Source organism: Triticum aestivum, chromosome 2D, assembly GCF_018294505.1.
Source record: "Triticum aestivum cultivar Chinese Spring chromosome 2D, IWGSC CS RefSeq v2.1, whole genome shotgun sequence".
Classification (NCBI taxonomy): Eukaryota; Viridiplantae; Streptophyta; class Magnoliopsida; order Poales; family Poaceae; genus Triticum; species Triticum aestivum.
This window is the reverse complement of record NC_057799.1, coordinates 378,545,076-378,617,164: the sequence shown is the minus strand read 5'-3', so window position 1 is coordinate 378,617,164 and position 72,089 is coordinate 378,545,076. Positions and strand designations below refer to the sequence as shown.

Genomic DNA, 72,089 nt, shown 5'->3' with positions numbered 1-72,089 from the left:
GACATGACCGAGACGCCTCTCCGGACAATAACCAACAGCGGGATCTGGATACCCATGTTGGCTCCCACATGTTCCACGATGGTCTCATCGGATGAGCCACGGTGTCGAGGATTCAATCAATCCCGTATGCAATTCCCTTTGTCAATCGGTATGTTACTTGCCCGAGATTCGATCGTCGGTATCCCAATACCTTGTTCAATCTCGTTACCGGCAAGTCTCTTTACTCGTACCGCAATGCATGATCCCGTGACTAACGCCTTAGTCACATTGAGCTCATTATGATGATGCATTACCGAGTGGGCCCAGAGATACCTCTCCGTCACACGGAGTGACAAATCCCAGTCTCGATCCGTGCCAACCCAACAGACACTTTCGGAGATACCCGTAGTGCACCTTTATAGTCACCCAGTTACGTTGTGACGTTTGGCACACCCAAAGCACTCCTACGGTATCCGGGAGTTGCACGATCTCATGGTCTAAGGAAAAGATACTTGACATTGGAAAAGCTCTAGCAAACGAAACTACACGATCTTTTATGCTATGCTTAGGATTGGGTCTTGTCCATCACATCATTCTCCTAATGATGTGATCCCGTCATCAATGACATCCAATGTCCATAGTCAGGAAACCATGACTATCTGTTGATAACGAGCTAGTCAACTAGAGGCTTACTAGGGACACGTTGTAGTCTATGTATTCACACATGTATTACGATTTCCGGACAATACAATTATAGCATGAACAATAGACAATTATCATGAACAAAGAAATATAATAATAACCATTTATTATTGCCTCTAGGGCATATTTCCAACAGTCTCCCACTTGCACTAGAGTCAATAATCTAGTTACATTGTGATGAATCGAACACCCATTGCGTCCTGGTGTTGATCATGTTTTGCTCTAGGGAGAGGTTTAGTCAACGGATCTGCTACATTCAGGTCCGTATGTACTTTACAAATATCTATGTCTCCATTTTGAACACTTTCACGAATGGAGTTGAAGCGACGCTTGATATGCCTGGTCTTCCTGTGAAACCTGGGCTCCTTCGCAAGGGCAATAGCTCCAGTGTTGTCACAGAAGAGAGTCATCGGGCCCGACGCATTGGGAATCACCCCTAGGTCGGTAATGAACTCCTTCATCCAGACTGCTTCCTGTGCTGCCTCCGAGGCTGCCATGTACTCCGCTTCACATGTAGATCCCGCCACGACGCTTTGCTTGCAACTGCACCAGCTTACTGCTCCTCCATTCAAAATATACACGTATCCGGTCTGTGACTTCGAGTCATCCAGATCTGTGTCGAAGCTAGCGTCGACGTAACCCTTTACGACGAGCTCTTCGTCACCTCCATAAACGAGAAACATATCCTTAGTCCTCTTCAGGTACTTCAGGATATTCTTGACCGCTGTCCAGTGTTCCATGCCGGGATTACTTTGGTACCTTCCTACCAAACTTACGGCAAGGTTTACATCAGGTCTGGTACACAGCATGGCATACATAATAGACCCTATGGCCGAGGCATAGGGGATGACACTCATCTTTTCTCTATCTTCTGCCGTGGTCGGGCATTGAGCCGTGCTCAATTGCACACCTTGCAATACAGGCAAGAACCCCTTCTTGGACTGATCCATATTGAACTTCTTCAATATCTTGTCAAGGTATGTACTCTGTGAAAGACCAATGAGGCGTCTCGATCTATCTCTATAGATCTTGATGCCTAATATATAAGCAGCTTCTCCAAGGTCCTTCATTGAAAAACACTTATTCAAATAGGCCTTTATACTTTCCAAGAATTCTATATCATTTCCCATCAATAGTATGTCATCCACATATAATATGAGAAATGCTACAGAGCTCCCACTCACTTTCTTGTAAACACAGGCTTCTCCATAAGTCTGTGTAAACCCAAACGCTTTGATCATCTCATCAAAGCGAATGTTCCAACTCCGAGATGCTTGCACCAGCCCATAGATTGAGCGCTGGAGCTTGCATACTTTGTTAGCATTCTTAGGATCGACAAAACCTTCCGGCTGCATCATATACAACTCTTCCTTAAGGAAGCCGTTAAGGAATGCCGTTTTGACGTCCATCTGCCATATCTCATAATCATAGTATGCGGCAATTGCTAACATGATTCGGACGGACTTCAGCTTCGCTACGGGTGAGAAAGTCTCATCGTAGTCAACCCCTTGAACTTGTCGATAACCCTTAGCGACAAGTCGAGCTTTGTAGATGGTCACATTACCATCCGCGTCTGTCTTCTTCTTAAAGATCCATTTGTTTTCTATGGCTCGCCGATCATCGGGCAAGTCAGTCAAAGTCCATACTTCGTTTTCATACATGGATCCTATCTCGGATTTCATGGCTTCTAGCCATTTGTCGGAATCCGGGCCCGCCATCGCTTCTTCATAGTTCGAAGGTTCACCGTTGTCTAACAACATGATTTCCAGGACAGGGTTGCCGTACCACTCTGGTGCGGAACGTGTCCTTGTGGACCTACGAAGTTCAGTAACTTGATCCGAAGCTTCATGATCATCATCATTAACTTCCTCCCCAGTCGGTGTAGGCACCACAGGAACATTTTCCCGCGCTGCGCTACTTTCCGGTTCGGAAGGGGTGACTATCACCTCATCAAGTTCCACTTTCCTCCCACTCAATTCTTTCGAGAGAAACTCCTTCTCCAGAAAGGACCCGTTCTTGGCAACGAAGATCTTGCCTTCGGATCTGAGGTAGAAGGTATACCCAATAGTTTCCTTAGGGTATCCTATGAAGACGCATTTTCTCCGACTTGGGTTCGAGCTTTTCAGGTTGAAGTTTCTTGACATAAGCATCGCATCCCCAAACTTTTAGAAACGACAGCTTAGGTTTCTTCCCAAACCATAATTCATACGGTGTCGTCTCAACGGATTTCGACGGAGCCCTATTTAAAGTGAATGCGGCAGTCTCTAAAGCATAGCCCCAAAATGAGAGCGGTAAATCGGTAAGAGACATCATAGATCGCACCATATCCAATAGAGTGCGATTACGACGTTCGGACACACCATTTCTCTGAGGTGTTCCAGGCGGCGTGAGTTGTGAAACTATTCCACATTTCCTTAAGTGTGCACCAAACTCGTGACTTAAATATTCTCCACCACGATCTGATCGTAAGAATTTTATTCTCCTGTCACGTTGATTCTCAACCTCACTCTGAAATTCCTTGAACTTTTCAAAGGTTTCAGACTTGTGTTTCATTAGGTAGACATACCCATATCTACTTAAGTCATCAGTGAGAGTGAGAACATAACGATATCCTCCGCGAGCCTCAACACTCATTGGACCGCACACATCGGTATGTATGATTTCCAATAAGTTGGTTGCTCGCTCCATTGTTCCGGAGAACGGAGTCTTGGTCATCTTACCCATGAGGCATGGTTCGCACGTGTCAAATGATTCGTAATCAAGAGACTCCAAAAGTCCATCTGTATGGAGCTTCTTCATGCGCTTGACACCAATGTGACCAAGGCGGCAGTGCCACAAGTATGTGGGACTATCGTTATCAACTTTACATCTTTTGGTATTCACACTATGAACATGTGTAACATCACGTTCGAGATTCATCAAAAATAAACCATTGACCAGCGGGGCATGACCATAAAACATATCTCTCAAATAAATAGAACAACCATTATTCTCGGATTTAAATGAGTAGCCATCTCGAATTAAACGAGATCCAGATACAATGTTCATGCTCAAAGCTGGTACTAAATAACAATTATTGAGGTTTAAAACTAATCCCGTGGGTAGATGCAGAGGTAGCGTGCCGACGGCGATCACATCGACCTTGGAACCATTCCCGACGCGCATCGTCACCTCGTCCTTTGCCAGTCTCCGTCTATTCCGTAGTTCCTGTTTTGAGTTACAAATATGAGCAACCGCACCGGTATCAAATACCCAGGAGCTACTACGAGTACTGGTAAGGTACACATCAATTACATGTATATCACATATACCTTTGGTGTTGCCGGCCTTCTTCTTGTCCGCTAAGTATTTGGGGCAGTTCCGCTTCCAGTGACCACTTCCCTTGCAATAAAAGCACTCAGTCTCGGGCTTGGGTCCATTCTTTGACTTCTTCCCAGTAACTGGTTTACCGGGCGCGGCAACTCCCTTGCCGTCCTTCTTGAAGTTCTTCTTACCCTTGCCCTTCTTGAACTTAGTGGTTTTATTCACCATCAACACTTGATGTTCTTTTCTGATTTCCACCTCCGCTGATTTCAGCATCGAATATACCTCAGGAATGGTCTTTTCCATCCCCTGCATATTGAAGTTCATCACAAAGCTCTTGTAGCTTGGTGGAAGCGACTGGAGGATTCTGTCAATGACCGCGTCATCCGGGAGATTAACTCCCAGCTGAGTCAAGCGGTTGTGCAACCCAGACATTCTGAGTATGTGCTCACTTACAGAACTATTTTCCTCCATTTTACAGCTGAAGAACTTGTCGGAGACATCATATGTCTCGACCCGGGCATGAGCTTGGAAAACCAATTTCAGCTCCTCGAACATCTCATATGCTCCATGTTTCTCAAAACGCTTTTGGAGACCCGGTTCTAAGCTGTAAAGCATGCCGCACTGAACGAGGGAGTAATCATCAGCACGCTGCTGCCAAGCGTTCATAACGTCTTGGTTTTCTGGGATTGGTGCTTCACCTAGCGGTGCTTCTAAGACATAATCTTTCTTGGCTACTATGAGGATGATCCTCAGGTTCCGGACCCAGTCCGTATAGTTGCTGCCATCATCTTTCAGCTTGGTTTTCTCTAGGAACGCGTTGAAATTGAGGACAACGTTGGCCATTTGATCTACAAGACATAGTGTAAAGATTTTAGACTAAGTTCATGATAATTAAGTTCATCTAATCAAATTATTTAATGAACTCCCACTCAGATAGACATCCCTCTAGTCATCTAAGTGAAACATGATCCGAGTTTAACTAGGCCGTGTCCGATCATCACGTGAGACGGACTAGTCAAGATCGGTGAACATCTCCATGTTGATCGTATCTTCTATACGACTCATGCTCGACCTTTCGGTCCTCCGTGTTCCGAGGCCATGTCTGTACATGCTAGGCTCGTCAAGTCAACCTAAGTGTATTGCGTGTGTTCCGAGGCCATGTCTGTACATGCTAGGCTCGTCAACACCCGTTGTATTCGAACGTTAGAATCTATCACACCCGATCATCACGTGGTGCTTCGAAACAACGAACCTTCGCAACGGTGCACAGTTAGGGGGAACACTTTTCTTGAAATTATCATAAGGGATCATCTTACTTACTACCGTCGTTCTAAGCAAATAAGATGCAAAAACATGATAAACATCACATGCAATCAAATAGTGACATGATATGGCCAATATCATTATGCTCCTTTGATCTCCATCTTCGGGGCACCATGATCATCTTCGTCACCGGCATGACACCATGATCTCCATCATCATGATCTCCATCATTGTGTCTTCATGAAGTCGTCACGCCAACGATTACTTCTACTTCTATGGCTAACGCGTTTAGCAACAAAGTAAAGTAAATTACATGGCGTTATTCAATGACACGCAGGTCATGCAAAATAATAAAGACAACTCCTATGGCTCCTGCCGGTTGTCATACTCATCGACATGCAAGTCGTGATTCCTATTACAAGAATATGATCAATCTCATACATCACATATATCATTCATCACATCTTCTGGCCATATCACATCACATAGCACTTGCTGCAAAAACAAGTTAGACGTCCTCTAATTGTTGTTGCAAGTTTTTACGTGGTTTGTAGGTTTCTAGCAAGAACGTTTCTTACCTACGTATGACCACAACGTGATTTGCCAATTTCTATTTACCCTTCATAAGGACCCTTTTCATCGAATCCGTTCCGACTAAAGTAGGAGAGACAGACACCCGCTAGCCACCTTATGCAACTAGTGCATGTCAGTCGGTGGAACCTGTCTCACGTAAGCGTACGTGTAAGGTCGGTCCGGGCCGCTTCATCCTACAATGCCGCCGAAACAAGAAACGACTAGTAGCGGCAAGAAGAATTGGCAAACTCAACGCCCACAACTGCTTTGTGTTCTACTCGTGCATAGTAACTACGCATAGGCCTGGCTCATGATGCCACTGTTGGGAATCGTAGCATAATTTAAAATTTTCCTACGCTCACCAAGATGCATCTATGGAGTATACTAGCAACGAGGGGAAAGGAGTGCATCTACATACCCTTGTAGATCGCGAGCGGAAGCATTCCAATGAACGTGGATGACGGAGTCGTACTCGCCGTGATCCAAATCACCGATGACCGAGTGCCGAACGGACGGCACCTCCGCGTTCAACACACGTACGGTGCAGCGACGTCTCCTCCTTCTTGATCCAGCAAGGGGGAAGGAGAGGTTGATGGAGATCCAGCAGCACGACGGCGTGGTGGTGGATGCAGCGGGATGTCGGCAGGGCTTCGCCGAGCTTATACGAGAGAGAGAGGTGTTGCAGGGGAGGAGGGAGGCGCCCAAGGCTGTGTTATTGCTGCCCTCCCTCCCCTCCCTTTATATAGGCCCCCTTGGGAGGGGGGCGCCGGCCAAACCCATCTAGGGTGGGGGGCGGCGGCCAAGGGGGGTGCCTTGCCCCCCAAGGCAAGTGGGAAGCCCCCCACCCTAGGGTTCCCAACCCTAGGCGCATGGGGGGAGGCCCATGGGGGGCGCCCAGCCCACTAGGGGCTGGTTCCCTTCCCACTTCAGCCCACGGGGCCCTCCGGGATAGGTGGCCCCACCCGGTGGACCCCCGGGACCCTTCCGGTGGTCCCGGTACAATACCGGTAACCCCCGAAACTTTCCCGGTGGCCGAAACTTGACTTCCTATATATAATTCTTCACCTCCGGACCATTCCGGAACCTCTCGTGACGTCCGAGATCTCATCCGGGACTCCGAACAACTTTCGGGTTTCCGCATACACATATCTCTACAACCCTAGCGTCACCGAACCTTAAGTGTGTAGACCCTACGGGTTCGGGAGACATGCAGACATGACCGAGACGCCTCTCCGGTCAATAACCAACAGCGGGATCTGGATACCCATGTTGGCTCCCACATGTTCCACGATGATCTCATCGGATGAACCACGGTGTCGAGGATTCAATCAATCCCGTATGCAATTCCCTTTGTCAATCGGTATGTTACTTGCCCGAGATTCGATCGTCGGTATCCCAATACCTTGTTCAATCTCGTTACCGGCAAGTCTCTTTACTCGTACCGCAATGCATGATCCCGTGACTAACGCCTTAGTCACATTGAGCTCATTATGATGATGCATTACCGAGTGGGCCCAGAGATACCTCTCCGTCACACGGAGTGACAAATCCCAGTCTCGATCCGTGCCAACCCAACAGACACTTTCGGAGATACCCGTAGTGCACCTTTATAGTCACCCAGTTACGTTGTGACGTTTGGCACACCCAAAGCACTCCTACGGTATCCGGGAGTTGCACGATCTCATGGTCTAAGGAAAAGATACTTGACATTGGAAAAGCTCTAGCAAACGAAACTACACGATCTTTTATGCTATGCTTAGGATTGGGTCTTGTCCATCACATCATTCTCCTAATGATGTGATCCCGTTATCAATGACATCCAATGTCCATAGTCAGGAAACCATGACTATCTGTTGATCAACGAGCTAGTTAACTAGAGGCTTACTAGGGACACGTTGTAGTCTATGTGTTCACACATGTATTACGATTTCCGGACAATACAATTATAGCATGAACAATAGACAATTATCATGAACAAAGAAATATAATAATAACCATTTATTATTGCCTCTAGGGCATATTTCCAACACTTTTTGCCTGACAACAAGAGAGGTTAATTTCACTTAGGAGGGGATTATTATTTTTGCTCTGGGATGACATGCATGGTACAATTTGAGCACACACACATGCATGTGTACGCATGAATCCCTCCCATCGAGTCGAAGTGGCTAGTACAACGACACATCATGAACCGATCTCGCTCTGTGTGGGGAGCTAGTGTATGATTTTTTACACACGCGCCACATCAATGTTGTGTATTCAAACATGCATGCACACACTCGATACATATGCATGTAGTGGTTGCCTTCGAATGGTACACTCCCTCGCGTGGTTATCGGCGACAAGCCTATATATTCGTGTGCCAGCGTGGACATCCATGATTACCTTGACCAACAACAAGATAGGTTACCATGGCGGATTCTTCATTTGGTTCGTGTTATCGTAGTATAGGTCATGGTGAGATTCAGACCTAATTAAGTTTGAGCGCATATACTATGCATGCATGCATGAATCCCCGTCATTGGCTTGAGGTGTGGTGTAACATACATATGCATCGTCAACCTAACCCTCAGTCGGTGTGGGGATTTCTAGTTCGAAATCATGGTGCCACATCAAAGTTGTTCCATTGTAACTCAAAAACACACCTCTCCATACATATGTTTGGGACACACGCATGCAGTGGTTGTCTTCGGGGACTAGCTACTTGCGTGATTATTGGCGAGCTAGCCCATCTCCGGGGTCGCATGGACGGCCATCACTTTGACCAACAACAAGAGAGAGGTTGTCCGACCAAGGTGGATTATGCTTGGTCCGTTTTACGATCCATCTTGGTGAGATATATGCCTCTCTGGCCCGCCGACTGAAAGTGTGTGTGTGGGGGGTGCTACTTCGCACTTTGCTAGGTGAACCTCAGTTGGGGGGCATGCACCATAGCTTAGGATTCCCTTCGTGGTGACACAAGGGGGGTGGGGGCCTGCTAGCTACTTCGCACTTTGCTAGGTGAACCTCGGTTGGGGGGAGGGGCATGCATTCATAGCTTAGGATTCCCTTCGTGCCGACACGAGTGAGGGGTGGCTGCTAGCTACTTCGCACTTTGCTAGGGAGAACCTCGGTTGGGGGGAGGGCATGCATTCATAGCTTAGGATTCCCTTCGTGCCGAAACGAGGGAGGGGGGCTGCTAGCTACTTCGCACTTTGCTAGGTGAACCTCGGTTGTGGGGAGGCATGCATTCATAGCTTAGGATTCCCTTCGTGCCGACATGAGGGAGGGGGCTGCTAGCTACTTCGCACTTTGCTAGGTGAACCTCGGTTGGGGGTACATGCATTCATAGCTTAGGATTCCCTTCGTGCCGACACGAGGGAGGGGGGCTGCTAGCTAATTTGCACTTTGCTAGGGTGAACCTCGGTTGGGGGGCATGCATTCATAGCTTAGGATTCCCTTTGTGCCGACACGAGGGAGGGGGGCTGCTAGCTACTTCGCACTTTGCTAGGGTGAACCTCGGTTTGGGGGGCATGCATTCATAGCTTAGGATTCCCTTCATGCCGACACGAGGGAGGGGGGTGCTAGCTACTTCACACTTTCCTAGGTGAATGAACCTCGATTGGGGGGCATGCACTCATAGCTTAGGATTCCCTTCGTGCCGACACGAGGGAGGTGGGGGCTGCTAGCAACTTCGCACTTTGCTAGGTGAACCTTGGTTGGGGGGAGGGGGCATGCATTCATAGCTTAGGATTCCCTTCGTGCCGACACGAGGGGGGTGGGGGCAAGCAATACCGTGCGCTTTGCAAGAGAGGTGCCACATCGAAGTTGCATTTGGTATTTGAAAATCAAACCACCCTTTTGATACATAAATTTGGTCCACATGCAAGTGTGTTCGTGTTCTGACCCTCTCCCGCATCATTTTTTGCCAAATTTATGAACATTAGACAAGTCGGATGACGCAACATTCACGATTCACTCAAACTAACCATGTGCCACGCCGGTGCACCTGTCACGCACACATCCACACAGTACATTGGGCTCCATGAGGCTCCCCATCTCAAAAAAATATCTGCCCGCCTCGAGGGTTTTTCTGTTTCATAACACACGGTTGTTATCTCCGGACCGTGTGCGATGTTTCTTGTTCCCAATCCCGCCTGCATCCCTAGAAAATATCTACCCGCCTCGAGGGTTTTCTGTTTCATAACACACGGCTGTTATCTCCGGACCGTGTGCGATGTTTCTTGTTCCAAATCCCGCCTGCATCCCTAGAAAATATCTGCCCACCTCGAGGGTTTTTCTGTTTCATAACACACGGTTGTTATCTCCGGACCGTGTGCGGCACTATCATCAAAATTTTCAATAGCCCGGCATTTCACTCCCGCGTTTGACTCCCGCGTAGTAAAATTTTCAGTACCCCCGTCATTTCCTCAAACACCCGGTGCCCCCCTCCACACACACACACACACACCAAAACCTCCTCGGGCATGCGCGTGCACACACACACACACCCTCCCTCGCACGAAACCCTAGCAAGGTCCCCGCCGCCGCCGCCGCAAGGCCTCCATTGTCAACATCTGCTGGTTTGCCTATGCAGCTTACCCACCGATCTCCATACCCAGGCCGCCCTGAGTTTCTTAGATGATGCCTACCAAATGCCCCCTGTCCCACAGATCCCCATCCCCATCCCCCACTCTAGAGCGTCGCAGCCTAAGCCCGGCTACGCTTCCCGTGGAGCTCGAGGAGCGACTGGCCCAAAAGAGGTGTATAGCAGTCTCTTCGCCCGACGTCGCCGAGGAAGCTGATGACCATTACTGGCGACAGGCACTCAAGCAGCAGGCTAGAATATGCGGGCATGTCTTAGCCGCCGGCTACAACATCGAGGTCATCGATAGCGATGGCCTGAGGCGGGCTATGTCACAGGTTAAGTGGCCCACCTCCAACCCCTCGGGTTCAACCGCCGTCGATCTCATCCATGGCCCCGCCGCTGATCTCCTCTGGCTCGCTATCAACAATTTGCCATTCTACATCGCCATCAAGCCCCTTTTGTCATTTCTGAAGGACACGTTCTGCGGCGCTGGCTTGGGATCCACAGCTTCCAATTCAGACCTCATCGACGGCGACCACGAGGAGGGCACCCTCTCCGGTTCTTCCAAGGGGAAAGAGCCCATCTGCTCTTCCAAGGGGAAAGCGCTCGTCTGCGACATCAGGGAGGGCACCCTACAGCCGTGCTCTTCCAAGGGGAAGGGGCCCATCTGCAACAACATGGAGCACATCCAGGGTCCGTGCTCTTCCCACGGGAACGAGCCCATCTGTGACAAGTGAGGAAACCCATGATTTGTTTTGCCGTGCCTCTTCACAGGGGAAAACCCATGATTTGTTTTGTCGAGTCCCTTTTGTAGTGTAGTGAGAATATGTCCAGTTTTAATTGCTATATATGGTTGTTTGCAGTATGCCTTGTTTATTTCAGTTGTTCACAATGTGATGCTTTATATGTGCAATTATTTACTGTGCAGTACATTTCATCAATCCAGTTTTAAACATACCAATAGGATTGCATATATTTGCTTGCTGTTAAGCCTGTTATAGCTAGCATATGCCTCTTTTAAAGTTTTTTGATTGTCCGGTTGTTTGTAGTTAGCATATGTCCAGTTTCAAATGCTATCTTTGGTTGTTCGTAGTATGCCTTGTTTATTCCAGTTATTCACAACGTGATGTTCTGTATGTGCAAGTATGAACTGTGCAGTTCAATTTCATCAGTACCAGTTTCAACAATACCACTATGAATGACTACATTTGGTTGCTGCATCTTGTAGTTAACATGCCTTTCCATTTTTATTTAACAATAACTAGTGTACTTACACTGGCATGATACCAGTTTGAATGACTATGTTTGCTTGTTGTTAAATGTTAGGCCTGTTGCAGTTAGTGTTGGGGAACGTAGTATTTCAAAAAATTTGTCTACGATCACGCAAGATCTATCTAGGAGAAGAATAGCAACGAGTGGGGAGAGTGTGTCCACGTACCCTTGTAGACCAAAAGCGGAAGCGTTTAGTAACGTGGTTGATGTAGTCGAACGTCTTTGCGATCCAACCGATCCAAGTACCGAACGCGCGGCACCTCCGCCATCTGCACACATTCAGCTCGGTGACATCCCTCGAACTCTTGATCCGGCTGAGGCCGAGGGAGAGTTTTGTCAGCACGATGGCGTGGTGACGGTGATGATGAAGTTACCGGCATAGGGCTTCGCCTAAGCACTACGACGATATGAGCGAGGTGTAAAACTGTGGAGGGGGCACCACACATGGCTAAGAGATTGTCTGTTGTGCCTTTTGGTGCCCCCTCCCCACGTATATAAAGGAGGGGGTAGGAGGCCGGCCTACAAGGGGCGCGCCAGGGAGAGGGGAGTCCTACTAGGACTCCAGTCCTAGTAGGATTCGGCCCCGCCCTTTTTTCCTTCTACCGGAGGGGGGAGAGGGAGTAGGAGAAGGAAAGGAGGGTGGCACCCCCTTCCTAAGTACAATTCGGCCTCCTCCTTTGTGGGGGGCGCACCAGCCCCTTGTGGGCTGGTTAGCCTCCCTCCTATGGCCCATAAGGCCCATATCTTTCCCCGGGGGGGTCCGGTAACCTCCCGGTACTCCGGAAAAATGCCCGAATCACTTGGAACCATTCCGAGGTCCAAATGCAACCTTCCAATATATGAATATTTACCTCTTGACCATTTCGAGACTCCTCGTTATGTCCGTGATCTCAGCCGGGACTCCGAACAAACTTCGGTACATAAAATCACATAACTCATAATACAAATCGTCATTGAACGTTAAGCGTGCAGACCCTACGGGTTCGAGAACTATGTAGACATGACCGAGACACATCTCCGGTCAATAACCAATAGCGGAACCTGGATGCTCATATTGGCTCCTACATATTCTACGAATATCTTTATTCAAACCGCATAACAACATACGTTGTTCCTTTTGTCATCGGTATGTTACTTGCCCGAGATTCGATCGTCGGTATCATCATACCTAGTTCAATCTCGTTATCGGCAAGTCTCTTTACTCGTTCTTTAATGTATCATCCTGTGACTTACTCATTACTCATATTGCTTGCAAGGCTTATAGTGATGTGCATTACCGAGAGGGCCCAGAGATACCTCTCTGATACACGGAGTGACAAATCCTAATCTCGATCTATGCCAACCCCACAAACACCTTCGGAGACACCTATAGAGCATCTTTATAATTACCCAGTTATGTTGTGACGTTTGATAGCACACAAGGTGTTCATCTGGTATTCGGGAGTTGCATAATCTCATAGTGAGAGGAACATGTATAAGTCATGAAGAAAGCAATAGCAATAAAACTCAACGATCATAATGCTAAGCTAACGGATGGGTCTTGTCCATCACATCATTCTCTAATGATGTGATCCCGTTCATCAAATGACAACACATGTCTATGGTCAGGAAACATAACCATCTTTGATTAACGAGCTAGTCAAGTAGAGGCATACTAGGGACACTCTGTTTTGTCTATGTATTCACACATGTACTAAGTTTCCGGTTAATACAATTCTTGCATGAATATCATGATATAAGGAAATATAAATAACAACTTTATTATTGCCTCTAGGGCATATTTCCTTCAGTTAGCACACCTTTCCACTTGTTTTGCTTTACTAGCGTGCTTAAACCTGCACGCTGAAGCTATCTTTTGGAGATTATTTTGTCTGCCATGTATAATTTTGGTTGATGTTTAGCCTGTTGTGCTTAACATGCTTCTCGATGTACCTACATAGGAAAATTTTGGGAACGACTGTTGTTTTCCATCGAGGTTAGGTTCATCCCATGGCTTATATCTGCTCACTGTTCAGGATATCGGTAGCTGGTACCATATAGGCCGACGGCTGATAAGGGACTAATCGGTGAATCGGACTTTCAACTGAATATATCTGCAACCCATTTTTCGTTAGGTTAACTAGGGCCATATGTAATATATCTGAGGCTACATAGCAACATGCACTGTACTTAATGTCTAAATATGGAAACCTAGGCTACATAGCAACAAGGAAGAGTGTTACATTAATATTCTAATGATGTCTAGATATACGTAGAAGAGCAGCAGCAACAACAACAACAACAACAACAACAACAACAACAACACAACCCTGTTTGGATATTCAACTTAGCTAGAGGTTAGAGTTAGTTTCTAGCTCATTACTAACCCTGAACTAACTCCATCCAAAGAGTTGTTTGGATGGCAGGGTTAGATTGACAATAAATGCACTAGGAGAACTAGCTCCAATTAACACCTCTTGGGTTGGATAGTTTTTTTGGGTGGGTTATAGATGCAACTAGCTCAAACTAGCCCTCATGTTTAGATATACTTTAGGGCTATTTGAGCCCGAACTAGCTCAAACTAACTGTAACCCATGGATACAGCAGCAGTTAATCAGCCGATAATTTGTAAGAATGCACTAAACTCCTTTCGGCCCATAATATAAGATGTTAATTCATCTAATATGTGAGTATATTGGATGTTTATAAGATACTCCCTCCGTTCCTAAATATTTGTAGTTTTAGAGATTTCAAATGGACTACCACATACGGATGTATATAGACATATTATAAAAGAGTGTTGTACTACATCATTATGCAATTGTTGTTTAGCTTCTAATATTAACTTGGTGCTTTTAGGTACATATGTCATTGGTAAAGATCCGCGCTTCGACCCTTTCTGCGTATGGGGCAATGAGATATCGATGAACCAACATCAAGTGAGGAAGCTGATAAAGATTGTTAGTAAAATGGGTCCAAAGATGGCAATTAAACTATTTGTTTACAATTTATCCAAGACAACAGCGAACTACAGGATGGTAAGTAAGAACTATGAAGCCTTCTTTTTACTGGCCATAATGAGTTGTGTTAGATGACAATGTCTGAATCTTTTTCCTTTGCAGTGGTTGCCAAAGCAGTTTGCTCAAGATTACCTCTCAAACTACATGATTGGTGGGCATGCAAAGGTTAAAGTATTTCTACCAGAACATGGTGATTATCTAGATGTTTTCATGAAGACCGTGAAGGATGGGCGGTCGGCCATCACAAGGGGTTGGACTAGAGTCGTGCGTGCCTTCTGCATGGAGGAGGGCACAATATGGGCATTCCGCTTCACCTTATTCAGCAACCAGAATATATTTCGCCTCTTTCTTTACCGTCTTTAATAGTACAAGTATACAACTGTGGTTCATCATTCTTTATTTGGTTCTTATGTAATTCTTGAACATATGTACCTATGAATCAAATAATGCATTGGTTGTTTGAACCTGATGGATATGAATAAAGCTGTAGCATACATTCAAATTCAAATTCAAATCCAAAACCGATACAATTTGGAAAAGCAGCAATTAAATTATGGTGAAATTACGCTCTCCAGGTTGTTATGGCACACACGGTTGGTAAAACACAAACGTTTGCGATATGCACCATAATCCGAGACGGTTCACAGAGAGGAAACGTGTGCAAGCATGCACACAGTTGCCATTTGCAAAGCGTGTGCGATGTCAGACAATATCACAAACGATGCGGGCAAACTAAATGTTTGTGTTAGTTGCCTTATCGTACACGATTCGCAACCATGAACTGTTTCTGATGAAGTATGCATCGTAAACGTTGCACCACAGAATAGCGTGTGCGATAGTTGTCGTGTACGACGATGTTACGACGGTCCGACGTTTCGTAATCCTGTCCGACACTCGTACGACAATTAGCTAATCTTCTTAATGGTGAACCGTTTGTGATGGTCCGCGCATCATAAACGTAGCACCACAGAATACCGACTGCGATGGCAATGCGAGCAGAAACGAGTAGGAGTACTGTAGGGGCCCTATCCCCGACGGTTTCTGGGTCCTGTGGGAAGGACCCCCTATTGCCCACACTCACTTGGCGACGGTTCCAAATGCCGTCGCGGGAAGGGGTTAAAAACCGTTTGTTTAGGACCGACGCGTACCAGTGTATCCACATATGTCCCAAAACAAAAGTCAAACTCGGCCCCACCGATTTGATCTATCCGGTGCCACCGAGTTCATTTGACATAGCCATAGCCAGAAACCCTAATCAGTTCGGTCTCACCGATAGGGATCTCGGTCTCACCGAGATGGGATTGCAAACTCTATGTTTCCCTTTGTAACGTTTCGGTCTACCCGAGATGAGCGATAGGTCCCACCGAGTTCGCAATGCAAATTCTCTGTTTTCTTTTCATAACGTTTCAGTCTCACCGAAATGAGCGATCGGTCCCACCGAGTTCGCCTGACCAACTCTTTGTTTGCCTATTACAGAAATCGGTCTCACCGAGTTTATGTGATCGGTCTCACCGAGATTATGTTATGCCCTAACCCTAATGAAATCGGTCCCACCGAGTTGACATGTCGGTCCCACCGAAAATCCTAACGTTCACATTTTGAACTAAATCGGTCTAACCAAGTTTGAGCATTCGGTCTCACCTAGTTTGGTAAATTATGTGTAACGGTTAGATTTTGTGTGGAGGCTATATATACCCCTCCACCCTTCCTCCATTCATGGAGAGAGCCATCATAACGTGCCTACACTTCTACCATTCATTTTTTGAGAGAGAACCACCTACTCATGTGTAGAGACCAAGATATACCAATCCAACCACAAGAATCTTGATCTCTAGCCTTCCCCAAGTTGCTTTCCACTCAAATCATCTTTCCACCAAATCCAAATCTGTGAGAGAAAGTTGAGTGTTGGGGAGACTATCATTTGATGCACAAGAGAAAGGAGTTCATCATCAACACACCATCTATTACCTTTTGGAGAGTGGTGTCCCCTAGATTGGTTAGGTGTCACTTGGGAGCCTCCGTCAAGATTGTGGAGTTGAACCAAGGAGTTTGTACGGGCAAGGAGATCGCCTACTTCATGAAGATCTACCCTAGTGAGGCAAGTCCTTCGTGGGCAATGGTCATGGTGGGATAGACAAGGTTGCTTCTTCATGGACCCTTCGTGGGTGGAGCCCTTCGTGGACTCACGCAGCCGTTACCCTTCGTGGGTTGAAGTCTCCATCAACGTGGATATACGATAGCACCACCTATCGGAACCACGCCAAAAATCTCCGTGTCCACATTGCGTTTGCTCCCTCCAAACTCCTCTCCTTTACCTTCATATGCAATGATTTACATTCCGCTGCTATACTCTTAGATTTGCATGTGTAGGTTGATTGCTTGACTTGTGCTAAGTTGCTAAAATCTGCCAAGACTTAAAATTGGGAAAAAGCTAGATTTTTATTTGGTCAAGTAGTCTAATCACCCCCCCCTCTAGACATACTTTCGATCCTACAGTGGGGATCCATATCGGGGTAATTTTCCCTGGTCGGTTCTGGGCTGCCATGATGACGCCGATGCACGCGGGTGCCTTTTTCTTCTTGGAGACGTCATTCAGGTCCACTCTACCTCTTCCCATCTCATTGCTTCTCGGGTGAAAACTCTAACTGCGCTGGGCAGCGAAGGCGCTCAAGGAATTGTGTCCTTTCTGAAGGCGTCGCCATGAGTGAAGGAAATATGCCCTAGAGGCAATAATAAAGTTATTATTTATTTCCTTATATCATGATAAATGTTTATTATTCATGCTAGAATTGTATTAACCGGAAACATAATACACGTGTGAATACATAGACAAACATAGTGTCACTAGTATGCCTCTACTTGACTAGCTCGTTGATCAAAGATGGTTATGTTTCCTAGCCATAGACATGAGTTGTCATTTGATTAATGGGATCACATCATTAGGAGAATGATGTGATTGACTTGACCCATTCCGTTAGCTTAGCACACGATCGTTTAGTATTCTGCTATTGCTTTCTTCATGACTTATACATGTTCCTATGAGTATGAGATTATGCAACTCCCGTTTACCAGAGGAACACTTTGTATGCTACCAAATGTCACAACGTAACTGGGTGATTATAAAGGTGCTCTACAAGTGTCTCCGAAGGTACTTGTTGGGTTGGCGTATTTCGAGATTAGGATTTGTCACTCCGATTGTCGGAGAGGTATCTCTGGGCCCACTCGGTAATGCACATCACCATAAGCCTTGCAAGCATTGCAACTAATGAGTTAGTTGCGGGATGATGTATTACGGAACGAGTAAAGAGACTTGCCGATAACGAGATTGAACTAGGTATTGAGATACCGACGATCGAATCTCGGGCAAGTAACATACCGATGACAAAGGGAACAACGTATGTTGTTATGCGGTCTGACCGATAAAGATCTTTGTAGAATATGTGGGAGCCAATATGAGCATCCAGGTTCCACTATTGGTTATTGACCGGAGACGTGTCTCGGTCATGTCTACATAGTTCTCGAACCCGTAGGGTCCGCACGCTTAAAGTTCGATGACGGTTATATTATGAGTTTATATGTTTTGATGTACCGAAGGTTGTTCGGAGTCCCGGATGTGATCACGGACATGACGAGGAGTCTCGAAATGGTTGAGACATGAAGATTGATATATTGGAAGCCTATATTTGGAAATCGGAAGTGTTCAGGGTGAAATCGGGATTTTACCGGAGTACCAGAGGGGTTACCGGAACCCCCCGGGGGTTGATGGGCCATAGTGGGCCTTAGTGGAGATGAGGAGAGGCGGCCAGGGCAAGGGCCACGCGCCCCTTCCCCCTAGTCCGAATAGGACAAGGAGAGGAGGGCGGCGCCCCCCCTTTCCCTCCTCTCCTCCACCTTTTCCCCCTTCTCCTATTCCAACAAGGAAGGGAGGGAGTCCGCGCGCCTCCTCCCTGGCTGGCCGCACCTCCCCCCTTTGCTCCTTTATATACGGGGGCAGGGGGCACCCCAAGGAGACAACAATTGATCGTTTGATCTTTTAGCCGTGTGTGGTGCCCCCCTCCACCATAGTCCACCTCGATAATACTGTAGCGGTGCTTAGGTGAAGCCCGGCGTCGGTAGAACATCATCGTCATCACCACGCCATCGTGCTGACGAAACTCTCCCTCAACACTCAGCTGGATCGGAGTTTGAGGGACGTCATCGGGCTGAACGTGTGCTGAACTCGGAGGTGTCGAGCGTTCGATACTTGATCGGTCGGATCGTGAAGACGTATGACTACATCAATCGCACTGTGCTAACGCTTCCGCTATCGGTCTACGAGGTACGTGGACAACACTCTCCCCTCTCGTTGCTATGCATCACCATGATCCTGTGTGTGCGTAGGAATATTTTTGAAATTACTACGTTCCCCTTCAGTGGCATCCGAGCCTTGTTTTATGCGTTGATGTTATATGCACGAGTAGAACACAAGTGAGTTGTGGGCGATATAAGTCATACTGCTTACCAGCATGTCATACTTTGGTTCGGCGGTATTGTTGGATGAAGCGGCCCGGACCGACATTACGCGTACGCTTACGCGAGACTGGTGCTACCGACGTGCTTTGCACATAGGTGGCTGGCGGGTGTCGGTTTCTCCAACTTTAGTTGAACCGAGTGTGGCTACGCCCAGTCCTTGCGAAGGTTAAAACAGCACCAACTTGACAAACTATCGTTGTGGTTTTGATGCGTAGGTAAGAACGGTTCTTGCTAAGCTCATAGCAGCCACGTAAAACTTGCAACAACAAAGTAGAGGACGTCTAACTTGTTTTTGCAGGGCATGTTGTGATGTGATATGGTCAAGACATGTAAATTTTATTGTATGAGATGATCATGTTTTGTAACCGAGTTATCGGCAACTGGCAGGAGCCACATGGTTGTCGCTTTATTGTATGCAATGCAATCGCCCTGTAATGCTTTACTTTATCATTAGGCGGTAGCGATAGTCGTAGAAGCATAAGATTGGCGAGACGACAACGATGCTACGATGGAGATCAAGGTGTCGCGCCGGTGACGATGGTGATCATGACGGTGCTTCGGAGATGGAGATCGCAAGCACAAGATGATGATGGCCATATCATATCACTTATATTGATTGCATGTGATGTTTATCTTTTATGCATCTTATCTTGCTTTGATTGACGGTAGCATTATAAGATGATCCCTCACTAAATTATCAAAGTATAAGTATTCTCCCTGAGTATGCACCGTTGCGAAAGTTCATCGTGCTGAGACACCACATGATGATCTGGTGTGATTGGCTCTACGTTCAAATACAACGGGTGCAAAATAGTTGCACACGTGGAATACTCAGGTTAAGCTTGACGAGCCTAGCATATAACAGATATGGCCTCGGAACACGGAGACCGAAAGGTCGAGCGTGAATCATATAGTAGATATGATCAACATAGTGATGTTCACCGTTGAAACTACTCCATCTCACGTGATGATCGGACATGGTTTAGTTGATATGGATCACGTGATCACTTAGAGGATTAGAGGGATGTCTATCTAAGTGGGAGTTCTTAAATAATATGATTAATTGAACTTAAATTTATCATGAACTTAGTACCTGATAGTATCTTGCTTGTCTATGTTGATTGTAGATAGATGGCCCGTGCTGTTGTTCCGTTGAATTTTAATGCGTTCCTTGAGAAAGCAAAGTTGAAAGATGTTAGTAGCAATGATGCGGACTTGGTCCGTGATCTGAGGATTATCCTCATTGCTGCACAGAAGTATTATGTCCTCGATGCACCGCTAGGTGACGAACCTATTGCAGGAGCAGATGCAGATGCTATGAACGTTTGGCTAAGCTCAATATGATGACTACTTGATAGTTTAGTGCACCATGCTTAACGGCTTAGAATCGGGACTTCAAAGACGTTTTGAACGTCATGGACCGTATGAGATGTTCCAGGAGTTGAAGTTAATATTTCAAGCAAATACCCGAGTTGAGAGATATGAAGTCTCCAACAAGTTCTATAGCTAAAAGATGGAGGAGAATGGCTCAAGCAGTGAGCATGTGCTCAGATTGTCTGGGTACTACAATCGCTTGAATCAAGTGGGAGTTAATCTTCCAGATAAAATAGTGATTGACAGAATTCTCTAGTCACCATCACCAAGTTAGTAGAACTTCGTGATGAACTATAGTATGCAAGGGATGACGGAAGTAATTCCCGAGCTCTTCGCGATGCTGAAATCGACGAAGGTAGAAATCAAGAAAGAGCATCAAGTGTTGATGGTTGACAAGACCACTAGTTTCAAGGAAAAGGGCAAAGGGAAGAAGGGGAACTTCAAGAAGAACGGAAAGCAAAGTTGCTGCTCAAGTGAAGAAGCCCAAGTCTGGACCTAAGCCTGAGACTAAGTGCTTCTACTGCAAAGGGACTGGTTACTAGTGTTCGTAGCAACCCCTCGGTATTTGATACTGGTTCAGTTGCTAAAGAGTAGTAACTCGAAACGGGAGTTGCAGAATGAACAGAGACTAGTTAAGGGTGAAGTGACGTTGTGTGTTGGAAGTGGTTCCAAGATTGATATGATCATCATTGCACGCTCCCTACACTTTCGGGATTAGTGTTGAACCTAAATAAGTGTTATTTGGTGTTTGCGTTGAGCATGAATATGATTTGATCATGTTTATTGCAATACGGTTATTCATTTAAGTTAGAGAATAATTGTTGTTCTATTTACATGAATAAAACCTTATATGGTCATACACCCAATGAAAATGGTTTGTTGGATCTCAATCGTAGTAATACACATATTCATAATATTGAAGCCAAAAGATGCAAAGTTAATAATGATAGTGCAACTCATTTGTGGCACTGCCGTTTAGGTCATGTTGGTGTAAAGCGCATGAAGAAACTCCATGCTGATGGGATTTTGGAATCACTTGATGCTTGCGAACCATGCCTTATGGGCAAGATGACTAAAGACTTCGTTCTCCAGAACAATGGAGCGAGCAACTGACTTATTGGAAATAATACATACTGATGTATGCGATCTGATGATTGTTGAGGCTCGCGGCGGGTATCATTATTTTCTGACCTTCACAGATGATTTGAGCAGATATGGGTATATCTACTTGATGAAACATAAGTCTGAAACATTTGAAAAGTTCATATAATTTTAGAGTGAAGTGAAAAATCATCGTAACAAGAAAGTAAAGTTTCTACGATCTGATCGTGGAGGAGAATATTTGAGTTACGAGTTTGGTCTTCATTTGAAACAATGCGGAATAGTTTCGCAACTCACGCCACCTGGAACACCCCAGCGTAATGGTGTGTCCGAACATTGTAACCGTACTTTATTAGATATGGTGCAACCTATGATGTCTCTTACCGATTTACCACTATCGTTTTGGGATTATGCATTAGAGACAGTTGCATTCACGTTAAATAGGGCACCATCTAAATCCGTTGAGATGACACCTTATGAACTTTGGTTTGGCAAGAAACCAAAAGTTGTCGTTTCTTAAAATTTGGGGTTGTGATGCTTATGTGAAAAAAATTCATCCTGATAAGCTCAAACCCAAATCGGAGAAATGTGTCTTCATAGGATACCCAAAGGAGATAGTTGGGTACACCTTCTATCACAGATCTGAAGGCAAGATATTCGTTGCTTATAATGGATCCTTTCTAGAGAAGGAGTTTCTCTCAAAACAAGTGAGTGGGAGGAAAGTAGAACTTGATGAGGTAACTGTACCTACTCCCTTATTGGAAAGTAGTTCATCACAGAAATCTGTTCCTGTGACTACTACACCAATTAGTGAGGAAGCTAATGATGATGATCATGTAACTTTAGATCAAGTTACTACCGAACCTCGTAGGTAAACTAGAGTGACATCCGCACCAGAGTGGTACGGTAATCCTGTTCTGGAGGTCATGTTACTTGACCATGACGAACCTACGAACTATGAGGAAGCGATGATGAGCCTAGATTCCGCGAAATGGTTTGAGGCCATGAAATCTGAGATGGGATCCATATATGAGAACAAAGTATGGACTTTGGTTGACTTGCCCGATGATCGGCAAGCCATAGAAATAAATGGATCTTCAAGAGGAAGACGGACGCTGATAGTAGTGTTACTATCTACAAAGCTAGACTTGTCGGAAAAAGGTTTTTGACAAAGTTCAAGGTGTTGACTACGATGAGATTTTCTCACTCGCAGCGATGCTTAAGTCTGTCCGATCCATGTTAGCAATTGTCGCATTTTATGAAATCTGGCAAATGGATAAACAAAACTGCATTCCTTAATGGATTTATTAAAGAAGAGTTGTATATGATGCAACCAGAAGGTTTTGTCAATCCTAAAGGTTCTAACAAAATATGCAAGCTCCAGCGATCCATCTATGGACTGGTGCAAGCATCTCGGAGTAGGAATATATGCTTTGATAAGTTGATCAAAGGATATAGTTTTATACAGACTTGCGGTGAAGCCTGTATTTACAAGAAAGTGAGTGGGAGCACTACAACATTTCTGATAAGTATATGTGAATGACATACTGTTGATCGGAAATAATGTAGAATTATTCTACAAAGCATAAAGGAGTGTTTGAAAGGAGTTTTTCAAAGAAAGACCTTGGTGAAGCTGCTTACATATTGAGCATCAAGATCTATAGAGATAGATCAAGACGCTTGATAAGTTTTTTTAATGAGTACATACCTTGACAAGATTTTGAAGTAGTTCAAAATGGATCAAGCAAAGAAAGGGTTCTTGCCTGTGTTACAAGGTGTGAAGTTGAGTAAGACTCAATGCACGACCACTGCAGAAGATAGAGAGAAAATGAAAGATATTCCCTATGCTTCAGCCATAGGCTCTATCATGTATGCAATGCTGTGTACCAGACCTGATGTGTGCCTTGCTATAAGTCTAGCAGGGAGGTACCAAAGTAATCCAGGAGTGGATCACTGGACAGCAGTCAAGAACATCCTGAAATACCTGAAAAATACTAAGGATATGTTTCTCGTTTATGGAGGTGACAAAGAGCTCATCGTAAATGGTTACGTTGATGCAAGCTTTGACACTGATCCGGACGATTCTAAATCGCAAACCGGATACGTGTTTACATTGAACGGTGGAGCTGTCAGTTGGTGCAGTTCTAAACAAAGCGTCGTGGCGGGATCTACATGTGAAGCGGAGTACATAGCTGCTTCGGAAGCGGCAAATGAAGGAGTTTGGATGAAGGAGTTCATATCCGATCTAGGTGTCATACCTAGTGCATCGGGTCCAATGAAAATCTTTTGTGACAATACTGGTGCAATTGCCTTGGCGAAGGAATCCAGATTTCACAAGAGAACCAAGCACATCAAGAGACGCTTCAATTCCATCCGGGATTTAGTCCAGGTGGGAGACATAGAAATTTGCAAGATACATACGGATATGAATGTTGCAGACCCGTTGACTAAGCCTCTTCCACGAGCAAAACATGATCAGCACCAAGGCTCCATGGGTGTTAGAATCATTACTGTGTAATCTAGATTATTGACTCTAGTGCAAGTGGGAGACTGAAGGAAATATGCCCTAGAGGCAATAATAAAGTTATTATTTATTTCCTTATATCATGATAAATGTTTATTATTCATGCTAGAATTGTATTAACCGGAAACATTATACATGTGTGAATACATAGACAAACATAGTGTCACTAGTATGCCTCTACTTGACTAGCTCGTTGATCAAAGATGGTTATGTTTCCTAGCCATAGACATGAGTTGTCATTTGATTAACGGGATCACATCATTAAGAGAATGATGTGATTAATTTGACCCATTCCGTTAGCTTAGCACACGATCGTTTAGTACTCTGCTATTGCTTTCTTCATGACTTATACATGTTCCTATGAGTATGAGATTATGCAACTCCCGTTTACCAGAGGAACACTTTGTGTGCTACCAAACATCACAACGTAACTGGATGATTATAAAGGTGCTCTACAGGTGTCTCCGAATGTACTTGTTGGGTTGGCGTATTTCGAGATTAGGATTTGTCACTCCGATTGTCGGAGAGGTATCTCTAGGCCCACTCGGTAATGCACATCACTATAAGCCTTGCAAGCATTGCAACTAATGAGTTAGTTGCGGGATGATGTATTACGGAACGAGTAAATAGACTTGCCGATAACGAGATTGAACTAGGTATTGAGATACCGACGATCGAATCTCGGGCAAGTAACATACCGATGACAAAGGGAACAACGTATGTTGTTATGCGGTCTGACCGATAAAGATCTTCATAGAATATGTGGGAGCCATATGAGCATCCAGGTTCCGCTATTGGTTATTGACCGGAGACGTGTCTCAGTCATGTCTACATAGTTCTCGAACCCGTAGGGTCCGCACGCTTAAAGTTCGATGACGGTTATATTATGAGTTTATATGTTTTGATGTACCGAAGGTTGTTCGGAGTCCCGGATGTGATCACGGACATGACGAGGAGTCTCGAAATGGTCGAGACATGAAGATTGATATATTGGAAGCCTATATTTGGATATCGGAAGTGTTCCGGGTGAAATCAGGATTTTACCGAAGTACCGGAGGGGTTACCGGAACCCCCCGGGGGTTAATGGGCCATAGTGGGACTTAGTGGAGATGAGGAGAGGCGGCAAGGGCAAGGGCCGCCCCCCCCTTTCCCTCCTCTCCTCCACCTCTTTCCCCCTTCTCCTATTCCAACAAGGAAGGGAGGGAGTCCTACTCCCGGTGGGAGTAGGACTCCTCCTGGCGCGCCTCCTCCCTAGCCGGCCGCACCTCCCCCCTTTGCTCCTTTATATACGGGGGCAGGGGGCACCCCAAGGAGACAACAATTGATCGTTTGATCTTTTAGCCGTGTGCGGTGCCCCCTCCACCATAGTCCACCTCGATAATACTGTAGCGGTGCTTAGGCGAAGCCCTGCGTCGGTAGAACATCATCGTCGTCACCACGCCGTCGTGCTGACGAAACTCTCCCTCAACACTCGGCTGGATCAGAGTTCGAGGGACGTCATCGGGCTGAACGTGTGCTGAACTCGGAGGTGACGTGCGTTCGGTACTTGATCGGTTGGATCGTGAAGACGTACGACTACATCAACCGCGTTGTGCTAACGCTACCGCTTTCGGTCTACGAGGGTACGTGGACAACACTCTCCCCTCTCGTTGCTATGCATCACCATGATCCTATGTGTGTGTAGGAATTTTTTTGAAATTACTACGTTCCCCTTCAATGAGAGCTTTGTGATGGTGGGCACCGCTTGAGTTTGTTGACAGGTGCAGATGGTGTGCCCCTCTTCCTCCTGGGGCATCTGTTCCGGGGTAAACCCTAGATTTGGGTCTCCCAAATCGGGTGATGACGGAGACTCAGGTGCCGTTTTCCCTCATGAGTTGTTTCGGGGCAGAGGTTCACTGGAGGGGCTAACAGGTGGAGCGGGGTTGCATCTACCGCATTGAAGACGACGAGTCTCGACGACGTGGAGCAGTGGATTCTCGGCGTTGGACGCAGTTTGATGGACGCGCGCGGGTTGGTGGCGTTGTCTAGCGTTGTGGTGACGTCGACGACAGATGGGTCTGGCAAGGTCTATGCAATGAACTGTCCTGAAGATGAGACGGCGGAAGATGATGATGGCAGATCCTAGAGCGTGCACACGCGGTGCGCGTTGTAGAACGCCTAGACCGGTTGGAACTCTCGGCTTGTCAGGCGGGCGATTTCTTGAGCCACTTAATTAGATGGTGTCTGCCAAGGTCTGTGCAATAATCCCTCCTGGTGATGAGATAACGGCAGATCCTAGAGCGTGCGCACGCAGTGCGTGTTGTAGAACGCCTGGAACTCTTAGCTTGTCAGGCGGGCGGTTTTCTTGAGGCCACCGAATTAGATGGTGTCCGTTGATGCAACTGGAACACATCTTTATACTTGTAGGTGTAGCGACTTTGTTCGCCTCAAAATGGCTTTGGGTTGATTTTGTTTATTTTGTCAAGACTGTTGAATAACATAATAATCATGATTATATGTATCATTTTAAAAGAAAGAGACAGTGAAGTCGACGCATCGGTGCTGTGTCGTCATTTAAGACCACGGGGAGAAGGAGAGTGGAAGTGTGCAGCATTTTTAACGGCTCAGAATGTACAGAGATCTCGGACAGTATATACGAAGACCTAACACAAGAAGGTACGCCGTGAAGATGCATACAACGTCTACATTTCTTTTTTGAACAAAACAAATGTATGCAAATGTGGATTTCCTTTTCCGGGACGTATAAATTTCCCCTGATCCCCTCTAGCCCTTTTGAGACGTGTAGATTTTTTATTCGGATCTCCGGGCTAGGACCATGACGGCCAGGGAATCATCGCCTGCACGGGATCCGCGGCCAGACCGAACTGATTAAAAAAAGCGAGAAGCAGCGGCACAAAGCAAAGTCATCCGATGCACGCACTCATTCTTGTCACCAGATGCTACTTTACAGGTCATCGCAGCAACGGAAGCCATGTCTCTACAGGACTCGAAACTTTACGGCAATTAGCGTGACGCGCTGACCAGCGGGACTCTGCTAGTACCACCGTAACACAAAAGCAGGCAATACCCATAGGGAAGGAATGCTAGAGCATTTACAACCAGATCCTCCACCTTTCTCCTAAACGTCCAGGCTGACAATATGGACATTGTGCGGACCAAAAATGTCATTCAAATGGATCCCTACTTTCTTCTAAACTTTCAGTCCGGCACTCTCATATCCAGCTTAGATGTAGGCCGGACATGGGACTGCCCGGACGCGTTTGCTACATCTGACTGGCTCACCCTGACCCCATAAAATTTCTCTCCTTGTCCCCACCCCGAAGCAAACTCTAGCCATTCTTCAGTTCACTCCACTTTCAAGCTGCCCCGCTGCACACCCCCTCCCCTTTCCGGCTCCTGTCTGCACCGCTCCAGTCATCTTCGACATGGCTAGCAACGAATCTGAGTCAGGTTGGTCCGGATATGTCGTCTGGGATCTGGTCGTCGGAAGTCAGCTGGTACCGGGAGGATGGCCTAGCACCACCATTGGAGCAGGCCCGCAGCGGATCCACTACTAGCGTGCCTTATCTGCCACTTCGGATGGCATCCATTGGTGGCGTCATGTACTCACGTCCAGCGTAAGCTCACACCGCTTGTCCGTGCTGTCACTGCATTAGGCGCCCAATGAGAGGAGGGCCCGACTCGTCGCTAAGAGAGCATCCCAGGCTGGCCTGTTGGGTCCTTGTCCCCGTGACGTCGAACTCGGAGTTGGAGGCTAACGCCAACAATGCATAAGGGCACAGATGCGCCGGATGTTGCCACTGTGGCAACGCAGTCGGGGTCAAGGGACGACGTTCCCACCGTGAAAGGAAGAAGGTGTGTCGGGCAATCACGGCTGACTACAAGGATGCGCGTGTCCGGATCCAAGCGAAGCGGGGCCGGGCCACTGATGACCTCGTAATGGAGCAAACTCGGGCCGTTCATGCCCCCCAAAGGAGGATTCGAACCTTGTATGGATTTGAGGGTTTAGATATAAGGGGACGGCTGCGGTGCGGACAAGGGCCGACACTATGAAGTTTAGAGCATCTACAGCCGCAATTCCCAAAAACCGGCCCCCAAACGCCCGCGGACGCGCCCGGACGCGTTCACGAACATTGACCGGACACCACACCAAAAATATCCTCGACAACCATAAAACTCAAACTTCATACGTCAATTTTACAATACATATATGCAAATAAAAGACCTATGTATTACATACCTAGGTAAAACTACTCATCGTCGGAGATCTCGATGATCTCTGTGGTCAGCGCAGGGTAGACAGGCAAGTGCAAATGCTCTTGCGTCTGTGGAAGCTCTGACACCTCCCTGGCCTCCAGTTTGGCAAACAGCGCCTCTGTCGCCGTCTGTTCTTCCCAGATGAACTGCCGGTTGGCCTCGACGTAGTCCTTATCCTTGATGGACTCGAGGATGGCGGTCTGCTCCGCCATCTCCATCGTTTGGGTGGCCTCATATTCCGCCTCCGCGTTCGCCATGGCGAAGCCCGCAACCGGCAAAGCCTCCTCCTCCTCCTCCATGGGCTCCGCTTCTGGCGGCTACTCCCCCTCCTCCTCCCCCGCCTTCTCCTCCTCCTCTTCATCCTCCGATGGCTCTGGCAAATCTAGAGGTAGGCCGGCGGCGAAACGAGCAACCCGCCTCGCCTGGAATCTGCTCCAACAGTTGCACCCTCCGCTCTCGAGAGAGCATGACGTAGGTTGTGATCCGGCGCCCATTGCAAGCGGCGGAGAGGAGAAAGGGAAAAAAATGGGGCGGGCTAGGGTTCTACTGCCGCCGTCCGGCTTCCTCCCTCGGGTGGCACGCCGGCGCGGCGCCAGCGGCGCGAAGCGAAGGAGGCGCCTGTCGGACCAGCGGTCTCTTCGCGTCATCATGTGGGCCCTATCCGTTACTCCTATGTGGCGGGCGTGCCCGGACGCGTCCAGGCCTCTCCAGTTGGGTGGCTGTGGGGAGCCCAGTTGCCGGCTATGGGGAGTGCCGGTCAGTCCTGACGTTTGGCCGACTAACGAGAGCCCCAGTTCGGTGGCCAAAACTCGTCCGGACACTAATCAGGTGTTTAGAGCAAGTATGGTGGATCACCAATCGGGTGTTTAGAGCAAGTATGGTGGATCCGGTTGTAGATGCTCTTGGCGGGTAAAATTTGCCCAGTTAAGTTGTAGATGCTCTCATGATAGCATCCCACAGGAAATAAACTATTTATCTAATGTTTCAATTACTTCCGAATTAGGAGTAAATACTAGAAAGCTCTCTTGGTTGCACTGTACACAAAAGTCAGCAATGTGTCAAAGACCGCACAGAAATCTTACAAAATCTTCACCAGCGCATGAAAAGGCCAAAGCCTCGTTCAGTTTGGAAGATTTTTATAGAAAAATCATAGGAACAAGGATTTCATAGACAAATTTCCTATAGATACATTCCGCTTATAGGAAACGCATATGGAAATTTCATAGGCATAGTATACATTTCATGTGTTCCTTAGGATGACAAGTGTCATCCTATCAAATTCATGTACTACTCATAATTCCTATGTTCTAGTTTCCTAAGAACCAAATGAGCCCCGAACCTATGATCGATCCAAAACATCACCAAAACCACCAGTGTTAAGCTTTGCAAGTAGTACTATAAAATATGTGCTAGAAGAACCTAACGTGGCATCCATGTTTGATGTTTCCCATACTATTACAAAACGCAGCATATGCCTATCGTCGTTTGCTTGTGTAGCACAAAAGACCAGTAGGACTTGCTGCTGATAAACTTAGCACAGTCACAACCCAATGTATGATGTCACCTCGTTCCAATGACAAAGATTTTTAACTTCCGTCCGCACTTCTATCGGCTTCTTTACAGCATAACACTAGGTACAATAATGCATGAATATGCCAAGAATAAACACTGCTATCTGTCTGTGATTGCTCAAAACTTTACACAGTATGTTCCAAAAAATATAGCCATCTTTTGAAAAGAAGCGATGTCGTTTTGCATCGGTGATATGGCAAAAAAAAATCCTCATGCAGATGCAACTAAGATAACTGAAATGCAGGCTCTGAATTGTCTGGGCTTGGAACGTAACTGGAGCAAAAATGGCACTCTTTTTCTCTGCTTCGACCGCTATTAACCCACTGTCCATCCACGTTGTGCAAGCACTTCACGAACCCGTGCAGCCACATCAATGGCATCGTTCAGAGGAGGGTAGCTCCAGCTGTCTGACATCTACAATGGAGGAAAGGATCATGTAGACATGCCATCAATTTGCTCTTGAGAAATGTGTGGCCAGAAAGGGGAAAAGGAACACTCTCATTCCTCACAATATGGTAAAATTGTAACTTTAGTACACGATTTGGTCTTGATAAGGAGTAACTAGAGAAATGCGAACTGAGAAGGGATAGCAAACTTACATCTTCCGATCCAGTGAAAGGACGAACAGCCCCTCGTTTCTGCAGAGTGTTGTGAAAATCTGAGAATTTCCACCTGCAATGCTCAGTTCCAACGACATAGACCGGCTTCCTGAAAGAGAGGTAATAGGAAGCTTAGCTACTTACTGTCCTAAACAGGAACAACGAGTATAAGTATACAGCACTAACTCACCCAGTGCTGCACGCCTCACTTAGCATACTTATCGAGTCTGCTGTTATGATGAAAGCATCGGCCCATGCAAGATGCCCTAGGTGTGGGTTAGGTTCTGCAGCATATGAAAATTCAGATCAGCATAAATTCTGCACTGCGTAGAAAAATCAAAACATCTGACAAATGCCTTTTTTTTATCTAGTACTATCTACCTTCACCGCCCCAAATGTAGAACTTTGGATGTGTGCTGAACTCTCTCAATATAAGATCGGACACCTGCCAACAAAAGGGTTCCAAAAAATTAACTGCGCACAACTCATAAAACAAGATATGAGCAACCAATGGTCCTACCTTTTGTGGCGTTCTCCTGGAAAATGAAATTCTGACACTTCCACAGGTCTCTGAAACATTGTGCAGTGAGCTTACCAACTGCTTGGCAAGGTCTACACCATAATTACAGTTTCCTGAGAATTGAAATGCCATGCATTAGATCTCATATATATCAGCGTGTAAGCCGAAACTGCTCAAACTGTGGTCTCAAAATTCTAAAAGTAAGAAGCAAGTGAATGCATAAAAATGCTTGTATTTTGTTAGCAACAGCAACTTGGCAAATTTGAACAAGATAAATAGAGTAGTAATAATACCCCCGCCCCAACTCACACACCCAGGTCTCCAAAATATTTTTCAATAAAAATTTGAAGTATCTTTTATCATTTTAATGTGGTCAACTCCAATCTAAATAATCATACAGATATCGTTGGCCAGATATTTAAAAGTTTCACTGCACACATCCCAAGACGCCACTCCTGTGCATGGAGGGGTTAAGATGAAGAGAAAACATGTGGAATGCAAGAGTTTACACGAATGAGAAAAATGGAAGGCGTGGCTTTGAAATTTGTTTACCATGTCCTGTTTCTATGAGCATACAGTCTAACTTAAATTCCACAAATAAATTGTGCGATACATGATCAGATGCAAATAAAAATAACTTGTCCTGCTTGGTTTCATGATTTTGTAAGAAGAAAAACGCAGTATAACAATGGAATTCCTGATAAAGTGTAAATTTGGGATTAAGGCATTCGGAAAATGCATGTACTCCATCTCAGTTCGGAAGGTTTATCTTCATGATACAAAATACTTTGTTTCAGGTGATGTATATTAGACTTGAGTGTTTGCAATCAGTAACAAAACCTTATTTAGGTTTGCAACCCTGTCTATTGAAGTAACTCAACAAGGCAACAATCCCATCTTTTAAGATGTAAAATGTATTATATTTATACCTATTATTGTATTAAAGCATACTACAGCGAAAGACATCAAATTTATTCAACTGGCATATTCTAACACAAATGTTGTTCTAATCCAGAGTGCATGAAATATCGGCTACTGAATAACATGAGATTGTTCTTACTCGATAACATGCGTACCAAACCCAAACAAAAAGGAAAGGGCAGGATAAATCAGTAGGTCAAGATATAAATTGGTTTTCTTGCCACAGTCAAATAAGTCATCTGTTTTGTAGTTATGTGTAGTGTGTCACAGATGGTGGGGCAGCCAACCATTCGATGAGCTACTCTAACTGGCGTGCAGAAATGATGGGGGGTTACATAGACATTGCTACTAGGGTGAGATAGGGGGCATGGGCATGAGGCCCCAGCCTTCAACAGAAAATCCAGCACATGAGCTTCACATTCGTGTACTGCACTAAATGATATGGAGGACATCGATTTGGCAACGCAGTGGCTTGTTCAATGGCGTGTCGTGAAACAGGGATACGGCAGATTTTCTCTAACATATAGGCAGGAAGGGAAGGAGGAGTTTACTTGTTGGTCCTCCAATATTTACTACTACCAATGGCTTTGGCAAGGGAGCAAGTTCATCATGCCAGTTTGTAGCAGCAACGCGTAGTGCAGCAGAATCTGCTTGGTGAAGTGCTCCAGACGTCAGGACCTAGCTTTCCAACGTTCAAAGTTTAGAACTAGAACAGCTGGATGAAAACATACGAAGATTTGCAAGGAAGAAAAAAAGCAGCATACCACATTCAGACCGGGTGGTTCTCGTGGAGTAATCCATCTCCGGAAAAGCCACGGTACTTCTTGTTGTCCCTTTGCAGTTAAAGCGTAGTAATCATGGCGAGGAGTCACCACCAAATCAAACCTATCAAGGCGATACCTGGGGTGTTGTATCTGACATAGAAAATACAGTATAATTAAACTCAGCTCAAATTTGGATGGCAAGCAGCACAATGGTTCACATCCCTAGCTGAGTAACAACTGAAAATTATCAAATAAGCCACTGATATTGGTTTCAGTATCCTACCTGAATGACAAAGACATTATCTGGAGCTAAACACCTTACAGAGCTTGCATATGGTATGGTATCACGGCCACAAGCAATAACTATCGCCAGGCCTTCCCTGAAAGCGAATCAAACTTTGAGGAAATAGAGCAGAAAAACTATATGCCAGGAATGTTTGAGTACTTATGGTGCAAACATACTAAAGAATGTTTAGGCTAGCCTACATTTTTCATATGAAACTGACCAATCAGAAGTATGTTTTAATAGGTTGCCTATTTCAAATTCATGAAAGAACACATTCTCTTTCAAATGTTCTTCCTGGAAGTATGGTATCAAGTATTCAAGGATATGACATGTTTGACATAGTGGTATGTCATGATAGTGATACTGATATGACGTATTCTTACAGGTTCCATCACCAAGAAGAGAAATGAAAACGAATTATATGATTCTACTATATCTTCCTGATATACCAACACAAGCTCAGCCATAAGCAGTCAGTGTGGTGATTATAATGATTCTACTATATCTTCCTGATATACCAACACAAGCTCAGCCATAAGCAGTCAGTGTGGTGATTATAACTTATAATCAGGTCATAAAGTTGTTAGACCAGGTAATAAAGTAATCAACGAACATGCGAAAAAACATCATTGGAAGAACTAAGCATTTGCTTGGGAGTGAAAGGATGAGTATTGAGATTTACTGATTCATGCATTGTGATAAGCAGACAAGGGATTGGAGTAAAATATTCAGAAGTGGCATAGTACCATGATTAATATATAACAATGCAGTAGTCACAAACAGCAAAGCAACAATATAAGAAATGTGAACCTTACTTCTCGAAGGTATCACGGACCATTGTCACTATCCTTTTGGAATCTGCTCCCAGTACAGAAGACAACCCAAGAGATTGAACATTACTGACAGGATAAGGTGCTGACAGTTTTCCTTGAAACAGTGTTGTGAATGTCGTGTTAGACAGTATATGTCTGAGTACTTGGTCCACCATTTTATGCAAGGAGATAGGGAGAAAGTGCAGCCACTTGTTGATTCCTCCGGTTGGCCTGATAATACGCTGCATGACCAAACATATTTCAACAAAAAAGTTAATAATGAGAGTACTCAAGATCCATAAGAACGGCAAAAAAAAGCATACTGAAGAGGTCAGTGACATAGTTATATAATTGGACCTAAGAAAAATACCGAGAAAGATAAAGATAGCGAATATCAATAAGAATTTGCATTATATTAAGTTCCTATTTATGTTGTTAACCGAACTAATACACATGCATATGAGTAACTACATACTAGACAGAAAGGACAAGCATTATATTAACTTTTCACTGGCATGGTTTTCTTATTTATGTTGTTAACTGAGCCCATGCAGGACTATAAGTAACAGCAATCCAGAAAGAAATGACAATCTATTTAGAGTATTTGAAGGTAGAGCCATTCCCAGATTCCAATCAGTACGTCACAACACAAAATTCAATCCATGGACACCACATGACAAAGAGAGCACTAAGGCACTACATGCTGCTGAAACCCCATGAATGCACAAGAGCAAAGGCCAGGCTAAGAATTAACTGGTACCAAATCCAAAAATCACCATCTGAGAATTAAGTGGATGAGACGTTTCAGAATTAACTTGACAGGGTGACAATAATGTTTACACCCCTAATTTGCAGCAACAGACTACAACACTGACATGGTAAGAGTTTTAAAAGAAGAGGCTGTAGTAACAATTAACGAACCCCTCTAAAAGCTAGAAGCAATCCTCTTACACTACTTACTGAGGACAAGGCTATGTTATGCTTAAACCATGATTACACCTCCAAAACCAAGCCTTGAACATGCTGCTCTTACTCTCTAGCAGCTTGCGTTTAGGAATGATGACTAGTTGCCATATAAGAGCAACTCTAGCAGAGTCGCCATATCGGCTCGATCCTTAACCACCTGTTTGGCGATTTTGACCGGAAAGTCTGCTCTAGCAAAGTCGTCATCCTGCCCTGGATCGCCATAATTTATGGAGGCCGCTCCAAATCAAGCCCCCGAGCCTCCGTATTTGGAGGCTGTGGGGCATTGCTTTGGAGCGCGCTCCATCACTAACCGCACGCGCGGGAGGGAAGTTTCACCTCTCTCGTCATCCTCCCATGCGGCCCATCTTCCTTCCATGCCAATGCCGCGGACAGCAGAAGCTCATCTCAGCGGGAAACGGGCCAATTAATGGCGGATGCCGCAATGCCCAACTGCCCGTGCAATCTGCCGCCATGTTTTCCCGCTGCCTGGTCTATAAAAAGGCCGTCGCCACCCCGGGTTGCCCCAGAGCTCCACTTCCTCTTCGCCTCTACTTTCACCATGCCGCTTCCCCTTCAGCTGGACTGGGTTCCGCTCTTGGAGGAGGAGGAACGGATGCTCGACAAGGAAGTGGAGGAAGAGGCCGCCGAAATCGATGAGGAGATGGACCGCCGCGGCGCGTTGGAGGCTGCGCAGGAGGGATCTTGCCACAACAAAATCTTCAAGGAGACCATCGTCAGGCAGGCGTTGGCGGCGGGGAGGGACCACGCTGTCTAGCTTGAGTACGAGAAGGCATCGGCGGATTTTGTGGTGGAGAGGAAGCATGACAGATGGCGCAAACTCAACACAGAGACGGTCAGATTCGGACGAATCACGCCATATTGGGCCTTGCCTTGCCCCCACTTATAAAGCCATCCCCGACCTCGACGACCGCACGGGACAGGAATGGGACGAAGACGAGGTCACCCAATTCCGCCGCTCCAGCCTGAACCGCGACGGACTGTCACACCGCCTCGTCTAGACTCGCCACATATGTGCCCCCATGCATGGCATTTACCATCGACATGGGGCTCAAAATCAAGCTATAGTCACTAAATATATGTAAAAGAGACAAATTTTGAACACATGTGATATAAAAATGTCATTAATCGACTTTCTCCCTCCATGTAACAACTTTGTAACGCAATGTTTAGTCAAGTGTTCAATCCCTCAAATTGAGTGTATGAGTATTGAGGTGATGCAATAAAAAAAGAAAATAATATGGAGGCTGCAATATGGCGCATTTGAGTTTGCGCGTCGCCTCGGCAGCCTCCATAATGTTAAGGAGCGTGCTCCATACATGTTCTGGAGGCTGCCAATATGACGACTCTGGTAGAGTTGCTCTAACATAGTATCTAACAACAGCCATGTCAAGGTAGTATAATGTTACAGCAAAAATATAAGGTGATCAAATCAACCTCTTATCAAAGCTGAGTGCAAAAGAAGAGCTAACAAAACGGCACACCATCTGAAATGCTTTGTGGCGTCTGATAAGCATCCAAGAAGCCAAATACATATTTAGAGCTTCTTCTAGAGAATCCACTTTTAGGGAATACCTGAATAGGCTCAACCGGATAATTCTAGAATCCACTACTTTTGATCCTCTTCTAGAGAATTCACTTTTAGAAAGTACCTGAATAGGCTCCTAGTACATGTACTTCAAACAAACCATAATTCCAGTAACTAAATTATACACATCCGCCTAATCTTCTCCATTGCAAGTAAATTGGTTGCAAGCAACGGGCTTTATTCTAGTAAAATTTACTAAGCAAATAATTAAATCGCAATACGCGATGCCACGCTAAGCTGATGACATGATTAACAAGGGCACAAACAACGGTCCTGTCACACGGTCATAGCAGGACGAGAGGAAACGAGAGGGGCGGCGCTCTGCTTACATAGAGGGTGAGGCGGTCGGCCAGGCCGAGGGCGCGGACGAGGCCGAGGCACTGGTTCTCGGCGCCGGCGCAGCCGTTCCCGATGACAACGGCGCGGCGCACCGCGGCCACGCCACCCGCGAAGATCTCCGGCGCCCGATCCACCTCGCCCGGCGGCTCCGGCAGCAACAGCGGCCGAATCGACATGGCTAGCTCGCAGGCTGTGAAATCGGAGCGGGAGGAGCTGGGCGTGGGGGCGTGGGGGCGTGGGGGCCTGTGGGCTGTGGCTTGGGAAGCAGGACGCGAAGGGATCAGTGAGGGGCGACTCGAAGGGCGATGCGATTTGGTGCGAACCAGTCTTGCGGGAGAAGTTTGGTTTTTCATCCCTTTTTGCGTCTGCCGAGAGACGGAGGGAGTGGGGAGCGGGGGGTGGAAGGGGAGGAGGCGACGAACATAATTACGAGTAAGTTTTTTTTTTGACAAACTATACTTTTTTTTTACCCTGATAAGTGCCACATGTGTGCATGAAGCAACGCAATTTCACCCTAACGTTTTTTGATGGCAAATTTAGTTACCTCTGGATGGTAACTTTAGTTGTGAAGCATGACAACTTTCTGTTTAGATGGCAAGTTTTAAATTTTTTTCGGATGCTAATTTTAGTTGTAGAAAATGTTAGGGCGGTGTTACTTCATGCCACACGTGGAGCACTTATCATTTGGGTTATTTATTCGTCTATGAGAACTAACCTATCAAAAGCAATACGCAAGGCTACCTCAACTGGAGGTGACTCCATTTAGATACCGATGGTAGGAAGTCTAGTTAACTTAGCTATTTCATGGGCAACTTGTTTGCTCTCTCTATTACAATGAGCGAACAAAACATGATGGAAGTTCATCCCCCCTCCCCTCCAAAAAAAACATGATTAAAGTCCTGAGTCATATAGTAGCAATCATCAAAGATAGCTCCCGCCACTAAACTCGATTTTCCTTCTTGCAAGGCCGAAACCACCTCGGCGTTATCGTGTTTCCAGCTCTTACTTGTTACATCCTACTGTTTTAGACAAGTTGAGCCCAAATGTAACTGTTGTCGCCTCAACAGTTAAAGCATCTAAATAGAAGCTCATCGTCTCATTGGTCGATGCTATAAACTTCACATTATGATCATAAATAATAGCACCAACTGTCCCTTCTAGTTGATCCTCATCGAAGCCGGCATCAACATTTAATTTCATATAACCCGTCCTGGGTTTCGTCCAAGCTGTTTTTGCATATTTTTGCTTTTGGACTGCAAGCGAAAATAAAGTTTGCAGCCAGCCATCTGATTGCAAGGTAGATTTGTGTCACACTTTGTGTTTGTTCACCATGCCTAAGTTTCCGTCGTTCATACACAAGTACCAAGCAGCAGTCGTCATGGTTTCTCGCAAGTTTTGTAGACCTAGGACATGCACGTCCTGTTCTGGGAGACACAACAAATGCTCCAAAATTGTTTCTCCAGCTAGATATTCTTTGCATGCTTTTTTTAATAATATCATGAATCCCTTGCAAATAACAGTAAATAAAAGAATGTTTTTCCGCGATGGACAGGTTAGGGCATCCGTCACTAAAACCGTCTGCAAACCTCTCGACCGATGCGTCTGGGCTTTTTGCCATTCAACGCGGTGTTGTCCACGTGTTCGAATTTTCACACGCCGGATGGAGGTTTGTGGGAGTCCAGACCTCCGCCATGTAGAACTCTGATAACCCACAAGTATAGGGGATCGCAACAGTTTTCGAGGATAGAGTATTCAACCCAAATTTATTGACTCGACACAAGGGAAGCCAAAGAATATTCTCAAGTATTACCAGCTGAGTTGTCAATTCAACCACACCTGAAAGACTTAATATCTGCAGCAAAATATTTAGTAGCAAAATAGTATGGAAATAGCGGTAACAATGGCAAAAGTAACAGTAGCGGTTTTGTAGCAATCGTAACAGTAACATCGGAGAAGTAACGAAGAAAAGATCAATCTGAAACGAGCTCGTAGGCAATGGATCAGTGATGGATAATTATATCGGATGGCATTCATCATGCAACAGTTATAACATAGGGTGACACGGAACTAGCTCCAATTCATCAATATAATGTAGGCATGTATTCCGAATATAGTCATACGTGCTTATGGAAAAGAACTTTCATGACATCTTTTATCCTACCCTCCCGTGGCAGTGGGGTCCTATTGGAAACTAAGAGATATTAAGGCCTCCTTTTAATAGAGTACCAGACCAAAGCATTAGCACTTAGTGAATACATGAACTCCTCAAACTACGGTCATCATCGGGAGTGGTCCCGACTATTGTCACTCCTGGGTTGCCAGATCATAACACGTGATAGGTGACTATAACTTGCAATATCGGATCAAGAACACAAATATATTCATGAAAACATAAAGGGTTCAGATCTGAACTCATGGCACTTGGGCCCTAGTGACAAGCATTAAGCAAAGTCATAGCAACATCAATCTTAGAACATAGTGGATACTAGGGATCAACCCTAACAAAACTAACTCGATTACATGGTAAATCTCATCCAACCCATCACGGTCCAGCAAGCCTACGATGGAATTACTCATGCAAGGCGGTGTGCATCATGAAATTGGTGATGGAGGATGGTTGATGATGACGATGGCGACGGATTCCCCTCTTCGAAGCCCCGAACGGGCTCCAGATCTGCCCTCCCGAGGAAGAACAGGGCTTGGCGGCGGCTCCGTATCGTAAAACGCGATGAATCCTTCTCTCCAATTTTTTCCCCGAAAGTGAATATATGGAGTTGGAGTTGAGGTCGGTGGAGGTCCAGGGGGGCACAAGGTCGGAGGGCGCACCCTAGGGGGGTGGGCGCGCCCACACCCTTGTGGATAGGGTGTGGGCCCCTGCTGCTGATTCTTTCGCCAATATTTTTTATTAATTCTAAAAGTTATCTCCGTTGATTTTCAGGTCATTCCGAGAACTTTTTATTCTGCACAAAAATAACACCATGGCAATTCTGCTGAAAACAACGTCAGTCCGTGTTAATTCCATTCAAATCATGCAAGTTAGAGTCCAAAACAAGGGCAAAAGAGTTTGGAAAAGTATATACGATGGAGACGTATCAACTCCCCCAAGCTTAAACATTTGCTTGTCCTCAAGCAATCTAGTTGATAAATTGAAAGTGATAAAGAAATTTTTTTACAAACTCTGTTTGATCTTGTTGTTGCAAATATGTAAAGCCAGCATTCAAGTTTTCAGCAAAGATTATGAGCTAACCATATTCATAATAACATTTAGGTCTCACATTTACTCATATCAATGGTATAATCAACTAGCGAGCAATAATAATAAATCTCGGATGACAACACTTCCTCAAAATAATCATGATATGATATAACAAGATGGTATCTCGCTAGCCCTTTCTGAGACCGCAAAACATAAATGCAGAGCACCTCTGAAGATCAAGGATTGACTAGACATTGTAATTCATGGTAAAAGAGATCCGTAATAGTCATACTCAATATAAATTAATAACAATGCATACAAATGACAGTGGTGCTCTCTAACTGGTGCTTTTTATAAGAGGATGATGACTCAGCAATAAAAGTAAATAGATAGGCCCTTCGTAGAGGGAAGCAGGGATTTGCAGATGTGCCAGAGCTTGAGTTTTGAAATAGAGATAAATATAATTGTGAGCGGCATGCTTTCATTGTCAACATAACAACCAAGAGATCTCGGTATCTTCCATGCTACATACCTTATAGGCGGTTCCGAAACAGAATGGTAAAGTTTATACTCCCCCATCACCAACAAGCACACTCCACGGCTGCTCTGAAACAACGGGTACCGTCCAACTAACAACAGTCCTGGGGGAGTTTTGATTGTAATTATTTTGATTTGATTTGCTTTGAGCATGGGACTGGGCATCCCAGTTACCAGCCATTTTCTCGTGAATGACGAGCGGAGTCCACTCATCGTGAGAATAACCCACCTAGCATGGAAGATATTGACAGACCTAGTTGGTACATGAGCTATTCGAGCATACAAAACAGATTATCATTTGAAGGTTTAGAGTTTGGCACTTGCAAATTTACTTGGAACGGCAGGTAAATACCGCATATAGGAAGGTATGGTGGACTCATATGGAATAACTTTGGGGTTTATGGAAGTGGATGCACAAGCAGTATTCCCGCTTAGTACAAGTGAAGGCTAGAAAGAGACTGGTAAGCGACCAACTAGAGAGCGACAACAGTCATAAACATGCATTGAGATTAACCAACATTCAATGCAAGCATGAGTAGGATATAAATCACCGTGAACATAAAATATCATAGAGGCTATGTTGACTTTGTTTCAACTACATGCGTGAACATGTGCCAAGTCAAGCCACTCGAATCATACAAAGGAGCATACCATCCTATCATACTACATCACAACCATTTTAATTTCCATGTTGACATGCAAGGTAAACCATTATAAACTCCTAGCTGATTAAGCATGGCATGAGTAACTATAATCTCTAATTGTCATTGCAAACATGTTTCATTCATAATAGGCTGAACCAGGAATGATGAACTAATCATATTTATAAAAACAAGATAGGCTGAGTTCATACCAGCTTTTCCTCATCTCAATCATTTCATCATATATCGTCATTATTGCCTTTCACTTGCACGACGAACGGTGTGGATAATAATAATAGTGCACGTGCATTGGACTAAGCTGGAATCTGCAAACATTTATTCAAAGGAGAAGACAAGGTAATATGGGCTCTTTGTTAGATCAACGATAATGCATAAGAGAGCCACTCAACATTTTCATCGTGGTCTTCTCCTCTCGACCCCCAAAGAAAAGAAAAGAATTTCAAAGAAACACACTGAAATATTTTTGGATTTTTTGTTTTTCTAAAGAAGGTAAAACAAGAACGAGAAAAACTATTTACACGGGAAAGCTCCCAACAAGCACGAGAAATCCTTTTGGGTTTTATTTTAATACTACAACTAAACATGCATGGAAAGTAAACTAATACTATTTTTTCTTAAGGTTTAACAAACACACAAGAAGAAAGCGGAAAAAGGAATAAACTAGCTTGGATTATACAATGAAAGAGTATGAACACCGACAACTGAAATGAGTGTGTGAACATGAATGTAATGTTGGTGAGAAATATGTACTCCCCCAAGCTTAGGCTTTTGGCCTAAGTTGGTCTAAGCCCATGGATCAAAGTAGTTCTCTCCGGTGTACTGAGGAGGATCCTAGGGGTTCCACTGGTTAGCGAGCTCCTATGGACCCCACTGATAAATAGACTCCTGATATGGATCAGGTGATGGCTCTAGCTCAGGAGGTGGGGATCGTGTCCCCTCCCAGTATGCATGAATGTCCGCGGGCAACACAATGTACCTGCCTGAATGGATATCGAACAAAAAAGGTGCAGGCAAGGTAATAATCTGAAAAATATTCTCGCTCAATACCAGGTTATAAATAATTCTCTTTTCCTCATCATGTCAAATAAACTTATGTGCTACCATGTTGTCATAATCTAAACATATAGTGGGTAGTGCCTAATGGGTATCTCAAAGTGTTTGGCAAGGCGAGTGGCAAAGATACCTCCGAAAATAGGACCCTTTGCACGGTTCATACTCAACCGTCTAGCAACCATAGCGCCCAAACTGTAAGTTCTATCTCTATGTAAAGCATGGCGCAAAATAACGAGGTCAGGGCACTAAGGCCCCCACTCTCTCCACGACCAATTAAACATCTCCCAGCAAATAATGAGTAGTAGCGTAAAACAAGAAGATGTATACTAGCCACTCTCGCTCCCGACACTCCTCTACCTTCCCCTACAGTAGTTTCATGAATAAGGCCTTCCACATCACTAGGACGTGACTCCTCGACGCTGCCCTCATAGGGTAATTTACAAACCTCACAAAAGTCATAAAGAGTCATTTCATTGTACTCATCATATAAGTGAAAGTCTACCGTGGGTGGTGATTTCCTAGCATGAAAATGAAAATTTTGCACGGAAGTATTAGTGAGTAGGAGATACTGATTACACCAGTCGAGGAGGAAGTCGGTGATGCCTGCATTCCCAGCCAAATAATAGAAATCATCATAAATCCCGCCTGCTTGTAAGAATGCATCACATGGCCATTCGCACGGCCAAATTTCCGCGGCACGAGGAAGATTATACTTGGGCTTTTCCCTCTCCTCATTTTCTTTTTCCTGCGAACCCCGGCTCGAGGAGCCTCTCAACAATCTCCTCAACATTTCCTTCCTCTGAAAATTTCTGAATTTTTTAGTAACTCAAAATAAAAGTGAACCAAACTCAATAAAATTGATAGCAACTACTCCTACAAGTGTCTAGAGGCTAAACCATGCATGGAAACTACTTTGGACCATATAAATTTGACATGCAAGGTCAAGAACATGGTCACCACAGCAGCAAAAATTTGCAATGAATAAAGCACTAGAACAAAAACTAATTGGACCATTGGAGGAGTCACATACCGAAGAACAATCCCCCAAAGCAGTTTTGTAAATGGGGCTTTGAGCAAGGAGATCGAAGATGGCAGCAAGATGAGCAAGAACACGAGTTTGAGCTATGGAATGATTTTTTTGGAGGAAGAAGGAGAGGATGGGTGCTGGAATAAGTGGAAGGGGGCCACGTGGGGCCCACAAGGTTAGGGGGCGCGCCCCAGGGGGTGGGCGCGCCCTCCACCCTTGTGGCCAGCTCGTGAGGCCCCCTAGTGTGTTCTTTGCACCAGAAATTCTAAAATATTGCATAAAAATCATACTAAATTTTCAGGGCATTTGGAGAATTTTTATTTTCGGGACATTTTTTATTGCATGGAAAATTCAAAAAACAGACAGAAATTACTATTTTTGCTTTATTTAAGCTAAGTAGCAGAAAGTAAAAGATGGGCGCAGGGAGTTGTGCTTTCTAAATTCATTCATCTCATGCTCATCAAAAGGAATCCATTAACAAGGTTGATCAAGTCTTATTAACAAACTTCTTCTGAATGACATGAAACTGGAGAACTTTCGAATAACACTAGGTTACCTCAACGGGGATCTGCATGTATTGTGAACTTGAGGTTGTTTCTTCGGAAAGTATACCATATGCTCATCACCATTAACATGAAAAGTGACATTGCATTTGTTGCAATCAATAACAGCTCCTGCAGTATTCAAAAAGGGTCTACCAAGAATGATCGACATACTGTCATCCTTGGGAATATCAAGAATAACAAAGTCCGTTAAGATAGTAACGTTTGCAACCACAACAGGCACATACTCACAAATACCGATGGGTATAGCAGTTGATTTATCAGCCATTTGCAAAGAGATTTCAGTAGGTGTCAACTTATTCAATTCAAGTCTATGATACAAAGAGAAAGGCATAACACTAACACCGGCTCCAAGATCACATAAAGCAGTTTTAACATAGTTTCTTTTAATGGAGCATGGTATAGTTGGTACTCCTGGGTCTCCAAGTTTCTTTGGTATTCCACCCTTAAAAGAATAATTAGCAAGCATGGTGGAAATTTCAGCTTCAGGTATCTTTATTTTATTTGTAACAATATCTTTCGTATACTTGGCATAAGGAGGCATTTTAAGCATATCAGTCAAACGCATATGCAAAAAGATAGGTCTAATCATTTCAGCAAAGCGCTCAAAATCCTCATCATCCTTTTTCTTGGATGGCTTAGGAGGAAAGGGCATGGGTTTCTGAACCCATGGTTCTCTTTCTTTACCATGTTTCCTAGCAACAAAGTCTCTCTTATCATAACGTTGATTCTTTGGTTGGTGGTTATCAAGATCAACAGCAGGTTCAGTCTCTACATCATTATCATTACTAGGTTGAGCATCAACATGAACATCATCATTAATATTATCACTAGGTTCATATTCATCACGAGATTGTGTCTCGGCATCAGAAATAGAAATATTATTAGGATTCTCAGGTGTGTCTATAGCAGGTTCACTAGCATGCAAAGTCCTATCAGTTTTCTTCTTCTTTTTATTACTAGGACTAGGTGCATCAGTATTAGTTCTCTGAGAATCTTGCTTAACTCTCTTAGGATGACCCTCAGGATACAAAGGTTCCTGAGTCATCTTACCACCTCTAGTCATAACCCTAACAGCATTATCATTATTCTTATTACTCAACTCATTAAGCAATTCATCTTGGGCCTTAAGTACTTGTTCTACTTGAGTTGTAACCATGGAGGCATGTTTACTAATAAGCTTAAGATCATTAACAGTTCTACTCATATAATCACCCAATTGGTCAAGCATGTAAGCATCACGTTTCAATTGTCTACTAACATAAGCATTGAAATTCTCTTGTTTAACAATAAAATTATCAAACTCATCATAGCATTGACTAGAACTCTTATTATGAGGAATATCACCTTCATCAAATCTACGGAGAGAGTTTACCTCTACTACCTGTGTCGGGTTATCAAGACCATGCATTTGTTCAATAGGTGGTAAATTTTTAACATCTTCAGCTTTAATACCTTTTTCTTTCATTGATTTCTTTGCCTCTTGCATATCTTCACGACTGAGAAATAGAATACCCCTTTCCTTCGGAGTTGGTTTAGGAAGTGTCCAATCATTTTCATTACTCAGTATATTAGTCAATAGCAATTCAACTTGCTCAACAGTTCTTTCCCTGAAAACACAACCAGCACAACTATCCAGGTGGTCTATGGAAGCATCGGTTAGTCCATTATAAAAGATATCATTTTTCTTGAGAGGATGATCAGGCAAAGCATTAAGTAATTGGAGAAGCCTCCCCAGCTCGTGGGAGACTCTCTTCTTCAATTTTCATAAAATTATATATTTCCCTTAAAGCAGCTTGTTTCTTATGAGCGGGGAATTTTTTTGCAGAGAAGTAATAAATCATATCTTGGGGACTACGCACACAACCAAGAGCAAGAGAATTAAACCATATCTTAGCATCACCCTTTGGTGAGAAAGGAAATAATTTAAGGATATAGTAATAGCGAATTTTTTCCTCATGAGCAAATAGGGTGGCTATATCATTTAATTTAGTAAGATGTGCCACAACAGTTTCAGATTCATAACCATGAAAAGGATCAGATTCAACCAAAGTAATTAACTCAAGATCGACATAGAATTCATTATCCTTATCAGTAACAAAGATAGGTGAAGTAGCAAAAGCGGGATCATATTTCATTCTAGCATTCAAGGATTTTTCTTTCAGCTTAGCTAACAATTTCTCAAGATCTTCCCTATCATTGCAAGCAAAGAAGTCTCTAGTAGTTTCTTCATCCATAACATAACCCTCAAGAACAACAGGCAATTCATATCTAGGGGGAGAATCATAATCATAATCTTCAATAATTTCATCAGTTTCAGTAATTTCATTCTCTCTAACCCTAGCAAGTTGTTCATCAGGAAATTCACCTAATGGCACAGTATTATCAAGCACATAATTAGTTTCATCATAAGTATCATGCAAAGCAAAAGTGGCATCATCAATAACATGCGACATATTGGAATCCATAGTAGGTGTAGGTGTCGCAAGTTTACTCAAAGTAGAAGGAGAATCAATTGCAGAGCTAGATGGCAGTTCCTTACCTCCCCTCATAGTTGAGGGAAAAATCTTAGTTCTTTCGTCTTTCAAATTCCTCATAGTGATCAACAGATATAAATCCCAAGTGACTCAAAGAATAGAGCTATGCTCCCCAGCAATGACGCTAGAAAAAGGTCTTGATAACCCACAAGTATAGGGGATCGCAACAGTTTTCGTGGGTAGAGTATTCAACCCAAATTTATTGATTCGACACAAGGGGAGCCAAAGAATATTCTCAAGTATTACCAGCTGAGTTGTCAATTCAACCACACCTGAAAGACTTAATATCTGCAGCAAAATATTTAGTAGCAATGTAGTATTGAAATAGCGGTAACAGTGGCAAAAGTAATAGTAGCGGTTTTGTAGCAATCGTAACAGTAACAACGGAGAAGTAACAAAGCAAAGATCAATATGAAATGAGATCGTAGGCAATGGATTAGTGATGGATAATTATATCAGATGGCATTCATCATGCAACAGTTGTAACATAGGGTGACACAAAACTAGCTCCAATTCATCAATATAATGTAGGCATGTATTCCGAATATAGTCATGCATGCTTATGGAAAAGAACTTGCATGACATCTTTTGTCCTACCCTCCCATGGCAGCAGGGTCCTATTGGAAACTAAGGGATATTAAGGCTTCCTTTTAATAGAGTACCAGACCAAAGCATTAGCACTTAGTGAATACATGAACTCCTCAAACTACGGTCATCACCGGGAGTGGTCCCGACTATTGTCACTCCGGGGTTGCCGGATCATAACACGTAGTAGGTGACTATAACTTGCAATATCGGATTAAGAACACAAATATATTCATGAAAACATAAAGGGTTCAGATCTGAACTCATGGCACTTGGGCCCTAGTGACAAGCATTAAGCATAGCAAAGTCATAGCAACATCAATCTTAGAACATAGTGGATACTAGGGATCAAACCCTAACAAAACTAACTCAATTACATGGTAAATCTCATCCAACCCATCACGGTCCAGCAAGCCTACGATGGAATTACTCACGCACGGCGGTGAGCATCATGAAATTGGTGATGGAGGATGGTTGATGATGACGATGGTGAAGGATTCCCCTCTCCGGAGCCCTGAACGGACTCCAGATCTTCCCTCCCGAGGAAGAACAGGGCTTGGCGGCGGCTCCGTATCGTAAAATGCGATGAATCCTTCTCTCTGACTTTTTTCTCCTCGAAAGTGAATATATGGAGTTGGAGTTGAGGTCGGTGGAGGTCTTGATAACCCACAAGTATAGGGCATCATTTGTAGCCTTCTTCGATAAATAAGAGTGTCGAACCCAACGAGGAGCTAAAGGTAGAACAAATATTCCCTCAAGTTCTATCAACCACCGATACAACTCTACGCACACTTGACGTTTGCTTTACCGAAAACAAGTATGAAACTATTCTGTAGGTGTGATGCTAGAACTACTTTGCAAGAATAAAACTAGAAATACTTTGCAAGATAATAAAAGTTAGGTGTTTAGTAAAAGGGTTTGTGTCAACAAGAAAGTTATTTGTCTCTAGGCAATCGATAACAAGTACCGGTAATCACTCTTGCAATTTTATATGAGGGCGAGGCATGAGCTAACATACTTTCTCTACTTGGATCATATGCACTTATGATTGGACCCCTAGCAAGCATACGCAACTACTAAAGATCATTAAGGTCATGAAACCCAACCATAACATTAAGTATCAGGTCCTCTTTACTCCCATACGTCATACCCCACTTACTCGGGTTTAAGCTTTTGTCACTCTCGCAACCCACCATAAGCGAACCATGAACATATTGCAACAACCTACAGTGTGGGCCCCTCACGTTTGCGCGATAACGGAGGGCACCATAGGATAGCACCATAAATAAAATATACAATCATACCAACAAAGATCACGATTAACCCACAGGACAAAATGGATCTACTCAAACATCATAGGATAGCCAAATATCATTGGAAAATAATATATGGAGTTGAGCACCATGTTTAAGTAGAGATCACAGCGGGGGGAAGAGGTGTTACACCGCTGCATAGAGGGGGAGAGAGTTGGTGTTGACGGTAGCAAGATTGTTGATGTAGATCATCGTCCCAATCATTGCCCCGGTGGCACTCCGGCGCCACCGGAAGCGAGGGGGAGAGCCCCCCCTCCTTATTCTTCTTCCTTGGCCTCCCCCCTAGATGGGAGGAGAGTTCCCCCTCTGGTCCTTGGTCTCCATGGCGGCGGAGGGGCGGGAGCCCCTCCGAGATTGGATCTCCCTCTCTGTTCTCTTCTGTTTGGCGTTCCCCTGATCTGGCCGAAAACCATTTCTTATATTCCGAGAGATCTGTAACTCCGATTGCGCTGAGATTTTAACACGATTTTTTTCTGATATAAGCTTCCTTGTGCCCGAAGTAGAGCTCCAACCGACGTTCGAGGAGGGCACAACCCACCACCACGCGCTAGGGGCCTGGGGCGCACCCTGGTGTCTTGTGGGTCGTGTGGGCCTCCGTTTGCGGTGATTCTAACTCCCAAAAATCACATATATTCCAAAATAATTCTCCGTGAAATTTTATTGCATTTGGACTTTGTTTGATATGGGTTTTCTGTGATACAAAAAACATGCAGAAAACAGGAACTTGCACTGGGCACTGGATCAATAGGTTAGTCCAATAGATCATATAGAAAGTTGCCAAAAGTATGTAAAAGTTGTATAATATTGGCATGAAACAATAAAAAATATAGATATGACGGAGACGTATCAAGGTCCAAGGGGCCCACAAGGTCGGAGGGCGCACCCCCACCCTTGTGGGTAGGGTGTGGGCCCCCTGCTGCTGATTCTTTCACCAATATTTTTATTAATTCCAAAAGTTATCTCTGTTGATTTTCAGGTCATTCTGAGAACTTTTTATTCTGCACAAAAATAATACCATGGCAATTCTGCTGAAAACAGCGTCAGCCGGGTTAGTTCCATTCAAATCATGCAAGTTAGAGTCCAAAACAAGGGCAAAAGAGTTTGGAAAAGCATATACATGGAGATGTATCAAAATCTGACAACCTTGGCTCGCCCAAAACTCTACTTGGAGCACGCACATTTGGTCAGATCCGCATTGTTTCTGCACAAAAGCCCGAGCATCCCAACCTCTCCAGCCGATCGCCGCCGCCGTCCACCATGTTCTTGCCCTTTTCGTTGACCGTCACCACATGGATCCATTTGTACCTTGGTGGAGAAGGAGTACCCATCGGTGATGGCCACCCGGAAGTTCAACTCGGCGACCCACAACACACACCGTCGCATCCAAAGGGGCAAGAGGAAAGCGACTATGTTTATTAACCACCCACCACCTCCTAAGAAAGGTGGCGGGCTGAGATGGGGGCGAGGGGCCGGCTGGGGACGACATTGGTGATGACCCACAATTATAGGGATCTATCATAGTCTTTTTGATAAGTAAGAGTGTCGAACCCAACGAGGAGCACAAGGAAATGACAAGCAGTTTTCAGTAAGGTATTCTCTGCAAGCACTGAAATTATCGGTAACAGATAGTTTTGTGATAAGGTAATTCGTAACGGGTAACAAGTAACAAAAGTAAAGAAGGTGCAACAAGGTGGCCCAATCCTTTTTGTAGCAAAGGACAAGCCTGGACAAACTCTTATATAAAGGAAAGCGCTCCCGAGGACACATGGGGATTATCGTCAAGCTAGTTTTCATCATGCTCATATGATTCGCGTTCGTTACTTTGATAATTTGATATGTGGGTGGACCGGTGCTTGGGTACTACCCTTCCTTGGACAAGCATCCCACTTATGATTAACCCCCCTCGCAAGCATCCGCAACTACGAAAGAAAAATTAAGGTAAACCTAACCATAGCATGAAACATATGGATCCAAATCAGCCCCTTACAAAGCAACGCATAAACTAGGGTTTAAGCTTCTGTCACTCTAGCAACCCATCATCTACTTATTACTTCCCAATGCCTTCCCCTAGGCCCAAACAACGGCGAAGTGTCATGTAGTCGACGTTCACATAACACCACTAGAGGAAAGACAACATGCATCTCATCAAAATATCGAACGAATACCAAATTCACATGACTACTTATAGCAAGACTTCTCCCATGTCCTCATGAACAAACGTAACTACTCACAAATCATATTCATGTTCATAATCAGAGGGGTATTAATGTGCATAAAGGATCTGAACATATAATCTTCCACCGAATAAACCAACTAGCATCAACTACAAGGAGTAATCAACACTACTAGCAACCCACAGGTACCAATCTGAGGTTTTGGGACAAAGATCGGATACAAGAGATGAACTAGGGTTTGAGAGGAGATGGTGCTGGTGAATATGTTGATGGAGATTGACCCCCTCCCGATGAAAGGATCGATAGTGATGACGATGGTGACGATTTCCCCCTCCCGGAGGGATGTTTCCCCGGCAGAACAGCTCCGCCGGAGCCCTAGAATGGTTTCGCCAGGTTCCGCCTCGAGATGGCGGCGCTTCGTTCCGAAAGCTTCCTTGTAATTTTTTCCAGGGCAAAAGACACCTTATACCAGAAGATGGGCATCGAGGGGCTTCCAGGTGGCCCACGAGGCAGGGGGCCGCACCCAAGGGGTAGGGCGCGCCCTCCACCCTCGTGGATAGTGGGTGGCCCCCCTCTGGTGTTTTCAATATATTCCAAAACTGACTTTCGTGGAGTTTCAGGACTTTTGGAGTTGTGCAGAATAGGAATATCATATTTGCTCCTTTTCCAGCCCAGGATTCCAGCTGCCGGCATTCTCCCTCTTCATGTAAACCTTGTAAAATAAGAGAGAAAAGGCATAAGTATCGTGACATAATGTGTAATAACAGCCCATAATGCAATAAATATCGATATAAAAGCATGATGCAAAATGGACGTATCAACTCCCCCAAGCTTAGACCTCGCTTGTCCTCAAGCGGAAGCCGAGATCAAAAAATATGTCCACATGTTTAGAGATAGAGGCGTCGATAAAATAAAATACGGACATGAGGGCATCATGATCATTCTTAGAATAGCAACACACACACACACACACACACACACACATATATATATATATATTGTCATATGATTTCTTTTGATAAAGTAACAATCTATTCACAATTTCAAGTATGAATAAGAAACTTCATTGAAAAACTAGCAAACTATAATCTCAGTCACTGAAGCAATTGCAATTTATCATAACATCGGAAAGAGTCAATATAAGAGCTTTTCAGCAAGTCCACATACTCAACTATCATTTAGTCTTTCACAATTGCTAACACTCACGCAATACTTATGGGTATGAAGTTTTAATCGGACACAGAGAAAGATAGGGGCTTATAGTTTTGCCTCCCAACATTTTACCTCAAGAGTAACGTCAACAATAATGCTTTATGAAAACCCACATCCAATTGGATATATATATCAGGATCTTTGCAACACATAGTGCTTGCCAAAGGATAAAGTGTAAAAAGGAAAGGTGAAGATCACCATGACTCTTGTATAAGGTATAAGACATAAATAAAAGACAGGCCCTTCGCAGAGGGAAGCAGAGGTTGTCATGTGCTTTTATGGTTGGATGCACAAAATCTTAATGCAAAAAAATGTCACTTTATATTGCCACTTGTGATAGGGACCTTTATTATGCAATCCGTCGCTTTTATTTCTTCCATATCACAAGCTCGTATAAACCTTATTTTCTCCACACTAATAGATCATACATATTTAGAGAGCAATTTTTATTGCTTGCAGCAATGACAACTTACTTGAAGGATCTTACTCAACCCATAGGTAGATATGGTGGACTCTCATGGCAAAACTGGGTTTAAGGATATTTGGAAGCACAAGTAGTATCTCTACTTGGTGCAAAGAATTTGGCTAGCATGAGGGGGAAAGGCAAGCTCAACATGTTGGATGATCCATGACAATATAATTTATTTCGGATATAAGAAAACATAACCCATTACATTGTCTTCCTTGTCCAACATCAACTTTTTAGCATGTCATATTTTAATGAGTGCTCACAATCATAAAAGATGTCCAATATAGTATATTTATATGTGAAAACCTCTCTTTCTTTATTAGTTCCTATTAATTGCAACGATGACCAAAACTATGTTTGTCAGCTCTCAACAACTTTTATTCATCATACTCTTTATATGTGAAGTCATTACTCTCCATAAGATCAACATGATCTCTTTATTTCTTTTATTTATTTTTATATTCTCTCAAGATCATAGCCAGATAACCAAGCCCTGGACTCAAGACTAATCTTTATTATATATAGCTCACGGACTCGATTACATAGATAAGGATCAACACAAAAAACTCAAAGCTAGATCATACTACTTTATTCTACTAGATCAGGATATAACCAAAAGGATCGAACTAAGAAAAACGGTAAAGATAGAAGTGTGATAGTGATACGATACCGGGGCACCTCCCCCAAGCTTGGCAGTTGCCAAGGGGAGTGCCCATACCCATGTATTTATGTCTCTTTCTTCGGAGGTGGTGATGATGGAGTTGTTGATGATGTCGTGTCACACATCGAGCGTAGGAGATTCTCCAATTTGTGAATAATGCCCTTGAGTGCGGTGATGTATTCTTGCAGCAAAATATTTTCATGAGTGAGATACTTGTTTTGCACCCGAACTATTTCAATCATCTTGAAAGCTTCTATTTCAGTAGGGGTAAGATGGTTATAGTAAGGTTGAAGGATGCCTTCTTCTTCTGGTGCCGGAGCTTGATCCTCCATGGCCTTCTTGATCCTATCACCTTTGTTTATCTCCCCAAGTTCTTCTCTCTTCATCTCTATCTTCATTAGCCAAGCATCGTCGCCCGCGTTGTTGGAGGAGGGGGACGACATGATGCCTGGCCTTGAAAACTCTGGCAGAAAACAACTTGGAACAAAAATAGGAGATATTTGCGTGGCACGGTGGTCAAAACCTTCGGGAGATTATATAGTGAATTTTTACCGACCAAAAGAAGTATCGTGCAAGAAAACGGAGTCCGGAGGGCACACGAGGTGCCCACGAGGCAGGGGGCCGTGCCCAGGGGGTAGGGTGCGCCTCCACACTCGTGGATGCCTCGTGTCCCTTTCAGACTACTTCTTATTTTCCTATTTTCTTAAATTTTCCAAAACGAAGAAAAAATGCTATTGGAACTGTTTTGGAGTCGGTTTACTTACCGTACCACATACCTATTCCTTTTCGAAGTCTGAAACATTATGGAAAGTGTCCCTTATGTACTCCTCCGGGGTTATGGTGTCAATAACATAGGTTTCAACATTTATGGGATTACTTGAGATATAATGTTTGATTCTTTGACCGTTCACCACCTTCGGATTTGTGCCTTCGAAGTTGTTGATTTTTATGGCACCGGAACGATAGACCTCCTCGATAACGTAAGGACCTTCCCATTTAGAGAGGAGTTTTCCTGCCAAAAAATCTTAAACGAGAGTTGTATAATAAAACATAATCACCTACATTAAACTCGCGCTTTTGTATCCTTTTGTCATGCCATCTTTTAACTTTTTATTTAAACAATTTGGCATTCTCATAGGCATGGGTTCTCCACTCATCAAGTGAGCTAATGTCAAATAGTCTCTTCTCACCAGCAAGTTTGAAATCATAGTTGAGCTCTTTAATGTCCCAATATGCCTTATGTTCTAGTTCGAGAGGTAAGTGACATGCTTTTCCATAAACCATATTATACGGAGACATACCCATAGGATTTTTATATGCAGTTCTATAGGCGCATAATGCATCATCAAGTTTCTTGGACCAATTCTTTCTAGATCTATTAACAGTCTTTTGCAAAATTAATTTAATCTCTCTATTACTCAATTCTACTTGACCACTAGACTGTGGGTGGTATGGAGATGCAATTCTATGATTAACATCATACTTAGCAAGCATTTTACGAAAAGCACCATGAATAAAGTGTGAACCACCATCAGTCATTAAGTATCTAGGGACTCCAAACCTCGGAAAAATAACTTCTTTAAGCATCTTAATAGAGGTGTTATGATCGGCACTACTAGTTGGAATAGCTTCTACTCACTTAGTAACATAATCAACAACAACTAAAATATGTGTATACCCGTTAGAGGAAGGAAACGGTCCCATATAATCAAAGCCCCAAACATCAAATGGTTCAATAACAAGTGAATAGTTCATAGGCATTTCTTGACGTCTACTAATATTACCAATTCTTAGACATTCATCACAGGACAAGACAAACTTACGGGCATCTTTAAAGAGAGTAGGCCAATAGAAACCCGATTGCAATACCTTATGTGCAGTTCTATCTCCATCGTGGTGTCCTCCATAAGCCTCGGAGTGACACTTGCGTAGGATCTGTTCCTGTTCATGCTCAGGTACACAACGTCTAATAACACCATCTACTCCTTTATAAAGGTGTAGGTCATCCCAGAAGTAATGTCTTAAATCATAGAAAAACTTTTTCTTTTGTTGGTATGTGAAACTAGGTGGTATAAATTTAGCAACAATGTAATTAGCATAATCAACATACCATGGAGCAGTACGAGAAGCATTTATGACAGCTAATTGTTCATCAGGAAAGCTATCATCAATAGGTAGTGGGTCATCAAGAACATTCTCTAACCTAGATAAGTTGTCTGCAATGGGGTTCTCAGCTCCCTTTCTATCAATAATATGCAAATCAAATTCTTGTAGCAAGAGAACCCATCTAATAAGTCTAGGTTTAGCATCTTTCTCTTCCACAAGATATTTAATAGCAGCATGATCAGTGTGAACAGTTACTTTAGAATCAACAATATAAGGTATGAACTTATCACAAGCAAATACAGCTGCTAAAAATTCTTTTTCAGTAGTAGCATAGTTTCTCTGGGCACTGTCTAGAGTTTTACTAGCATATTGGATAACATTTAATTTCTTATCAACTCTTTGTCCTAGAACAGCACCTACAGCATAATCACTAGCATCACACATAATTTCAAAGGGTAAGTTCCAATCAGGTGGCTGAACAATAGGTGCAGAAATCAAGGCTTTCTTAAGTATTTCAAATGCTTCTACACAATCATCATCAAAGACAAAAGGAACATATTTTTGTAAGAGATTAGTCAGAGGCCCAGAAATCTTTGAGAAGTCTTTAATGAATCTCCTATAAAGACCAGCATGACCAAGGAAACTTCATATACCTTTAATGTCCTTAGGACACAACATCTTTTCAATAGCATCAACTTTAGCTTTATCAACTTCAATACCTCTTTTAGAAATTTTATGCCCAATACAATACTTTCATTAACCATAAAGTGGCACTGCTCCCAATTCAAGAGAAGATTAGTTTCTTCACATCTCTGCAAAACTCGATCAAGGTTGCTTAAGCAATCATCAGAAGAAGTTCCATACACAGAGAAATGATCCATGAAAACCTCAACAATATTTTCACAAAAGTCAGAGAATATAGCAGTCATACATCTTTGAAAGGTAGCAAGTGCATTACATAAACCAAAAGGCATACATCTATAATCAAAGGTACCGAAAGGGCAGGTAAAAGTGGTCTTTTCCTGATCCTCTTTTGGCACAGGTATTTGAGAGAAACCAGAATAACCGTCTAGAAAGCAAAAATGTGTATGTTTGGATAATATTTCTAGCATTTGATCAATAAAAGGTAAAGAGTAATGATCCTTTTTAGTAGCTTTATTTAATTTGTGGAAGTCAATTACCATTCTATAACCTGTAACAATTCATCTTTATCATTAGGAACAACAGTAATACCTCCCTTCTTAGGGACACAATGGACAGGACTTACCCACTGACTATCAGCAACATGATATATTATACCTTCCTCCAGAAACTTTAGTATTTGTTTTCTTACCACTTCTTTCATCTTAGGATTTAACCGTCGTTGGTGATCAACAACCGGTTTAGCGTCTTTCTCCAAAAAAAATTTGTGCTGGCATAGAGTGGGACTAATGCCCTTAAGATCATCGAGAGTATATCCAATAGCAGCACGGTGCTTCTTCAGAGTTTTCAATAATTTCTCTTCTTCCTGCTCTGAAAGGTTAGCACTAATAATAACAGGATATATATTCTTTTCATCAAGATAAGCATATTTAAGAGTATCAGGTAATGGTTTAAGCTCAAACACGGGATCACCCTTGGGTGGAGGAGGATCCCCTAAAATTTCAACAGGCAAGTTGTGTTTCAAAATAGGTCCCTATTTAAAGAATACTTCATCTATTTCCCTTCTTTCATTCATAAACATATCATTTCCATGGTCTAGCAAATATTGTTCTAATGGATCATTAGGAGGCACGGCAATAGAAGCAAGACCAATAATTTCATCTTTACTAGGCAATTCTTTATCATGGGGTTGTCTACGAAATTTAGCAAAATTAAAATCATGAGACATATCCCCTAAACCAACAGTAACAATATTCTTTTCACAGTCTATCTTAGCATTAACAGTATTCAAGAAGGGTCTACCAAATATAATGGGACAAAAGTCATCTTGTGGGGAACCAAGAACAAGAAAATCAGTAGGATATTTAACTTTCTCACATAAGACTTCAACATCTCTAACAATCCCAATTGGTGAAATAGTATCTCTATTGGCAAGCTTAATTGTAACATCAATACCTTCTACCTCAGCAGGTGCAATATCATGCATAATTTCTTCATATAAGGAATGAGGTATTGCACTCGCACTAGCACCCATATCACATAAGCCATGATAGCAATGATCTCCTATTTTAATAGAAACAACAGGCATGCCTACAACAGGTCTATGTTTATTTTTAGTATCGGGTCTAGCAATTCTAGCAGCTTCATTACAGATGTAAATAACATGCCCATCAATATTATCGACCAAGAGATCTTTAACCATAGCAATACGAGGTTCAACTTTAATTTGCTCAGGGGGTGTAGGTGTTCTAGCATTACTCTTACGAACCACAGTTGAAGCTTTAGCATGATCCTTTATTCTAACAGGAAAAGGTGGTTTCTCAATATAAGCGGTAGGAACAATAGGATCAATATTATAAGTGATAGTCTTTTCTTCAACTTTAATAGGTTCAACTTGTAACATCCCAATTTTCAATTTGGATGTTTATAATAGATCATTCATATGCATCCATGATTTATGCATTTTTGCCCCATTTGTTTTATTTGATTTTTGATCCAAGGAACTTTGAGCAACTCAAGGACCAAAAGAGAGAGTTGGAAGTTTCCCTAAAAACCAATTTTGAATTTTTTTCGAAGTTGGGAGTTTGGATCAAATTTGGTTTCACCAAAAAAATTCATTTCCATTATAGCAAAAATAAAATAAAGGGAGAAGATAAAATGACTTCTTCAAAATCAGAAAAGAAAATATTGGAAATTGAATTTGGAATCAAAATATATTTGTTGAGTTTTATTTGCAATTTATTTTATTAGCATAGCAAAAAGTTTATTTTTGAAAACTCGCATTTTAGGCCGGATAAAAGTTAACAGGGTCATATATAAGACCATATAATTATGTGAACATTTTTTCTTCAGATCTAAATAACAATTCTGAGAGAGCGAACCATTTATTTATTGTTTATCTAGTCTAATATTGTTATTAGTTAATCTTTCTCTTTGTCATCCTATCTAGCCCATCTATCTTTTCTATTTTTTTTCTTTTCTCCTTTGCCCTTGGCCCAACTTCTCCCACTAAGGCCCATATCTTCCAGCCCAACCGATGGCCATCTTCCTCCTCTCATCGTTACAGGAACATGAACAGAGAGCAACAGCCATGGACGCCTGTACCTCGATCCTTCCTCTTCCTCTCCCTCTCCCAACTCAATAACTGCCGGAACCGGTTCCCCTTACCTCCCTCGACCCCTCCCATCCCCTGGTGCGCCTCAAAGACGACCATAATGGCCACCATGAGCACTTGAAACTGCAACCATTAACACATCTTGCCCCACCCAACTCTGGACGTCCCTTGCCCTATATAAAGCACCCTTGGGAGCCCCTCTCACCCCTCGTCCGAAGCCCTCTCCTTCTGAAGTTTTCCCCTGTCCCTAACCTCTCCAATTTCTCGCCGGAGTTCGAGAATTCCGGCGACCTGTCACCGTGCGTACAGGAAGCAATCTACAACCACAACTTGTGCAAGTGGTTCAACTCATCGTCCTATACATCGTTCCGCACGCGTCCTTCGCCGAAGCACACCGGAGTCACCTTTCCTCGTCTCCGGCGACAAGTCCGGTGAGCACCCAGCCAGCGAATCGCAGAGCGCCACTTGTCCCTGGCCGATTTTTTTTCATTTTCAGGAATTTTTCCAAATTCAGATTCTTTACCAAATTTTCTTTCTTGTATATCTTTTAGTCTATAGATCCGATTTAGTTGATTCTTTTTCCTACTAGTTCATAGAAATCCCATCTATCCAGAGAACCAAACGAAATTTTTTTTTGAAAATTTTAAAATTTGAATTCAAACAGATCTGAATTCAAACTTCGTTAGGCCGTATCTCGAGTTTCGTAACTCTGTTTTAGGTGATTCTTTTTGCAAATCGAAACTCGTAACGTGTAATTTCTGTTAAAACCAAAACCATTTATTTTTGTTGCTGCAAAAATCACGTTCTGTACAGAAAATTTATTTGGTTGTTTTTGAAGTTTTCCGAAGTCCTCTCTTTGTTTTATTTTGATTCTTTGCTTGTATGCTTATGTATGTTATTGCTTGCTTATGCTAGATCATCCGGAGTGCGAAGCTTGCTACTACGAATCTTTAGAGTTCAACGAACGTCAGCAAGGCAAGTTCACACTTTGATCATAATTTTTAATACCCAGTTTTTACGATGCATTAGTTTAACCCTCAAAGATTGCATGAGTAGAATTGGAAACATGTGGTTATGCTATGTAGTTCATGTGGTAGGAACCTATTGAAAGGATCAATATAGTTGACTAGAGGGGGGGTGAATAGGCAACTAATACTTTTTAATTTTTCTTTACCAATTTAAACTTTGCATCAAAGTAGGGTTGTCTAGATATGCAACTAGGTGAGCAACCTATATGATGCAACAACAACAAGCACACAAGCAAGCAAGAGATATAACACAAATAAGCTTGCACAAGTAAAGGCACGAGATAACCAAGAGTGGAGCCGGTGGAGACGAGGATGTGTTACCGAAGTTCCTTCCCTTTGAGGGAAGTACGTCTCCGTTGGAGCGGTGTGGAGCCACAATGCTCCCCAAGAAGCCACTAGGGCCACCGTATTCTCCTCACGCCCTCACACAATGCGAGATACCGTGGTTCCACTATTGGTGCCCTTGGAGGCGGCGACCGAACCTTTACAAATAAGATTGGGGCAATCTTCACAACTTAATTGGAGGCTCCCAACGACACCACGAAGCTTCACCACAATGGACTATGGCTCCGCGGTGACCTCAACCGTCTAGGGTGCTCAAACACCCAAGAGTAACAAGATTCGCAAGGGATTAGTGGGGGAATCAAATTTCTCTTGGTGGAAGTGTAGACCAGGGCCTTCTCAACCACTCCCGAGCAAATCAACAAGTTTGATTGGCTAGGGAGTGAGATCGGGCGAAAATGGAGTTTGGAGCAACAATGTAGCTTGGGGTTGGAAGAGGTCCTCAACTAGAGGAAGAAGACACCCCTTTTATAGTTGAGAACTAAATCCAACCATTATCCACCTAACCAGCCCGCGACTTGCGGTACTACCGCACCAGACAAGCGGTACTACCGCAAGGCCTCACGGTACTACCGTGAGAGCCCACGATACTACCGTAGCCATGGCAGGAGCGAGGACAAGCCTGACGCGCAGAGGCGGAGGGCGGTACTGCCGCTCGCACGGTACTACCGCACCCCCTTGCGGTACTACCGCAAGGCAGGACTGGACCGGCCTGGGAAGGACGCGGATGAATAAAATTAGATCCATGCCAACTTCCGTTGGAAAACAATCGATGCAAAAGTCCGACATAGTACTACCGCAGATGGTGAGCGGTACTACGGCGTGGCTGCTGAGCCAGGCCAGGGCGCGCGGTACTATCGCGCACAAGGTGCGGTACTACCGCGGAGGGGGCGGATGTAAAAAATTACATCCGCCCCTACTACCGCATTGCAGCGGCACTTGGCCTGGGGGCCACGGTACTACAGCTCCTGAGGAGCGGTACTACTGTGGGCTCCTGCAGTACTACCGCGCCGAGGTCCGGTACTACCGCAGGTTCCTGAGGTACTACCGCTCCGGGGAGCAGTACTACCGTGAGCCCAAATTCAGCAACCAAGACATAATGCAAAGAGGATAAACGGAGGATGCTCCAAAGCGCAAGGGGAAAGGTGGAGACAAGGAAGAAAACGTGTACGTGATGATTCCACCCGAACCTTGCCGAAGCGGACCCCCTCTTGATAGTACGGCTTTCCTACGACTCAATTCCACCGAAAAGAAACGTAAAAAGAACGCCGTCTTCAATAGTCTTCGAGGGGCACCAAACCGTCTTGTGCCTAGCGATGAAACGTCTGAGAAACTCAAGGCACATGATTAGTCCGCAAAAGCATTGTCATCAATCACCAAAACACCTTAGGGATAAATATGCCCTTACAATATCCCCCCTTTTGGCGGATTGATGACAATACGGGATTTGCACAAAGGAAAATAATATTGAGCAAACGCAAACCCCTCCTCTCTAAAATATAGACGGGGCTCCCCCTAGATGTGTGCAATCTAGATGGGTGCTTTGGACTGCACGGCACACATACTAGGATCAACACTCCCCCTATATTTTATAGACAAGGCATATCTTGCAATAGAAGGCTAACACTAAGCAGGATAGCAAACAAGAGCATAACATAAGTAGCACCATATATCATAAGCTCACTAAGATAAGATAGAGTGCATATGTCTTACACCATATGAAGGATAAGAGGATAAGTCTCACAAGCGCAAACCAAACCAAAGCAAACGAGGTTCAAACGAAAAGGCAAACAAACCAAACTTGACACACGACTCGCAAGCAAATCCCTACACTCTCTCCCCCTTTGGCATCGAGACGCCAAAAAGGCAGAGAGGACACCTATACACAAGGGGTGGCTCAGGCAGAGTAATCGCTCCAATGCTCCTCGTCAGACTCGACGGCTGGGACGGTCTCCTCGATGTCCTCCTCAGAATCAGTCCACCTGTAGCCTTGCTTCGCCATCCATTCTGCCTCTGGTGTGATGTGCCTCTCTGACCCGCTGGATTCTCCCTCACCAAAAACCTTCATGATCTTCTTGTTGCGGCGGTGACTCTCCTTGGAAGCAACGTGAGTCCTGTACTGCCCCTTTGCCTGCATGCAGAACAGAGTCTTCATCTTGTCCTTGAGCTTCTTGGCCCACAAGGGCTTAGAGGAACGATGGGTATACCCAGCAGTACGGTCCTCAACAGCAGCCTCAGCCTCAGCCTCCTCCTCATCAACAGCCCTCTTAGCCGTCGTTGCCTCAGCACGAGTAGTAGTGTTGGCCCACTTGGGCTTGACATGGAGACTGATGGACTCATGTCGAATCCAGTCTGGAGCAAGGAACTCATCACTAGGGAACATCTTCTCCCAAGACTTGGAGATCAACAGAAACAGGTACGGTCCATAGATAGGTACCTTGCGGTTGAATACCGTGAACCGAAGCTCACACCACATGATATGTGAGACATCAAGTGGTTGAGACTGAGACACACACGCCTCCTCGCACAGGAGCATCATATTCACCAGATAGGCATGCACCTTGTCCTTGTCGCCAATGCGAGGAAAGAGAGAGTTGCGGAAGATGCGATACATGATGTCCAGAAATGGGTTCAGCACCCACGTCGACTTGCCACTGGGAAGCACCTTCTCAACATAATACTGCTAAAGCCTGTTCTTGCTGGCAGACTCAGGGTTGGCATGAGGGCGAACACCTACGGGCGTGGTGAGCCCGTCATCAGGAACATGGAGCAGACCCATGAAATCCTTCCAGGTAGCAGTCAACTGATGTCCATTGGTCATCCAGGTCATTCTTCGATCCTCCCCAGTGTGGAAGTGAACTGAGGCAAAGAACTGGCAAATAAGCTCAGGGTCAGATGGAAGGAGATCACATGCTCAATGCCAAACTGCTCCACCAAATCCAGAGCTTCTCCAAAGTAACCATGGTGATTGGCCTGCCTCATGTGATTCATGTCAATCCACTTGACATCCACGTAGCTGTTTTGCTTGGCCTTGATCACATCCAAATAGATGAGAGTCTGCTGCTTGGTCCAAAACAAGTCCTTGCCTCTGAAGATAGCACGGGCATTCACATATGGGTTGATCTGCCTTCGAGGGATAAACTCAGAAAGTGGAATCTCGTCCATGCCCTTTGCGGGTTCCTTGTACTTGCTGGCGGAGGACTTGACATTGCACTTGGGGGCACTAGAGCCCTCTGGAGCTTCATCTTGATTTCGCAGACGCTTGGAGCCAGTGTCACGACTAGGATTGGAACGGCGAGCAGGAGCACCGGAGCCACCACCTAGGACACAAAGCAAAAGCCACAAACGAAACACGAGAAGAATCAATGCAAAGACCTCAGCAAGACACAGGAAACATGTAGAAAGCATACGTGTTAGTTGCCAAGATGAATATTGGACAACAACGGTAGTACTGCCAAGTTGCGCAGTACTGAAATTTTAGTACCGCTCCTAGGCGCGGTAGTACCGCGTGAGGGCACGGTAGTACCGGGGCTTGGAGCGGTAGTAGAACTTTAGTACTACGGCTTGTGCGGTAGTACCGCACCTGACGGGCGGTAGTACCGGACACGCGGTAGTACCGGACACGCGGTAGTACCGCACAGTAGGTGCGGTAGTACCGCACGGCGTCAGATCCGAACTTTGAATCTGAAAACAACCACGAAAACGCGGTGGTACTACGGTTGATCGAATCTACCACGGGACAACATATCAAGTATAATTTCCATGCTACACAACTCTCCTACATCCTACTCTTGCATAGATTTGGCCTAAAATATCAAGAACACATGCATCTCCCCAAAAACCTAGAGACAAAAAGAACGAACAAAAGGGAGAGGGATTTGGGGAGAAACCTTGTTCCATGGCAAGAGGAAGTGGTGGGGAACGATCCCACCAGTCGGAATCCGAGGAGAGTGGCCGGAGACGGAGATCCAGCGAGGGTCTCCGGCGCCGTTCTTGAGCAGGAGAGAGAGGGGCTGCGGGGAGAGAGACAAATGAATGGGAATGGGGGAGTTGGAACTCCCCCTGCCCGGGTCATAACCCCCACGCGCATGCGTCAGCGCGGTAGTACCGCGCTTCATCGCGGTAGTACCGCTCGGGCGGAAGTGCCGCATCGAAGCGGTAGTACCGCTCTCCCAGGCGGCAGTAAAAAATTACTGCCGTGCTAGGTGCGGTAGTACCGTGCACTCCACACGCGGTAGTACCGTGGCAGGCCGCCGTAGTACCGTGAGCTCAAGAAGATGCACGTTTCAAACACAAGAAAAAAAGAGGTCTTCGCACGGAATCTTCAAGCAAACGAGACACCACAAGAACACGCTCAACACGAAGAAAGAAAGGCAAAAGACAACAAGAATCAACCACGAGACACAACCTCTCCAAAGAGAGGGCGGTGGCCGGAGCCACCTATGTTTGAGTCAATTGGTATGGCACCGCAAAGAATTATCCTTGGGCCCATGACCAAAACTCGTCTTTGAAGCACAAGTACCATAAAAAATGGCTAATGTGAAAGAGTAGATCAATTTATGCATAATGGGGGGAGGGAGAGTTCATTGAGAGAACAACACTCCCCTATGTCCATGCCTACATCTAAACAAGACAACAAGTTGAGTATGGTGGGGTGTGCAAGGGTTCAAGCAACATTGCTCGAATCAATGATATTTAGCTCATGCCTTAACTCGCGAAATCTTGCTTCATCCAACGGCTTCGTGAAAATATCTGCAAGGTTATCATGAGTGTTGACGTAGTTGAGCTCGATCTCCCCTCGCCTAATGTGATCCCGGATGATACAAAATCTCAATATGCTTCGTCTTGAAGTGTTGCACCGGGTTGAGAGAAATCTTGATGGCACTTTCATTGTCACACCAAAGAGGCACTTTGTCACAAATGACACCGTGATCCTTTAAAGTTTGCCTCATCCATAAGAGTTGTGCACAACAACTACCGGCCGCCACATACTCCGCTTTGGTGGACGAGAGAGACACACAACTTTGCTTTTTAGAAGACCAACTTACCAAAGAGCAACCAAAGAATTGGCACCCTCCGGAAGTGGACTTCCTATCCACTTTGTCTCCCGCCCAATCGGAGTCCGAATACCCTACAAGCTTGAAGTTTGCTCCTCTTGGGTACCATAAGCCAAAGTTTGGCTTATGAGCCAAATATCGAAAGATTCGCTTGACCGCCACAAAGTGGCTTTCCTTAGGTGCGGCTTGAAACCGTGCACAAATTCCCACACTCAACATGATATCCGGTCTAGATGCACAAAGGTAAAGCAAGGATCCAATCATGGAACGATATACCTTTTGATCCACCGCTTTACCATTGGGATCGATGTCAAGTTGGCACTTGGTGGGCATTGGAGTGGAAGTCGGCTTGACATCACTTAGCTTGAATGTTGAGCATGTCTTGAGTGTATTTGGCTTGGTTGATGAAGGTTCCTTCTCTTCTTTGCTTCACTTCGAAACCCGAGAAAGAACTTCAACTCTCCCATGGAAGACATCTTGAACTTTGAGGTCATGAGAGCGGCAAATTCCTCATTGAAAGCTTTGTTAGGGGAACCAAAGATAATATCATCAACATAAAGTTGGCACACAAACAACTCCCCTTTGACCTTCTTAGTAAAAAGAGTGGGGTCGATTAGCCCAACTTCAAATCCACGGTCTTGTAACAACTCGGTAAGGTGGTCATACCACGCACGTGGGGCTTGTTTAAGGCCATAGAGTGCCTTATCGAGTTGATACACATGATCGGGAAAGTAGGGATCCTCGAACCCGGGGGGTTGCTTGACATATACCAACTCATTAATAGGACCATTAAGAAAAGCACTCTTCACATCCATTTGTTGCAACTTAAAGTTGTGATGAGAAGCATAAGCAATCAACAAACGAATGGATTCAAGGCGAGCAACGGGAGCAAAGGTTTCACCGTAGTCGATACCCTCGACTTGGGAGTAGCCTTGTGCCACCAATCTTGCCTTGTTGCGAATGATGGTCCCATGAGCATCTTGCTTGTTCTTGAATATCCACTTGGTTCCAATGACATTGTGGTTCCCCGTTGGCCTTGGCACCAATCTCCACACCTTGTTGTACTCGAAGTTGTTGAGTTCTTCATGCATGGCATTAAGCCAATCCGGATCTTCGAGTGCTTCATATACCTTTTGGGGTTCAACACAAGAGACAAACGCGTGATGTTCACAATAGTTTGCCAATTGTCTACGAGTGCTTACCCCCTTTTGAATGCTTCCAAGCACATTTTTCATGAGATGACCCTTGGTGGAGAGCTTGGATGCAATCTTGGCGGCACGACGCTCCAATTCCTCCTCGGTGGTGAGTTGAGGAGCGGTCACTTGATCATCTTGAGCGTCGTCTTGAGCTTGTTCTTGATCTTGAACTTGCTCGGAGGAGAGAACTTGACCTTGGGCATCACTTGGTGTGTCAACACCGTCTTGAGCATGATCTTGCCCTTGGTCTTGTTCATGAGGTTGAGGGCCTTCACTTTGTTCTTCGGAAGCGTGTGGGCCTTGGGTTGGTGATGGCTCCACTTGAGTGGAGCATTGTCCTTCTCCTTCGGCCACAAGGGGTTCCTCAATGGGTAGGATAAAACCAACACCCATTCTTCTTATGGCTTGAGGAGGAATTTCATCACCTACATCACAAGTGCCACTTTGCTCCACTTGGGAGCCGTTATTCTCATCAAACTCCACGTTACACGTCTCCTCAATAAGTCCCGTGGATTTATTGAGGACACGGTAAGCATGAGAGTTTGTAGCATAACCAACAAATATGCCCTCATAAGCTCTAGCCTCAAATTTAGACAACCGAACACCCTTTCTTGAGAATGAAACACTTACACCCGAAACACCCGAAAGTACTTGAGGTTGGGCTTGTTACCGGTGAGTATCTCATATGGAGTCTTGTTCAAGCCCTTGCGGAGATAGAGCCGATTGGATGCATGACACGCGGTGTTGATGGCTTCGGCCCAAAAGTTGTATGGAGACTTGAACTCCGCCATCATGGTCCTTGCCGCATCCATCAACGTCCGGTTCTTCCTCTCCGCAACACCGTTTTGTTGAGGGGTGTAAGGTGCGGAATATTGATGCTTGATCCCCTCATCACTAAGAAACTCATCCAAGGTGTAGTTCTTGAACTCGGTGCCGTTGTCACTTCTTATTGTCAAGATCTTTGCATTGTGTTGACGTTGGGCTTCATTTGCAAAGTCAATGACGGTTTGTTGGGTCTCGCTCTTCCTCTTGAAGAAATACACCCAAGTGTATCTTGAATAGTCATCCACAATCACCAAGCAATACTTCCTACCCCCAAGACTATCAAAGGATGGAGGCCCAAAGAGATACAAATGAAGGAGCTCCAAAGGCCTCTTCGAGTAAATGATAGTCGTGGGAGGGTGAGCCTCCTCATGTAGCTTTCCTTCGATACAAGCACTGCAAGCACGATCTTTAGCAAAACTAACATTCGTTAATCCACGGACATGGTCCCCCTTGAGAAGACTTTGCAAAGATCTCATATTGACATGGGCTAAACGGCGATGCCAAAGCCATCCCACGTCAACTTTAGCCATTAGGTATGTCGCGGTCTTAGTGGGTCGCTCCGAAAAGTTAATCACATATAGACCATTCTCGACATGCCCAACAAAGTCTACTTTAAGAGTCTTGCTCCACAAGAGGTCCACGGTATCAATATCAAAGAAAGTGGCAAAGCCCACGATTGCAAGTTGACGAACGGAAAGTAAATTGTATGCAAGGGACTCAACAAGCATGACCTTCTCGATCGTGAGATCATGAGAAATGACAACCTTGCCGAGTCCCAATACCTTAGAAGACGAGGCATCACCCCACTCGACATTGGTGGGCATAGATGGAATCTTGTGCACGTCCACCACCAAGTCCTTGCTTCCGGTCATATGATTTGTAGATCCACTATCGAGCAACCATGATCCCCCACCGGAAGCAAACACCTACAGGAGATCAATGCTTGGTTTTAGGTACCCATTTTGTAATGGGTCCTTTGATGTTAGTAACAAGGGTCTTAGGAACCCAAATAGACCATTCAATGTACTCATAAGGAGAACCAACAAATTTGGACATGTCCATCACTAGCACGACACAACACATAAGAAGGGTTAAAGTCGCCGGCTTTGTTGAGAAGGGAAGTGTTCCCCATCTTGGCATCACCACCCTTCATGGCGTTCTTCTTCTTCTCCTTAGTATCACCCTCTCCCTCCTTCACAAAGGTTTGCTTAAGAGGGGGAGGTCGTTTGGCCTTGTCATTCTTCTTCTTGATCTTGGACTTGGGTGCGTACCCAACCCCTTCCTTGTCCACAACTTCCTTTTGATTGCTCTAAAGGTCGTTCAGGTTCTTCTCGCCTTGTATGCAAGACACAAGACCCTTCTCAAGCTGCTCCTTTAACTTAGCATTCTCCTCAACAAGATGCACATGCTCACAACATGGGTTAGTAGCATTTGCATTATCAATTAACACCATATGAGGAAATGTGGCTTCTTGGTTAGCTTCACTTGGAGTTGATCATGAGACTCCTTGAGGCTAGCATGAACACCCTTCAAGACTTTGTGAGCCTTGTCGAGAATGTCAAACTCCTCTTTGAGTCTAGCAAGATCAACCCCAAGCTTTGCCTTCTCGGAGTTTAGCACACGAGAAACAACAAGAGCATGATCAAGATATTTCTTTAACTTAGCATGATCATCGTTGTGTGACTCCTCAAGAGCCAAACGAAGACCACGCTCTTCCTCAAGAGCATTGGAAAGATCCGAAATCTCATCGGCATAGTCACGACTATGCCACTCCATATTAGAGATGGTATCTTCGTGAGCCTCGATCATGTCATTGGCTTCACCAAGTTGTTCCAAGAGAGCAACAAAGTGCTTCTTGGATTTACCCTTGAGTTTACCCATAAAGGTCTCAAACTCATTCTCCTCCACATTTGTTCCCTCATGTTCATCAATGCTATCCGTCAAAGAAGGATGATTAATGATGGTAGTTTTGATGTTGGGGGTTACCTTTTTGGTGGCTTTAGCCATGAGGCACTTGGCGGTGATGCTCTCATTGGGTGAGTCGAAGAGAGACACCCGTGGAGTCGTCGCAATGGCAACGGAGGCCATGGCAACCGACTCACCATCTTCATCGTTGTCATCATCCTCATTGTACTCTTCTTGTACCACCAATGCCTTGGGAGGAGTCTTCTTGGTGAAGTTGCTCTTGTTGGGGAACGACTTGGCATTGTCCTTTCGGATGAGCTTACCACCATTGTCTTCCCTCTTCTCATAAGGGCACTCCGCAACAAAGTGGCTCACATTGCCACAATTAAAGCAAGTCATCACTCGTTGCTTGCCCTTTGCGCCACTTGAATTGTTCTTGTTGAAGTTGGGCCTTGAGTTTTTCTTGCTCCAAAATTGTCTTGAAGCAAGGGCCATGTGTTCATGATAGGCATACTTCGTATCTTCGAGGTTGCTCTCCTCTTCTTCCTCTTCATCCTCTTCCTCCATACTAACCTTGGCCTTTAGAGCAAGGTTGCGCTTCTTTACTCTTTGAGAGCGTAGTACCGCATTGTCGGCGGTCTTGTCCAAGATGCTCATAGCAACGAACTCATCCAACACTTAACTTGAGGACAAGGTGTGGAAGTCCGGCCTTTGACGAATGACGGAGGACATGGCTTTGTGGTAGGGCATCATTGCCTTGAGGAATTTGCACTTGATCCAATTGTCATCCGTGTCCTTACTTCCATGATCTCGGAGAGAGACCGCTAGTTTGGTTACCCTCCGATAAAGCTCACGAGGTTCTTCATCTTCTTTCATTGCAAACTCATCAGCTTCATCTTGCACCACTTCATAGTTGGAGCGTTGAATGCTTGCGCTTCCCCGATAGAGGGAAACCACTTGGTGCCAAGCATCTTTGGCCATGGAGTAGGGCCGGAGATGAGGAAGATCTTCGGGCAGGATTGCTTCTTGGATGATGAAGAGAGCATTCTCATTGAATTGATTATCCACGACTTCTCTAGGAGTGAAGTTGCTTCGGTCATGCGGATAGAAACCTTCTTCAATGATTCTCCAAAGGTTAGTGTTCACATGATTTAAATGACGCTTAAAACGATAGACCCAAGAATCAAATTCTACATTCTTCTCAATCTTAGGGGCCGGGCCGTCATGATTCAAATGAGTGGAAGGAAGCGGTCCACCATAGACAAGTGGAGGTTCCACATGGGCAAAGATTCCGGTGCCATTTTTACCACTAGAAGAAGGAGCTTTCTCGCTAGTAGCTTCCCCCTTGTCGGAGGTAGCATCTGTCACCTTGTTAGCGGGATCACCCACTTTCAACGGTGCGGTGGAAAGTTTAAGCCCTTCTAAGAATTTATTAAACATGCTTTCGACCTCGGTCGTCATGGAGGTTTTCAATGTGTCCAACGCCACATTGAATTCCTCATGAGAGACCGCGGTTCCCCCATCTCCCGTAGACGAGACCGGATTCGCACCGGAGTGCTCCTCCACACCGTCTAAGACGTCAACCATACTCTTCGGACGGTAAAGTCCTTAATAAAGAGACGAGGCTCTGATACCAATTGAAAGGATCGATATAGTTGACTAGAGGGGGGGGGGGTGAATAGGCAACTGACAATTTTTAACTTTTCTTTACCAATTTAAAATTTGCATCAAAGTAGGGTTGTCTAGATATGCAACTAGGTGAGCAACCTATATGATGCAACAACAACAAGCACACAAGCAAGCAAGAGATATAACACAAATAAGCTTGCACAAGTAAAGGCACGAGATAACCAAGAGTGGAGCCGGTGGAGACGAGGATGTGTTACCGAAGTTCCTTTCCTTTGAGGGAAGTACGTCTCCGTTGGAGTGGTGTGGAGCCACAATGCTCCCTAAGAAGCCACTAGGGCCACCGTATTCTCCTCACGCCCTCACACAATGCGAGATGCCGTGATTCCACTATTGGTGCCCTTGGAGGCGGCGACCGAACCTTTACAAATAAGATTGGGGCAATCTCCACAACTTAATTGGAGGCTCCCAACGACACCACGAAGCTTCACCACAATGGACTATGGCTCCGCGGTGACCTCAACCGTCTAGGGTGCTCAAACACCCAAGAGTAACAAGATCCGCAAGGGATTAGTGGGGGAATCAAATTTCTCTTGGTGGAAGTGTAGATCGGGGCCTTCTCAACCACTCCCGAGCAAATCAACAAGTTTGATTGGCTAGGGAGTGAGATCGGGCGAAAATGGAGTTTGGAGCAACAATGGAGCTTGGGGTTGGAAGAGGTAGTCAACTAGAGGAAGAAGACACCCCTTTTATAGTCGAGAACTAAATCCAACCGTTATCCACCTAACCAGCCCGCGACTTGCGGTACTACCGCACCAGGCAAGCGGTACTACCGCAAGGCCTCACGGTACTACCGTGACAGCCCACGGTACTACCGTTACCACGACAGGAGCGAGGACAAGCCTGACGCGCAGAGGCGGAGGGCGGTACTGCCGCTGGCGCGGTACTACCGCACCCCCTTGCGGTACTACCGCAAGGCAGGACTGGACTGGCCTGGGAAGGACGCGGATGAATAAAATTACATCCGTGCCAACTTCCGCTGGAAAACAGTCGATGCAAAAGTCCGACACAGTACTACCGCAAATGGTGAGCGGTACTACCGCGTGGCGGCTGAGTCAGGCCAGGGCGCGCGGTACTACCGCGCACAAGGTGTGGTACTACCGCGGAGGGCGCGGATGTAAAAAGTTACATCCGCCCCTACTACCGCATTGCAGCGGCACTTGGCCTGGGGGCCACGGTACTACAACTCCTGAGGAGCGGTACTAGTACTACAGCTCCTGAGGAGCGGTACTACCGTGGGCTCCTGCAGTACTACCGCGCCGAGGTCCAGTACTACCACAGGTTCCTGCGGTACTACCGCTCCGGGGAGCAGTACTACCGCGAGCCCAAATTCAGCAACCAAGACATAATGCAAAGAGGATAAATGGAGGATGCTCCAAAGCGCAAGGGGAAAGGTGGAGACAAGGAAGAAAACATGTACGTGATGATTCCACCCGAACCTTTCCGAAGCGGACCCCCTCTTGATAGTAAGGCTTTCCTACGACTCAATTCCACCGAAAAGAAACGTAAAAAGAACGCCGTCTTCAATAGTCTTCGAGGGGCACCAAACCGTCTTGTGCCTAGCGATGAAACATCTGAGAAACTCAAGGCACACGATTAGTCCGCAAAAGCATTGTCGTCAATCACCAAAACACCTTAGGGATAAATATGCCCTTACACCTATGACCTTTGATCACCCCGGGAATATTCGTTATATCATATATTGCTTAGCCATGCTCGTAGACGGGGATTGGTATGTGTGATCCATGCAAGTTGCGAGAGTTGATAATTTTGGGATAACCTAAGGTGACAACTTTAATACACATCTGGGTGGATTGTTTGGGGCACCTGGAGAAACCAGTGCTTGCCCAAGGGGAATCCCGGAGTACCCGTGTGATTACCCTAG

General features: G+C 44.7%; 1 protein-coding gene across 1 annotated transcript; it reads right to left on the bottom strand.

Annotated features, from left to right (window-relative positions):
* Positions 1-29,982: 29,982 nt before the first annotated feature.
* On the bottom strand, positions 29,983-37,206 carry LOC123053247 (mitochondrial fission protein ELM1). Its single transcript, XM_044476700.1, has 10 exons — positions 36,805-37,206; positions 33,907-34,145; positions 33,089-33,185; positions 32,806-32,955; positions 32,593-32,719; positions 31,121-31,233; positions 30,982-31,045; positions 30,791-30,884; positions 30,601-30,709; positions 29,983-30,415 (listed from the first exon to the last, which is right to left on the bottom strand). Exons 1-10 carry the CDS (start codon positions 37,165-37,167, stop codon positions 30,317-30,319), a joined length of 1,455 nt encoding a protein of 484 aa, XP_044332635.1. The 5' UTR covers positions 37,168-37,206; the 3' UTR covers positions 29,983-30,316.
* Between the last annotated feature and the right edge of the window lie 34,883 nt (positions 37,207-72,089).

Coding starts and splice junctions, on each gene's coding strand:
- LOC123053247 (XM_044476700.1), bottom strand. CDS start 37,167: ATGAAAAACCAAACTTCTCCCGCAAGACTGGTTCGCACCAAATCGCAT. Junction 31,234..32,592: donor AAATATTGGAGGACCAACAA/GTAAACTCCTCC, acceptor TTCAATTCTCAG/GAAACTGTAATTATGGTGTA. Junction 30,710..30,790: donor AGTGAGGCGTGCAGCACTGG/GTGAGTTAGTGC, acceptor CCTCTCTTTCAG/GAAGCCGGTCTATGTCGTTG.